Source organism: Myxine glutinosa, unplaced genomic scaffold, assembly GCF_964187855.1.
Source record: "Myxine glutinosa unplaced genomic scaffold, kmMyxGlut1.1 SCAFFOLD_664, whole genome shotgun sequence".
Taxonomy (NCBI): Eukaryota; Metazoa; Chordata; class Myxini; order Myxiniformes; family Myxinidae; genus Myxine; species Myxine glutinosa.
In genome coordinates this window covers 83,588-155,676 of record NW_027616759.1, presented here as the reverse complement: position 1 = coordinate 155,676, position 72,089 = coordinate 83,588, and the positions used below count along the sequence as shown (strand labels likewise).

The window sequence follows — 72,089 nt, the reverse complement described above, 5'->3', positions numbered from 1 at the left end:
GTGGAGGTGTAATCAACCTTGGTATATAAATGGAAAACATAATGAATGTGAAAAATATCAAATAGGTATAATTGAAAAGGCAACTGGTAAAAAAGTTCACAAAACAAATAAGAGAATTAATTTAAATACCGGTGAATTGGGTAAAAAAGCTGGAAATATTTTTGAGTGGACGGAAAACTTTGATGGTTGTCAGGAAAATATATACTTTAATTTAAAAATGGTATGTGGCACTGGAGGCGCTCAAATAAGAACATTGAGGGAGGTTTACCATTTTATCTTAGCTCAGTTAAAATATCTTAATAAAGAACCAAACTCAAACATATTTTTTGTTAATGTATTAGACGGTGAGGAGAGTTGTAGGAGAATTAAATTATTTCCCACACATAAACAAATATTTGTAGGGTCGTTGTTTGAGTGGGTTATATTCACCAGATGATATTAAGAGTAAAAGGTTAAAAGGTTCATAAGGTCAGAAGGATCACAGGTGTTTAAGTGGTCTAATGAATAAGGATAACATGTCAAAAGGTTAGAAGGTTCGTAAAGAACAGGGTGAGAGAAATAGAGGTCTTTAGGGGCAATGAGGGAGGGAAAGAATTAATATGGAAGTGAATGGGTCAATGTTTGAGTGGGTCAAAGATTAATCTGCCAGATGATATGTAGAAGAAGGATGATAGGTCTATAAGAGAAAACAAATATTTGTAGTGTTTGAGTGGTCTAATGAACAACATTAAGGATAGGTACTACAGACAAAAGGTTCATAAAGATGAGGGTGGGAGAAATAGAGGTGTTTATGATTTTTGAAAAAGACAAGGGGGTAAATGACATTAGATAGGGATTTCCCATGTTAAACGGAGGTGTCCCAGAAGCAACATTATTACACTACTAATAGGTATTTGCTTTTTCCTCTGAAACTACAACAAACAATTTCAATGAAACGTCACCACAACCTTCATCACCCATGATGTACCAATGTTTGCTCAAGGCATTAGAAAAATTTGGGTCTGAGGAAATGCAGGATGTGAGGGTGGTTGGGGAATGGGTTGCCCCCCAAAATAGGTATTTTTATTTTTTTGTTTGTTTAAATTCTTATGATTATTTTAGTATGATTCTACATGCTGCCCTGTCTTCTAGAAACCATTCAAATTTGTTTAAAATACCTTTAATCAGTGCAGTATACTGTTTATTCTACCAGGTGAGTGCCAGGGGTATTGCCCCTATGTTTGGTATACATAGTCAAGACTCCTGGAAGAGCTAGTACACTGAACTGATCAGGACGTAACAGAAAAAAACAGGAAGCAAAGCACGCGTACATGGAGAAGTAAACTCCAAGAAGGAAAAACTGGAAAATTAGGAGGCATGAGGGTGAGGTTAACGAGGGTAGAAAATATCATGGTTTTGGATTGGGGACAATCTGAGTTGGCGGTGAACATCTGCGTTGAGGACCTGGAGGAAAGAATGACATTGAAGAGGATGTGGAGGTTGATACTGTGGAAATGTAACTCATTGATTGGGACTGGTAACTCTGATTGGGACTGGTAACGAAGCAGATAGACGATTTCGTAAATGAATGTCAGGAATGTGCACGAACATGGTAATCTCTTGTCCACCTGGTCACAGCCCCAGGCTGGAGCACCCCCCTATTGTTTGGTAAATGGAACTCGCAGCAGGAGGGGAGCGAGCTGGTGCCAGTGAGGCGACCGAGTAACATTGCTGCGGAGAAGGGATTACGATTTCAGCGCACAGAGGATTAACTGAAGTTTGCCCATATAAACAGAAGAGACATTGAGTCAAAGGGCACTCATCCTCAGAAGCTCTACCCGACGGAATGAACGCGTACCAGGAGTACGGCGCTGCAGCCATGAAAGAGGGACTATGCGGATAGAGTTACCTGGTCCATTGAGTTAACGGTAGTTATTACTATTTGAAACTAGTTAATAAAGTTGTGATCTTTCGTAAACCTGTGACATCATTGGAGTCTTGAGTCTCACACCACTTCCTCGAAAATCTGGAGGCACCGCTGGATTTCGAGTGGATGTCGCCAAGGTAAGCATGGCGTCTTGGGGATGGTCCATTATGAAATACGAACTTGTGTTTAATTCTGAACATGGTGGAGGATGTGTGTGTGGGGCTTGCCGCGATATAGGTAACATAATCCAAGGAGTGTAAACGTATTTTTGTCACGACCGTCCGAGGTAAAAGTCACGGATGGAACGTTTTAAATGATTCTATTATTCGTGTGCTTGCGAGGATGCGTACGGTATACGCTGGGTGTTAAGAGCCTTACTCTGGTCTGCAGGCAAATCGGCTCCTGAAGTGCACCATGAGGCGATTTGTTTGCCGGTTCGGTAAGGTTCGGTAAGGTCCGTACACGTGTACAATCGTGTACACCCGTTTTAAATAAATAAATAAATAATTTTTCCAGTTTTCCCGCCATTTCTAAAACTCGTTTGATTACAATATAAATTAATGACAGACAACGCCATCTCATGCCGGTCCAGAATTATTGTGAAAGATGGCGATTGGATGAAAATTGCATACCGACACTCCCTCACTGGCCCTCATTGTCCCTCATTTCCATTCCGGCTACCTGTCTCCTGCTCCCGCTCCTTCTCCCTCCCTCTAGTTCCCATTGGCGGACGCTTTGCGAGAAGCAAAGCGTTTGTGTGAAACCTCAACCTAAATATAAAAATTGATCTGCTTGGTGTTAGTTTAAGGGCTGTTCCAAATTTATCCTGATTATGAGAGATAATTACAGGAAATGTGTACTGTTCTTGTTTGGTGATTATCAGACAGATAGAGAGAGACAGAGAGACAGACAGAGAGAGATAGACAGAGAGAGACAGAAAGTGAGAGAGAGACATAGACAGACAGAAAGAGAGACAGACAGAGAGAACCACAGACAGAGAGAGACAGACAGACAGACAGAGAGAGACAGACAGAGAGAGATAGACAGAGAGAGACAGAAAGTGAGAGAGAGACAGACAGAGAGAGATAGACAGAGAGAGACAAACAGACAGAGAGACAGAGAGAGAGAGACAGAAAGAAAGAGAGAGAGACATATAGACAGACAGAGATAAAGATGATATTCAGACAGATAGAGAGAGACAGACAGACAGACAGAGAGAGATAGACAGAGAGAGACAGAAAGTGAGAGAGAGACAGACAGAGAGAGATAGTCAGAGAGAGACAAACAGACAGAGAGACAGAGAGAGAGAGAGACAGAAAGAAAGAGAGAGAGACATAGAGACAGACAGAGATAAAGATGATATTCAGACAGATAGAGAGAGACAGACAGACAGACAGAAAGAGATAGACAGAGAGAGACAGAAAGTGAGAGAGAGACAGACAGAGAGATACAAACAGACAGAGAGACAGAGAGAGAGAGAGACAGAAAGAAAGAGAGAGAGACATAGAGACAGACAGAGATAAAGATGATATTCAGACAGATAGAGAGAGACAGACAGACAGACAGAGAGAGATCGACAGAGAGAGACAGAAAGTGAGAGAGAGACAGACAGAGAGAGATAGACAGAGAGAGACAAACAGACAGAGAGACAGAGAGAGAGAGACAGAAAGAAAGAGAGAGAGACATAGAGACAGACAGAGATAAAGATGATATTCAGACAGAGAGAGACAGACAGACAGACAGAGAGAGATAGACAGAGAGAGACAGAAAGTGAGAGAGAGACAGACAGAGAGAGATAGACAGAGAGAGACAAACAGACAGAGAGACAGAGAGAGAGAGACAGAAAGAAAGAGAGAGAGACATAGAGACAGACAGAGATAAAGAAGATATTCAGACAGATAGAGAGAGACAGACAGACAGACAGAGAGAGATAGACAGAGAGAGACAGAAAGTGAGAGAGCGACAGACAGAGAGAGATAGACAGAGAGAGACAAACAGACAGAGAGACAGAGAGAGAGAGACAGAAAGAAAGAGAGAGAGACATAGAGACAGACAGAGATAAAGATGATATTCGGACAGATAGAGAGAGACAGACAGACAGACAGAGAGAGATAGACAGAGAGAGACAGAAAGTGAGAGAGAGACAGACAGAGAGAGATAGACAGAGAGAGACAAACAGACAGAGAGACAGAGAGAGAGAGACAGAAAGAAAGAGAGAGAGACATAGAGACAGACAGAGATAAAGATGATATTCAGACAGATAGAGATAGACAGAGAGACAGACAGAGAGACATAGACAGAGAGAGACAGAAAGTGAGAGAGAGACATAGACAGACAGAAAGAGAGACAGACAGAGAGAACCACAGACAGAGAGAGACAGACAGACAGACAGAGAGAGATAGACAGAGAGAGACAGAAAGTGAGAGAGAGACAGACAGAGAGAGATAGACAGAGAGAGACAAACAGACAGAGAGACAGAGAGAGAGAGACAGAAAGAAAGAGAGAGAGACATAGAGACAGACAGAGATAAAGATGATATTCAGACAGATAGAGAGAGACAGACAGACAGACAGAGAGAGATAGACAGAGAGAGACAGAAAGTGAGAGAGAGACAGACAGAGAGAGATAGACAGAGAGAGATAGACAGAGAGAGACAAACAGACAGAGAGACAGAGAGAGAGAGACAGAAAGAAAGAGAGAGAGACATAGAGACAGACAGAGATAAAGATGATATTCAGACAGAGAGAGATAGACAGAGAGAGACAGAGAGAGAGACATAGACAGACAGAAAGAGAGACAGACAGAGAGAACCACAGACAGAGAGAGACAGACAGACAGACAGAGAGAGATAGACAGAGAGAGACAGAAAGTGAGAGAGAGACAGACAGAGAGAGATAGACAGAGAGAGACAAACAGACAGAGAGACAGAGAGAGAGAGACAGAAAGAAAGAGAGAGAGACATAGAGACAGACAGAGATAAAGATGATATTCAGACAGAGAGAGATAGACAGAGAGAGACAGAGAGAGAGACATAGTCAGACAGAAAGAGAGACAGACAGAGAGAACCACAGACAGAGAGAGAGATAGACAGACAGAGAGAGACAGACAGAGAGAGAGACAGACAGAGAGAGACAGACAGAGAGAGACAGACAGAGAGAGACAGACAGAGAGAGAGAGAGACAGACAGAAAGAGAGAGATAGACAGAGAGAGAGACAGAGAGAGAGAGAGACAGACAGAGAGAGACATAGACAGACAGAAAGAGAGACAGAGAGAGAGAGATAGACAGACAGAGAGAGAACATTTTTGGGAACGTTTTGGGAACATTCAAATGTTGGGTTTTGCTGACGTTTCCACAACGTTGTTTCAACGTTTTTCACATTACTTTCCTGCAACATTGAAATAATGTTGTTGTAAAACGTTTCCACAATGTCGCTACAATGTTTCACTTTCGTTGTTGCAACGTTTTGCTCCAACGTTTTGGGAACATTCAAATGTTGGGTTTTGCTGACGTTTCCACAACGTCGCTACAACGTTTCACTTTCGTTGTTGCAACGTTTTGCTCCAACGTTTTGGGAACATTCAAATGTTGGGTTTTGCTGACGTTTCCACAATGTCGCTACAACGTTTCACTTTCGTTGTTGCAACGTTTTGCTCCAACGTTTTGGGAACATTCAAATGTTGGGTTTTGCTGACGTTTCCACAACGTCGCTACAACGTTTCACTTTCGTTGTTGCAACGTTTTGCTCCAACGTTTTGGGGACACTCAAATGTTAAGTAAATCGGATAAGAATTCACGAGTTATTTAATTATTAGCGATTAATGAAGTACTTATTTAATTAATTATATTTCTTATTACATTACAGTAATTACATTACAGTAATTACCTGAGGTAATTACAGTAATTACAGTTCCGGTAATTACAGTAATTACAGTAATCATTACAGTAATTGCAGTAATCTTATTACAGTAATTACATTACATTAACTCAGGCACCTTTTGAGTAAGGAAGCTGATATTTGGACATGACACTGACCAAGTGATGTGGCTATCAAGGAAAATTTTGATTTATTGATTAATCATTTAATAAATTAACTCGTTGATTTATAAATGACTTATTTAATTAAAATTCCTCAGAGATACATCTTCGGATGAAATACTTGCAGATTGGTTATGCTATGAGCCAATTGATTAAGGAAAATATTTTGTGATGGCCATATTGGCAATTTCGTGGCCATATTCGTGGCAACTCAGTTAGTGCCACTGCACCTTTAAAATGCATCCCTGCGTTCATTTTTCGATCGATTGAGTTGAAATTTTGAACAATCGGATCTGGACTGTCGTTGTTAACGACTCTAGCACGCACCCGTCCAATCAGGATGGAGCGGTATGGTCCCCGGATCATCACTGCCCGCAGTTTTAATTAGTTTTACTTTTCTCTTGGTCATATAATTTTGAAGACATGCATGTCATGATATAGGAAATGTTTGTTCTGTTGAACGGAATAAATGTTGTTTATTTGTGTGGGTGTGTATTTTTGTGTATTTTGGATATATTTTCACGACTAATTCCAGTTAACATCCTGCAAAATTTGCACATTTTCTGGCCGAGTCGAAATTGCGTTGAGTTCCTATGGCATGCGCCATTAAAAGCGCTGTGTAATGGTTGAGCTCCCTTTATTTCGTTTTGGTCATGCGGATGAGCAGACAAAGTGACGAATGCTGTGGCTGGAGCAGTAGAAGCAATGTTTTTTTAATTGAAATGATCTAATTTAATTCAACGTGGTAGGTGGGCAACACCACAAAGCATACCTCTTTTAAGGTGTGTACAAACCCATGAACATTTCAGCAATCAATACGATGCTGAAATGATGTAATTTAATTAAACGTGGTAGGTGGGCAACACCACAAAGCATACCTCTTTTAAGGTGTGTACAAACCCATGAACATTTCAGCAATCAATACGATGCTGAAATGATGTAATTTAATTAAACGTGGTAGGTGGGCAACACCACAAAGCATACCTCTTTTAAGGTGTGTTTAAACCCATGAACATTTCAGCAATCAATACGATGCTGAAATGATGTAATTTAATTAAACGTGGTAGGTGGGCAACACCACAAAGCATACCTCTTTTAAGGTGTGTTTAAACCCATGAACATTTCAGCAATCACACGATGCTGAAATGATGTAATTTAATTAAACGTGGTAGGTGGGGCAACACCACAAAGCATACCTCTTTTAAGGTGTGTTTAAACCCATGAACATTTCAGCAATCAATACGATGCTGAAATGGTGTAATTTAATGAGTAATTTAATGAGTAATTTAATGAGTAATTTAATGAATAATTTAATGTGTAATTTAATTGTGCAATATGGTCGACCTTGGGTTTGTTTGGGTTTTGTTGTTTATTTTTGTGGGTGTGTATTTTTGTGTATTTTGGATATATTTTCACGACTAATTCCAGTTAACATCCTGCAAAATTTGCTCGTTTTCTGGCCGAGTCGAAATTGCATTGAGTTCCTATGGCATGCGCCATTAAAAGCGCTGTGTAATGGTTGAGCTCCCTTTATTTCGTTTTGGTCACGCGGATGAGCAGACAAAATGACGAATGCTGCGGCTGGAGCAGTGGAAGCGATTTTAATTGTTCAATGATTATTCGATATTGTTATGACTTATTGTCAATAGGTATACTAAGTGGCCATGAGGTAGCCTGGTGCTATGTACAGTTTTATTATATTGTTGATTATACCACATAGCTGTGGTGATAAAGGAAATGTTCGTTTTAAATAGATGATGGTGATAGGACCATGACTATAAAATCATGATGATTATTATGAATGATATCATAGGGTTCAAATGCAGAATGATTGCAGGAACTTGGGAAAGAACTTTCAAGACCTATGGGATAAATTGGGTGTTACAAGCGATGGAGTTTCAAAATTTAGCATGATTGAAGGAATTTTACAGTCTTATTTCAGGAGTTTTATGAAATTTATATTGCCAAGAGATTTGGGTACTATTAAAAGAAAAAAATGATGAGATATTTTTCCCAAAGAACTTTAATATCTGCCATCCATTTTGGCGGTCTCACGAATGAAGGATGAGTTGCCTTTAGTGGTTGCAAATAAAATTTGTGGAGACCAGGCAAAATGGGGAAATATGTCAGATATGACCCTAGGACAGAACGGTGATTCATCAATTGACATGAGGTATGAACCAGAGGTGACGACCGATGCGCTTCGATCTCAGTCAATGGATGGACCTGTCCTGACATCATTGGGGAAAGGGCTTATGCAAGGAGTCATCCAAAAGGATTAATTTGATTTATTGATGAATATTGATAAATTAATTGAAATTGAATAATTGAATTGAACTGAATAAATTTAATTGAATAAATTTAACTGAATAAATTGAACTGAATAAATTGAATTGAATATATTGAGCGTTTGATTGATGAAAATGCGGTCTCAAGAAAGAAGCTTTGATATCTTTGTGAGATATTATCAACAGAAGACAACCTTGGAAAATTGAGCAAGGTGGTGAGTTTATATATAGATATATGTGCGGTTACCATTGTGTGATTTCCCCTTCAACAGAGCGGACACCTGAGGATTCACCCATTTCATACTGACCCTCTGGCTCATCTGCAAATACTGATCTGTGAGATTGGATTGTGCAAAAGCCACAGGTGAGAGAGATTCTCTGGAAATCACCATTTGAACAGGTGGAGAGATCCTTCCTGGAGGTACGAGTGAAGCTTTAGAGGAACAAACTACAACACATCCAACGCTACTTTGATAAAAGGCAAAATGGGAAATGGAGCCTGCAAGAATACACAAGGACAACCAGAGATTCCACAAAAAGGTACTTGTACACATCATATGTATGACCGTTATGGTGCCGAAGCTATAAGGCAGGTCGAGAATTGGTATTTGTGGAGAAAGGGACATAATGAGGAGTTTCCAAGAGATGGTACATTTGAGCGAAGTCGATTGGAAAGATTGGAACAAAGATTGAAAGCCAGGAAGAGACAGAATCTAACGGTAGACTGGCTCGCATTCCATCTTTGGGATGGTGAATCCAGGCAACGGGAACAGCAAGAACGGATAACGGATCTAGAACTTAAAATAAAAAGGATACAGGATACAGTGGAGGAGACAAATGCACAACTGCCCTCGAAATTAGGAATGAAAGTGACAGTTGTCCCATCTGATTTCCAGTTGTCTCCCCAAAAAGGATGGTACAGAGAATTTTTTCGTGTTTCAGAAGATAACGAGAGATTGCAGTGGCAACTCAGGGATGTAGAGATGCAGCCCAGCAATACAAGTGCACAGGTGCACAGACCAGGCAACGACAGAAACCGGTGTTTCAAGTGTGGACGGATGGGACATTGGAAAAGAGGATGTCCGTATACCAAAAGGAAGACAAGTTCATAGGGTAAACCAAGATCAAGGGTACCAGTGCTGACCGATACCTCAGACAATGATTAGGCCTTCATTGCGACAAATCCCAAATGACGATTGGCCTCAACAAATTAGACTACTGGACAAACATGAATAACTGTCGATGATTCTTGGGTCTGAAAAGTTTTCGGAGCAAGAATTATTCATTTTTCTTTTGCTTGTAAGCAAATTGATAATTAATTGATCAAATGCCGAAATTGGATCTTTTATGTTGGGCACAAAATTTTAAATTTACAAAGTTTGGAACAATTGCTTTGCAATTTTTTTGGCAAACCAAGTGACAAGTCACATCATGATCAGGTGGGAATTTCGGACTATTGTTCCACACGATTGATAGGTCAGTGGTCGACTGACATACAAATGGGTGGGTAGTCAAATTTGGATAAATTATTGTGGGAACTGAAAGGGTAATGTCAATGTGACGTCATAGGGGTTTTCTAAGAATAAACTTTTTGGTCCATTTGTGTATTAGCGCTTATAAAATTGAAGGACAAATTTTGAGAAATTGAAATAAAGTTGACACCCATCCGGATCTGTAAATAAGGGTTCCAACGCAAACAAATACGCATAATGCATGTGTGTGTGGGTATTTTGTGTGTCAGTGTTTTTGTTTTTGTGTATCAATCTTACAAGATTGTTGACACCGACAGTGTGCCTTGTCTGAAAAATAGATAGTTCCATGGGGATGGGATCGCATATCGAGAGAATTCATAAAATAAAAAAAATAGAAATATAATTTGATTATGAAAATTATCACTTTTGTCAAGGGAGATGGAGAATAAAGATTTGATTTGCTGAGTTATGAGCAGCTATTCATTAATAGTAAAAAATTGGAAGTAATCTTGGGATTCCATTGTGATAGAATTTATATGAGAATCAAAGCTATTTATGGATATGAGCTTCATTAAAAAATGCGGGAGTACAAAATTAGCCAAATTTTGGAGAGGTCTTACACTGAATTCCCAGAGTACTCCGCTCACGGATTTTATATATATATAAACTTGAATTTTATCAGAATATAAATTGGGCTGTATGTATGGATGTGTATAAGGCATAGATGATATGGGAAAATAGTAAAGGAAATTTTGCTGGTTTGAACTATTGTGAGTTTTGAGTTCTGGAGTTCAAACAAAGTCACTGGTTAACAGATGAGAATGGATAGTAAATAAATTCTTCGATGCTGGGTAAATTAACTACGATATTACTAAGACTTATGAGAGCTATTGCTCTTCCTTACACCAGTGTGAAATTATTGGGAAAAAAAAAATATATATATATATATTAGATTCAACATAATGAATCTATAAATGAATGTCAGATGGATAATATCCTCAATTTGTACTAATTATTTGATTGTGGGTAAAGGAATTAATTTATCATAGTGGATTGTTAACAGCAGCCTGAAAATGTCCTGAGAGTGCATCCATGAAATCGGAAATCCCAGATTTGTTTTTACAAACATTTTGGTAGAGGTCTTGTGTGGACGAGCACTTCCTTGGTAGATAAAAAACGGTACTGCATGCTGGCAGCCACTTTGCGGCCAGTTAGGCCAAACAAATTGAGAGGAAATTGTAGTTAAATACGTAAGTTACACATGGCTATTTGTAAAAAGGAAATTTGTTGAGATCGGAAACATTTTTCGAAGGTTTATTAAAGTGTTATAATATGACATGTGGCAAGGCAAACTATTGGATGGGAAAATTAGATCTGGCTATTAAATAAATTTATTGACCCCTTGAAGTTAATTCTTCGAATCATTGTTTCACTGGCATTTTTTGTTCAAATTGGAAATAGTTTGGTAGGGCTTTGGTTAAAACCTTTGGTTGCGGTATCTTGGAACGAAATGATAAACCATAGGAGATTGATAAGAATAGGAAAAAATATGGACCCAAAATAGAAAGTTGGATTCATGCCCCTCATTGCAAACAAGCACATGGGGCTAAGGTGGACGATCCCACAGAAAATGAGGCTGCACCTAGCAGCCCAGCAGAACATTCAGTGGCAGATAAATGATAGTCGTGATTTACAGTCATTTGAATTACATTTTAACACCCCTTGCATTGATAAACATTACATTTTCAACATGTGATATTCCTACTTGGGATAGTGACATTTATTTGCCTACATGACATACAATTACCTGCTGATATTAATACAACATGAGTGAAAAATGTATCACAACTACACTCATGATCAGGGGATTGAGTTCAACCCCGTGAGATAGGGGGATCAGGGTAAGACAAATAATCTGATTTATGTTACATATTAAGGGATTTTCTTTATTTACCTTTTAGGAAGCTTGTTAGTTTGGTATATAATGTTGAATGTCATCGACATATAATTATGTCATAGGTATGAATATATACAAGGAGTAGCAGACTTGTTTGTTGGTTTAGTAGTTATTTTGGCAATTGTTTTAGTGGTGGCTTGCTTGAAAGCCTTAGTGATGGTGTGTCTGAATAAGGCAACCAACAACACGATGATAACGCATGAAGTGACAAATGAGGAAAGAAATGTGGAACCAGAAAAGGAAGACTTTTATGGCGACATAAATACTGAGATTAAAAGATTAAATCAAGTGATGTTGCAAATGAATACAGTAGAATTAAGATAATGGCATAACGACAATGTTACGAGTTGTGTCAATTACAATATCAGTGAACTCATATCACCACGAGTGACACACTGTTAGAAAAAAAAAAAAAAAAAGGGAAAAGAAAAAGTGGAGAGGAATTATGGTAATAATACATTATGCTTAATTTGTTGGTTTGGGAAAATTGTTATTGGGAATTAGATATTCCCGTTTGTGATTGTAATCATATACAATTTATTTTCTTAGAGTAGTGCTAAAATACCTGCATGAGTTAATTTTTGAACTATATTAACCTGAAAGCAATTGTTGATGCTATTCTTAGTTTAGTAGTCAAATACATACCTGATTGAATATTATTTGTGTGACGCATATAAATGAATATAACTTTTTTGTGTTAAGGAAAAACAACAAATTGTTGAATGTGAAACTGTCGGAAGATACACATGATTATGCTGATTTCATGGTAAGATGTACCCTATCTGAGTCAGTGTGTGTGGAAAGCAGATTCAGATGTGACTGAGCATAAGGATAAGACGAGATCACATTTGAAGGGGGTGCTAACGGAATTGGGAAGAAGTTCGAGAAAGAAAATTTGTGGCTAAAAAAATGAAGTTAAACGTGGCATACACCCTCTTTCTCAAAGAATGATGAAGACATTCTCCCGTGTAACTTGGAGATGGATGCTTACCTTCACCAAGGAAATTTATGTGACCATTTGCCTGGATCACACTGCAACATATTGTTGTGGATATGAGAATGTTTTTTTTTTTATTGTTGTGGTAAAATGTTGTTGTAAAAGGTTGTTGTAAAATATCACCCCTCCTCCCTCCGTTTGTGGTTGTATAAAGGTCAAAAGGGCGTTCCCGTAGTTAGTCCATAAAACATACATGCAGGACACGATATATCTTTTTTGACAGTTATATCCTTATTATGTGTATTAGTGTAAGGCTGTGTCTTCCATTAATTGAAATACTCCATTGCACCAGTGAAAGAGATAGATTCCCTTCATTCCCACTCCCAACACTTCCATTCCCCCCTTTCCGTCAATTGCAATTCGAATTGCCAACTGCATGTTGGGCGGTTTTCCCTTCATCCGCCATTGACCACGAGGCAGGTTTGGGGGAAGGAAGGCGGGTCCCCACCTCGTCAGAGAGGGGAGGAGTGATCCAGCCCCACTCGACCAACCCTGAACAAGGGGTTTGGCTTGAGAGGGCGGGGAGAGAACGTTTGGGGGAGGTTCGCAAAGGTTGAGGGGCGGGGCCTATATAACCCACGGCGAGATGCGTTTTTACAGAGGGGAGATGCACTTTGAGTTGAGACAAGGAGGGACGAAACAGAGCTGGGTCATCAGAGCAAGAGCGCGTGAGGAGGAGAGAACCCGTCACGCCAGACCCCCCCACCAGCGCATCGGCTCCACCAAGCAGCTCCGACCCGTGATCCCGCGCACACGACAGGCCCGGGGGCATCAGCGGCCGTCGAGGTCCAGCCCGACGTCCCGTGCGGGATCAAGCTCCAGCCAGCTCCGTGCCGTCCCCCCCACTCCAGCCACACACCTCCTTGCAGCAATCCACTCTGCAATTCCCCGCGTGAGTCAGTGTCTTTGTTTGTTCTGTCCTGGGAATAAGTTAAGTCTGTATAACTATAAGCTAGTATTTGCACTGTGTCACCTGCGTCTTATGTGTTGTAAATAAGCCTTGATTGCTCCATTTTGCTTGTGTAAATAATAAATCCCATTACTTGTCTGTACGTCTTCTCGTTTTATTCCTTTTTTCCTCTTTGCATTCGTCGCCTTTGTCTTTTCCCTATTGACTAGCTGTGGTGCGACCCGGCCAACGTTTGGGTGGAATCGGGTGAGTCGGGGATCCTGTTAGGTCGCGGTTAAATACCAAACCGCTCGGTAACTAACATCCTAAACCGCGATCTGTAACAATATGAAAGAAAGGCGATCACTTACTCTTGTTCGAAGGCTTGGAACATTCATCACATCAGAAGTTGCAGGACAACGACACCTTACCTGCAACCTCTGTGAAATGCGGGGACATATGTTATTACTTCACCAACTTCCGGGGAGCCAGCATGGAGCTGCAAACCAATGGCTGTGCCTTTTCACAACAGCTGTGCACGATTCTGCGGGCCACTCCTGGTATGGACCATGGATGAACTGAACACCATGGTCCCAACATCATTGTGGATGCATCCGGCATCCCTGTTCCACATCTTGCTGGCCAATCAACGTCACACCAATACTTGCTGCCCACTCACAATGAGGGAGGAGGCAAGTCGACTACAACTGGGTGAAGGCCTTGTTCAGGAATTACTATGGTTTACAGCAAAAAGTGGCAAGAATGCTACATGGAGAGCAGGGTCAGTCTATGACCCCGCAATGTTACCACAACAGCGAAATCCTACACGAAGTAGTGCAGGCGCTATGAAGACATTAGGAGAAAATGTTTCATACCTGGATTCAAACATAAGTGATCAGCCCTTCCTTTCAAACAAAGTCAACATTTGTGTGGAGGCAAACGTTTTTGCCAGATGGTGCAGATGCTTTACAAAACTTGAAAATGAAGTGAAATTGTTGTATCTTGGTGATGGTGAAGTGTTGTTTTGAAAAGATATTTGTGATGCAAATGCAATAGATTGAACAATATGGAAGGAGTCAATGACCAACGAAATGTTTTGTGATTCTTGCAGGATGACGGTGTATGCCTAAGGGAATTTGATTACCAAAGTTATGGTTTGAATACGTGTATTGATATTTACTTGTAGATATTGATTATTTACTTATACTTATAATGATGTTTACTTGCAGTGATTGATTATTTACTTATACTTGTATTGATGTTTACTTGCAGTGATTGATTGTTTACTTATATTGATGTTTAGATTAATGGTTAATATAAACAAAAACAAAAAGATGAGGGAATTGTGGAAATGTAACGAAGCAGATAGACGATTTCGTAAATGAATGTCAGGAATGTGCACGAACATGGTAATCTCTTGTCCACCTGGTCACAGCCCCAGGCTGGAGCACCCCCCTATTGTTTGGTAAATGGAACTCGCAGCAGGAGGGGAGCGAGCTGGTGCCAGTGAGGCGACCGAGTAACATTGCTGCGGAGAAGGGATTACGATTTCAGCGCACAGAGGATTAACTGAAGTTTGCCCATATAAACAGAAGAGACATCGAGTCAAAGGGCACTCATCCTCAGAAGCCCTGCCCGACGGAATGAACGCGTACCAGGAGTACGGCGCTGCAGCCACGAAAGAGGGACTATGCGGATAGAGTTACCTGGTCCATTGAGTTAAACGGTATTATTTGGTATTGGAATGAAGTGAACTACCAGTTAATAAAATTGTGATCTTTCGTAAACCTGTGACATCATTGGAGTCTTGAGTCTCACACCACTTCCTCGACAATACCACAGATGCTTGGGAGGGGAGGGGGAAGCACAGACAGAGAAGAGGGCGCAAGACCATAAAGGAGGCGGTAGAAAATAGAAACCACCGAAATGTCTGCGATGGCAAAGTGATAAGCCCATTGACTCAGCTTCAGCATCAGAGATTCCAATGATCTTGAAGGCCATGGTTTCCGCAGCATCAAGCTGAGCAAGATGTGAGGCAGGGGGGGGACCCAGAGGGGAGAGCAGTAATCCAAGCTCCAGATGAAAGCCTTGTAGGTGGACAAGAATTCAGGTGTGCCAAGGAAGGACTTTGTATGATGGAGGATGTCCAGTTCGAGGCTGGCTTTGGAGGCCCAATTTAAATTGTGGTTTGCCCAAAAAGGATCATAGCTGATAGTGAGACCCATGACTTTAAATGACTGACCCTCCTCAAGAAGGTTGTTAAGAAAGTAGATAGGAGCGAACCGCATACCGTGGTTGTGACCCTGTGGTTGTGAACCCTGTGGTTGTGAAGCTGAATATGTGTGAGAGATGGGGAGGACCTCAGGCTCGTGTATTGCTGAACAATGCAAGGCCTTTGAATGCAATTATCCCAACAAGTCTGCCATTGCCAAACATGGTCTCAAGGCAGGGCACACACCCCTGTGGGATAGGGTTAGCATTTTGGGTTCAACCCAGAGAACAGGACCAGAAGACGGATTCTGGAGGCTAAGCACGCAGAAGAAACAGTCACATTCATCATGCAGGAGGTGGTGGACTTGTCGTTAGCGTTTGGACCACTCTTGCACAAACTAACCAGGGACTCCCTGAATTTGATTGGGGATTCCACATAACACATAACCCAGCTTTTCTATCAGGACAATCTTTACCCCCAGGCTTCCCCTCCCTGTCACAGTGCAAACTTATTTATTACATTAATCTTACGCACACGGATAATCCCGAATTGTGTTTGATTTTAATGAAAGTGACCGATTATTCTCTGATCTTATCAGAACATTTGGGTTGCAATCCAATGGGGCTACATGATTGTTTTGTTTGATCCTTAAATGTGTGAATGTTTTTTTTTTTGGATTTGGCAAGGTCAGAATTCTTGGGCGACATGATACACGCGTTGATTGGCTGTCCGGTTTTGCCCACCCCCACTTTTGGGTATATAGGTGGATTTGAGATAATTTTTATCACTCTTGAGAAAGGTTAGTGGATGCATGTGGCTTGTCACATGTCGTTAACCGAAACGTTGAGCTCGTAATTGTTCAATTTCAGGTTAAAGAACTTCCCATGGATTTGGTTTGATTATACTCCCAACTGCAAGTCTACAGTCACATGAAAAAGTAAATACACCCCATGTAAAGTTTTGACTTTTTCAACATATTTCAACATACAGCTATTAGATCTTCATTTCAACAATATTGACAGATAAAGGTGATATAATATAACAAATATCATGAAGCATTTACATTTTGTAGTCTGTTGTATAATTTAAATAAACAAAAATGCTAATTTCTCATGTGGAAAAAGTAAGTACACCCCTACATTTATCACTACTTCAAATACATAAAATTAGAATCAGGTGCACCGGCTCAGGTGCAAATGATTAGAACATCGTTAGAGAGGATCTTGGAGGAACGTGTCTTATTTAAACCTCAGACATTTAGTTTGGTTCGCTCTTTGTTGTTGAAGTGTGCGGCGTCACCATGCCTAGATCAAAAGAGCTCTCTGAGGCCTTCAGAAAGAAGGTTATGGATGCCTACGAGTCTGGGAAGGGATTTAAAAAGATCTCCAAACAAATTTAAATCAATTATTCGACTGTCCGGAAGATCATCTACAAGTGGAGAAGATTCCAAACAACTGCCAACTTGTTCAGGCCAGGCCGCCCCAGCAAGTTCAGCCCGAGAGCAGACCGCAAGATGCTGAAAGAAGTCTCTAAGAACCCCAGAATGTCATCAGGGGACCTACAGGTAGCTCTTGCCACTGTTGATGTCAAAGTCCACGAGTCTACCATTATAAAGAGGCTGCACAAATTTGATCTGCATGGGAGGTGTGCCAGGAGGAAACCTTTGCTGTCCAGAAAGAACATCATAGTAGGAGACCAGCCTGTAGGTCCCGTGACCAAATTCTGGGAACAAAGGTTTGAAAGTGTTTTTGTGTTCCCTGATGAATACCGAACAATTTTGACTTGGGCTGCCCCCTTGAAAATGTCAGGCATTTCCGGGAAGGGTCAACAAAGGTCAAACAGGGGTCAAAATTCAAATATATTCCAATCGTGTCGATATGCATATCAAATTACTCGTCTAGTCATGAGGATTCCAGAAATGTATAGTTTGTTATACCTCCGACCTTAAATGAGGGCGCTATGGTCAAAAACGTCGAAAGGTCAACGCACTTTTGACTGGCGGTCAAATTCACCAACACAGTTAACATTGTCCGATTCTAATGATTTTAGTGTCTAATAATATGTTTTCTGACATGGCAAATTCAAATAAGCAACTTTTAAAAGTAAAGGTGGTTGCCATAACCTTGAAATTTCAAAATGGCTGGCAAAAGGTTAACATAAATTAGCCAAAAACATCAATTTTTTTCCCAAACCCATGGATAAGAAATTATTAAATGTTTGTCACCGAAACGTCACGAACAATTGAAACACTCTATTTTTAAAACAAAATAATGATTTTTAATTATGTGTATCATTTTTCTTTAGAGCACATGTATAATATTGTGTACCATATAAAGTGCATAGGTAAATGATGATGATGGGCTGTGAATATCTGGTAGTCATTTGTTCTGTTTCATGACGTCCACATACTAGTAATTTTTACAAACATTTCTTCTGTGTATTGATGTAAAGTAAATATGATTATGATCCCCATAGGATCAAGACTAACATCTGCTCTGTATTTTTATATTTTAGATCTTCTGGGAACAATGTCAGCACCAAAGTCAACACCAGTACTGAAGCCTCAACCAAACAGAAAAAGAAAACGAGAGGAAATATCTGGACTATGTAATTTGTGTAATGAACAATGCGATGAAGATAAAAGCAACATTTCTCCTGAAGCATGGGAACGCATGAAGGGCAAAGCACAAGATTGGAAAGGGTTGCATAAATTTGGAACTGTTTATGATTCAGTCAATTGGGATGCAGGACCGAATGGTGTCTATTTTCATAAGGCATGCAGGACTGCATTGGCAGCTCAACGTGGACTTCAACAAGCATTAAGAAAAAGAGATCAAGAACAGAAACAACAAACAGTGGACACACAAGAAACGCATGCAAAAGACGAGCAGCAAGCTGGACGATCTTCACGTAGCACAGGTCTCCTTCATGAAAAGAATCTGTGCATTTGGTGTATGAAACCAGAAGACTTGAAAAATTCCAAAACATTATGTATTATCCAACAGTTGAATGCGTGGAACACCTTCAAGTCACATACAATACACTTGGAAGATGACCAGATGAGAGAAAGAATTTTAACTGTCATAGATTCTACCCCTGATCCCTTTGCGTCAGAAATACGCTATCATCGTTCCTGCTGGTTGAAGTATGTGAAGCCTCACTACAAACATTCTGATTCATCTGGTGACCGAATGCACTTACAGAACGTGCGACTTACAGAGGTTAGACAGATGTTTTTTAGGCATGTCCGTACAGTTGTGCTGGAGATGAATGAGCCAAGAACATTACAGGGTCTTCTGGTTGATTATAACCAAATGAGTGCAAACTTTGGTTTTGAAACTGTGATGAAAACCAGCACTATAAAACAAATGCTTCAAAATGAATTCAAAGACAACATTGGATTCCATGATCGTTTCCACAAGAACCAGAGCACAATTGTCTATGATGCATCTGCTGGTGGAAGTTACATTGAAGCAGCCATTTATTCTTGGGGAATAAATGATGAACAGTTACTAAACAATGTTGCAAGGCGTCTGAGAAAGAAGTTTACAGAAGAAGTGGGTTTATCTTGGCCTCTCCGTGTTGATGAGCTTGAAAATATTGAAGAACCCCATGAACTTTTGCGCCAGAAGGATGGAATGCCAGAACTTTTGCGCCAGAAGGATGGTACACAGAAGGATGGAATGGCAGGACTGAAGGACTGGAAGGAGAGAGGAAGGTTCAGCTGGGGCAGATGGTTCGGGCTTGATCCCGCACGGGACGCCGGGCTGGACCTCGACGGCCACCGATGCCACCGATCCTGGTTCCTGTGGGGTAACGGGTCGAAGCTGCCTGGTGGAGCCAACGCTGCCTGGTGGAGTCAAAGCTGCCTGGTGGAGTCAAAGCTGCCTGGTGGAGTCAAAGCTGCCTGGTGGAGTCAAAGCTGCCTGGTGGAGTCAAAGCTGCCTGGTGGAGTCAAAGCTGCGTGGTACTGCTTCTGCTGCGTCTCTCTCTCTCTCCCTGTCTGAGCTCACCCCCAAAGGCTTCCGCATGTGCTTTTATTGCCCCTGGGGCGATCAAGCCGCCGGCCTCCAGGTCACGCCCATCGGCGAGCTCGCCTCGGCCCTGATTGGCCGCGAGGGCCCACCGATCCCGCCCCCAGAGGAGGCGTTGGCAAGGCCACGCCTTGTTCCCGGCGCTGGGCTGACTCCTCCCACCCCCCGCTCCGAGATGACCTCGTGGCTAATGGAGTCTTGCAGCGAAAAACCACCACCCCACAGCCGCGGCAGAATGCAGCAAACCGCCCAGTGCAGTTGGCAATTGATGAAAGGGGGATGTGCAGGGAATCTACCTTATTCCACTTCGGTGCAATGGAGTGTTAATTAATGAAAGACACAGCCTTAATCTAATACACATAATAAGGAGATAACTACCGAACAAGGAGGAAATCTATGATTGGCTATGTGTGGTGTATGGAATAACTATGGAACGACCTTTGACCTTTATACACAACAAATGGAGGAAGGAGGGTGATACTTTACAACAACAAAAAAAAAAAACACAATTCTCCTGTCCACAACACTGCACCCTCCTCCTCTTAGGCACATCCCGGGCCTATTAACTTTTACCTTTAGTGTGGCACGTAGGTGTAGTTCCCTCTACATTTAACCTGACCCTGAGTGTGACAGTTTTAAAACATAAAGAAATATGTCCCGCTGCTCCATTGCACCCTGCCGAACACACTCACGCCCACAGCTAACCGAATCGCGGAATGGTTATCAAACTAAACACTTACGGTGGGGGTGCATTATTTACAATGACGCTACTTGTATTTACAAAACAAACCGCACCAAAACACCAAAACACCATCAAGCACCAATCGGTGCACAGTCATCACAGTTCATAATAAAAATAAACCAACGAACCCTGGTGCTGGTCTTCCTCTTCGGCTCCCTCTGCTGGCCATTGGTATTCTTCCAGTTGTTGTCTTTCTTCTTTGCTGGCGGCCTATTTGCAATAATAAAAAGGCACACAATGCGTCCATTTTTTTTTTTTTTATGGCCCACAGGGCCGACTATTGTGTTTCACCTGTGTGGCATCGGTGCCCTGTGACCAAGGTCTGCCAGCAAGATCTCGGGCCATCATGGCCGGTTCCAGCAGAGGGGCCATGCCCCAACCCATGGGGTCCATCAGTGGTGCTCAGCCACAGACATGTGGTCCATAAGTGGTGCATCGATGCAGACAGATGGTTGCGGGAGTTTCGGGCACACAATGGCGGAATCCCGCACGTTCCCCTCGATGCCCAGTGGCGCACAGTCCTCGGGTGGGAGACAAGGGGGGGGGGGGGAAGAGACAGGTGAGCGAGGGGAAAGGTCACAAGGGTACACATCAACAAGGCAATGCAAGACGAGGTGCGTACGAAGAGCGAAGTGAGAAATCTTGTGCCTACCGTACGTCACCCCCCCCCCCTTACCTACTCTACCCTTGCCCTTACCCCATATGTACAACAATTTGCACATTACAAATCCGTCGCTACCGTCACGTCTTCCCCATATTTCCCCGAAACCAAATTCATCTTCACTCCCACTAATCCAAAATTTGCCATCACCAATTAATCATCAATCCTCAAAAGGAGGGAGAGATGGAACAACAGCACAATGTCACACCTACGTCATGATGCTTCTCACATTCCAACATTTGCACAATAAAAAATAATCAAAACATCCATGGCATGGTGTGGAGTTCTGCCACCTCAGGTGAGTGGATGCAGATGGTGCGAGGAGATTCTTAATCCTTACTACCCTCTAAATGACCTTAGCACACTTTACACTACCCGGGGTCTTTCCCTGCCAAACCATTGGCCAACTTACTCTGTGCGGTTTTAAGAACCAAATTCCCATTGTCCAAACTGTGCTGCTTCATCAATTTGGGGTCTCACTCCCCCGATTTCAACTCCCTGTGCCCTTGCACAATTTCAGGACTGGGTCGTGTGGCTCTCCCAGAAGGTCTACCCACCTGCACACCTCCACCACTGTAGTTGCCTCCGAGCTTACCTGCTCCCTGACCGAACCTATCTACCTGGGGAAGGCCCTCTGGCGCTCTCCCCACTCGGTGCCCGCTGTGGCACTGGGCTAACCGGGTCCGTCCTCCTGATCTTCGGGCCCCATCCACAACAACTCTACCGGCTCCCAGAGCCCACCTGCGGCCTCACCTGGCCGACATCCTCACAGTGGTGGAGTGCCCATTCAACTACACATACTAACAGGCCACACGCCCAACCATTTCCACGTCACTAATGCACCCATCCAAACTCCATTCTTCCACACGCACCACAGATGCCAATATCCAACCACAATTTACCTGTACCCTCTACCGAACTCTTAAACTACCCTTCCCAGGTATTCGTGATGGGGGTCCACTCTTCCCCCATTCACACCTTCGCACCATCCACTCCACTCCATAGTTTCCAACATACTCACTCCACCCCATCCATTCCCTACTCCATATATTCCACACTCCATGTATTCCCTACAACCATTCTCCATTCACCTGTAGTTGCACACCTGTGCAATCACTCCTACTGGTGCTTCCTGCACCCTCCTTCCTCCCTGGACCATTTGGTCAGCACAACACACAATTACCACTACTCAGTCATACACTGCTCCATACACCTCCATGCTCAACACAACTCACAATCACCTCCCGAGCATTGCCTAGCAATTCCTCATATCACCAAGCCCGAGAGGCACGCATCGGCTGCACCACGGACGCACCCATCGGCTGCACCATGGACGCACCCACGGGCTGCACCACGGACACAGGCACCGGCGGCACCATGGACACACCCATCGGCTGCACCACACGGCCGTTCAGAGCGCGGCCCGGCGTGGATCCCGCACGGCGGTTCTTTCGAAACCGCCGCGGTTACGATCCCCGCTGGTTCCAGCGGCGCACGAAGCCCGGCACGAACCACGGGCCCGCTTCGGCTACAGGTCGATCGAACCGCTATCCCGGTTACCGTCGATGCTCCACTTGCATGCTGACACCCCGCAGCCCGTTCCTTGCTCACACATCCAGCTGTCTCCATGCTCTTTGTCATTGCACCTTCTCTGACACACCCTCCAGGTTCACTCATAGACTTCGTCACCTCGTCCAACCTCGTCAGTCCCTCACGTACCATCTGACATTCCCTCTTTGTTGCTATGAGTTCATTTTTGAGTTCTTTTTGTGTCGCTTTCAACCCTCCTAGTACCGCAGTGTTCTTTTCCACTTGCTCCACTAGTTCCTTTTGTCCCACCATCAGCTGCTCTACTCCCCGAGTCAGGTCACCTGATCTATGCCCCCCTGTAACCTAGCCGTATTATTCCACACCTTTCTCCATACACTCCTTTCCTCGCTTTACCTCCTTGCGTACCCCCGAGACATCCTCGCCCACACCTCGTCTTATCTCCTCCCCCATTTCTCCCATCTCTTTAGTAGATGCCGCCCTCATCTGTTCCAATTCATCCCTCTGAGCATCCAGTTTACCTTCCAACCCGATTTTCACCTCCTCTATCTGGTTCCCCATCCGTTTCATTTCCCGGGCGGATTGCTCCCCTCTTTCCCGCAATTTGTCTTCCATCCTGGCTTCTAGCCCCGTTAACCCATTATTCACCCCTTTTATCCCGTTGTCTAACCCCTCAAATTTATTGTCTAAACCCTCAATTTTTTTGTCTAAACCCTCAAAGTTTTTGTCTAACTTCCCAATTTGGACGCTGGTACCCCGCGCTTCGTCCCTCATTGCCCCCATACTGTTTTCCAAATGCTCACTATCAGCCCTCATTCCCACAAGTTGGTTTTCCAATCCTACATTCCCCATTTGGATGATTGCCTGTATTTGCGCCATGAGGCCCTGCATGTCAAAGCCCGCTGGTAGCGCGGGCTCGGCTACCGCACCCACGTGCGAGGCGCCGCCATTTTGTGCACCTGATACCTCCTCAACCACCTCACCATTTCTCTCCTCCTCCATTTCTTCCCCCTGGTCCTGGGTTACCCCTAACCCCTCTTCTATTTCCCCCACCGGCATCCCGTCGCCTTGACAATCCATGGCACGATTTTTTAATTTAGGATTTTATAAAACACAATTTTTGGGCCACTCGTAATTTGAGCATGCTAAGCGCTTCAGGTCCGAATCTCTCTCCTGACAGCAAATGTTGTGGAACCCAACGTCGGCCTCTGTTCCCCTTATCGAGGGGAGATTAGTCCCCTCGTTTATGACTAACCGACGTGGTCCCTGACGCTGCACAGCGACCTCCAGAAAGGCCGGTGGCACAGCCCCGTTAGTACCGTGGACAGATGTTAATTGCCGAGCAGTTTTAGCAACCGCGGCACGAACTATTAACAATGACGACCCGATTCCTGAACGTTGGCCAAATCGTGCCACAGGTATTCAATGGGGAAAAGACAAAGACGACGGATGTGAAGAAGAAGAAGACAAAAGGTAGGAAATACGAATATGATTTATTACTACTATTTACAACCAAAAGAAACCAAGGAAGAAGGAAGGATAATAAAATAAAGACAGAAAGAATGGAAGGAGACACAGTGCAATTATTAACTTATCTATAAACAGTCTTACTTAAACCCCAGGACAAGACACACAGAACAAACTCATGTACACAGAAGGATGGAATGGCAGGACTGAAGGACTGGAAGGAGAGAGGAAGGTTCAGCTGGGGCAGATGGTTCGGGCTTGATCCCGCACGGGACGCCGGACTGGACCTCGACAGCCACCAATGCCACCGATCCTGGTTCCCGCGGGGTAACGGGTCGAAGATGCCGGGTGGAGCCAACGCTGCCTGGTGGAGTCAAAGCTGCCTGGTGGAGTCAAAGCTGCCTGGTGGAGTCAAAGCTGCCTGGTGGAGTCAAAGCTGCCTGGTGGAGTCAAAGCTGCCTGGTGGAGTCAAAGCTGCGTGGTACTGCTTCTGCCGCGTCTCTCTCTCTCCCTGTCTGAGCTCACCCCCAAAGGCTTCCACGCATGCTTTTATTGCCCCTGGGGCGATCAAGCCGCCGGCCTCCAGGACACGCCCATCGGCGAGCTCGCCTCGGCCCTGATTGGCCGCGAGGGCCCACCGATCCCGCCCCCAGAGGAGGCGTTGGCAAGGCCACGCCTTGTTCCCGGCGCTGGGCTGACTCCTCCCACCTGCCGCTCCGAGATGACCTCGTGGCTAATGGAGTCTTGCAGCGAAAAACCACCACCCCACAGCAGCAGCAGAATGCAGCAAACCGCCCAGTGCAGTTGGCAATTGACGAAAGGGGGGATGTGCAGGGAATCTACCTTATTCCACTTCGGTGCAATGGAGTGTTAATTAAAGGAAGACACAGCCTTAATCTAATACACATAATAAGGAGATAACTACCGAATAAGGAGATAACTACCGAACAAGGAGGAAATCTATGATTGGCTACGTGTGGTATATCGAATAACTACGGAACGACCTTTGACCTTTATACACAACAAATGGAGGAAGGAGGGTGATACTTTACAACAACAATAAAAAAAACACAATTCTCATATCCACTGTTCGTTCTGTCTATATTGTCCTGGGTATAAGTAAGCTGTATAAGTAAGAATTGCACTGTGTCTTCTTCTTCTTCTGTAAATTACTTTCGTTTCTTTCCTTCTCCTTGGTTTCTTTGGTTGTGGAAATAGTTGTAATAAATATCTGTTCCTCCATTCTTTGATTTCCTTCTTTCTTCATGCTCGTCCGATCGTCTTTGTGATTTTCCCCATTGAGTACCTGTGGTGTGATTTCGGCCAACGCATATGAATCGGGTTTAGTGTTTGCTAATGGTTCGAACCGCGGGTTGCTAAAACCGCTCGGCAAATAACATCTTGCCCGTGGTTTCGAGCGGAGTTACCCACCTGCCTTGTGGAGGGATTGCCAGAGGTGTACGGGAATCCCTTGACCAATCACTTCGGGCAATCCCGCCCCACAGGAGAGCGGGGTAGCCTCAGGATCGGAGACGGCCAGTGCAAATAGAATGGGGATTAACCTTCCCCCCCCCCCCCCCCCCCCCCCCCCCGCTAAGGGGAGCACCGTACTCCGTTTCCGTAACAATATTATATTTAATACATTTTCATTATCAACTCCTATCCAAATTCCATTATATGATAATATTAGATGTACTGGAAAGTGATGTTTTTCCTCCGCCACCAAAGGTAGGCAGAGGTTATGTTTTCACTCCTGTCTGTCTGTGAACAAGATATTACAACAAAAAGTTGTGGATGGATTCGGACGAAATTTGGTGGAAAGGTTAGTTATGCGACAAGGACGAAATGATGAGATTTTGGTGAAGATGCGGATTCAGATCCGGCTATTGGAATTATTTAAAGTGATTCTTCACCATTGAGAGATATGACGAAAAGCGATTATATAACATAGTTAAAAAAAGTTATGGACGAGTCATCACTAAACTTGGTGGGCGAGTTGGTTAGGTGACAAGAAAAAGCCAATTCGATTTTGGTTCAGGTCCAAATCCAGATCCGGCCTCTCAGTGGAATACAAAACATAAACTGTTCAGACTGGCGGAGGGTATGCGCTCTACCGAGTGACGTTCTACTTTATTTTACCTTCCCAACTCTGGAGATTTCCCCCACAGAGTAACCAGGTGCAACTGTGAAAGCCTTCACATCAATCCCACTGGTTAATTATTTTCGTTGTATTCAATAAAGTTACACTTTGGGCACATTATTCATCTTTTCTTCACTAAATATAATTGTTGGAACAGCAGACAAAGTTAAGTTGAATGATTTGGCAATATGGAGAAGGAGGAAGGACAACCCTGCTCAAAACAGTTTTAAGATATCCACTGAGTTATAAGAATCGTTAACGTTAAAATTTTCAGATTTCACTCCAAATTCTGATACTTAACGAATCCAATTCTCAAATCCAAATCCAGATTTTGATTATATGCTGTAATTAGTCCGTGAGAGTAGATGGTGTTTCCAAGGCAAGGCATGTTTCAATAGGCGGAAACGAAATGGCAGCTTAAGAACCCAGTGATGTCAGAGAGGGCTGACCAAGATGTCGGACTGCCATTTTGGTAAGACTTATTTTGGTATTTTGTTTTAAATACCCACTAAAATCGTCATCAAAAGGGGTGTTTTAACACACCCAAACATCCAGTTTTCTTTCACACTCCCTTGGAGTTCGAGAGGTATGCATGCAAAGTTTGGGGCCACTAGGTTTCATGGTTTTGAAGTTATGGAGGACACACACACCCGTTTGTTATTATAGATATATGGATACGATTTCAGGCAATGCCTTTTCCAGTGGAGATCAGTGTAACACCTGTGTTAGTTAAGCAACGGCGCCCTCTGGTGGGGAATACTGCATTTCAAAGATGATTGAAGGCCATTTCCAGTAAGAAATTAGGGAATCGTAAGGAAGATGCAAGGCAATGTTGACTTTCATGGGAAATTATTATTAACTGCAACAACATTTTCAGGCACCAATCTCCAGTGGCAAATGTAGGAATTGCAGCAGATGTCAACCTATGGTGATAATATGGCAGAAAGGTTGTTTGTCAAGGAAAGAAAGTTGATTAATTTCAGGACAGAGAGAGTATTTCTATAACGATAGCTGCAGGCTAAATAAGTTTGCAGTTGGAATTTTGGCTCGATTTTTTTGGCTAGAGAAGGGTAAATTAGCTTGGGAAAGGCTAACTGAACATGATTAGCCATGACAGTCAGAAAAGAAAGAAAAGAAAAATCAACACAGGAAGTGAAAAGTTTAAAAATATTCAATACCAACACCAATAATTTAAATAATGTGGGGCTTGAAGCTAAAGTAAATAGCGAGGATATTATGGATTTGCAGTAAACGAGACAGTTTAATGAGCTAAATTGGAGGACAGCACGAGAAGGTGACCAAGATGTGTAGGTGTGACAGAAAAGAGAAAATAGGAGGTGTAGCAATCTTGGTAAAACAATATTGTGTCAAGAGAAAGGGTTGATATCAAGAAAACAAGCGTTACGTCTCGGTCCCCCGTCGGTGAAGTGATGTGAGTTGACAAAGAGGAAGACGTAAGGCGGCCATCTTGGATTTTAACGTGGCGACCCAATTTTCAATAGCGTTCTTCCTTGTGCCTAGATACACCCACACACCAGATTAGAAGTTGGTACTTCGCTTATTTTTCAAGATATTTCGCTAACAAGGTTCAGACATATATATGGTGACGGCCATCTTGGATTTTGACGTGGCGACCCAATTTTCAATAGCGTTCTTCCTTATGCCGAGATACACCCACACGCCCGATTAGAAGTTAGTAGTTCATTTATTTTTCAAGATATTCCGCTCACAAGGTTCACCGCATGCACGGACGCAGGGGAAAACCATAGTCCCCCTTTGGCTCCGCGGTGCGACGGGGGACAATAACGAACGTGGAGGATTCTGTGTGGATAGAAATCGGGGATTGTAAGATGGGTTAGATACTTGTACTATGCTTTGATTGGGCTCCTGGTGTGAGGAAAGAGCAGGAAACAAGGGTTCATGAAGAACATGTGGTGAGGGAAGAGTATTGCTCATGGAAGATTTCAATTTGCCAGGGATAGATTGGGTCCATGAACAGGGAAAGGGCAGAACAGAAGAGAGATCTAATCCAGGATTGCTTTTTAAACCAGCTCGTCGATAACTCACGAGGTGGAGTGGCAGTGTTGGGCCTCTTTTTAAGTAATGATCCCAAAATGGTGGGGGCGGTGGAGCATTTAAGGATAAGTGACCACAACAATGTGTACAAGGATTCTGTGAAGAGTTAGAGTTAAAGTAAAACAGAGTAAGGCTATTAGAATTCAGGAAGGGAAACTTTGAGGGTACGAGGAGAGATACAAGTGCTATCGATTGGGACAAACTAACAGGACAATTAGCATCAACATTCCAGGAGAATGTATCCATGAGGTGAAGAGTTCCAAGCAAAGAGGAAGTAAAGCAACAGCTCCGAAAGATACCAGAATATAAAGCTTCGGAGACGGATAATATGTGTCCGAGACTTTTGAGGGAGGTGTCAGAGCAGAAAAGTGAGATGTTAACCGATATCTTTTACAGCTCATTGAAATCAGGACAAATACCAGAGGATTGGAGAATAACAAATGTTACACCTTATTTAAGGGGTTGAGATGGGAATTGGACAACTATAGACCTGTTAAACTTCATTTGTGTGGAATATGTTAGAAGTTAATCGAGGATCACATGAGGAAGCTTATAGACAAGTTTAAACCAATAATGAAATGCAGTCACAGCAAGCTACAAATTTTGAGTTTTACAAAGCAGTTTCTAATTGGGTCGAGGAGGGAAGCACAGTGGATGTATGAAAGGTAGACTTTCAAAAGGCATTTTCTTGCAGAAGGCCGTTACCTAAGGTTAGGGCTTGCGTAGTAGCTGGTAGAGTAGCTAACTGGATTCGTGATCGGAAGCAAAGACTGGCTGTGAATGGACGTCGCGATGAGGTTGTGAGGAATGCAGTACCCAAGGATCTGTACTCCGACCATTATCATTTACTAGGGCATGCCCGTACGTGGGTGCCCGTTCCTTGCCAAAAAAAAAAAAAAACGCTACCCGTACGCTCTACCCCGCCCGTACGCCCGTAAACAAAAAAAACAACGCTCTTCGCTTCCGCCCTTCGCTCTGACTGAATTGGGAGAAATAATGCGCATAAGAAATCGAGAAATTATTATTTTCTCCGGAAGAAATCGAATTACGAACCGTAATGGCGCACGCGCTCGGCTCGGCTCGCTCTCACATCGGCCACGCCTACGCAACAACGCGTTCTGTGATTGGCTGCCGGAAGTGAAGTCTTCACTGTCCGGAAGGTCGCAAATCGCAGTTACGATGAATCGCAAATTAGTTTTAATTAGTTTTAAAACATAGTTTAACGCCAACATAGTTTGCCAACGTGAAATAAATGAATACGCTCTCAAATGTGCCGTCCGAGGCAGAGTCTGTTCGCCACGTTCGGCACACGTGATAGCTCGCTGCTCTCTGATTGGTTGAGTAGTTTTTTGGACATAGCTCGGTAACTACTTCTCCGATTAATATGAAACCTTGAAAAGGCACATCCTCGGGTCCCCAGCAATATACCTGGCAAGTTTAAAGTATATCGGACCCGTGGTTGTCGAGAAACAGCGGTCACAGACATACAGACATACATACATACATACATACATACATACATACATACACACAGAGATTACTGGAATTATAGATAGATAATTTACATCAATCATTTCGGTTGTGGGGTTTAAGAGTTGGCTTTGTAAATTTGCACATGACAAAGTTTGGAGGCAATGCATAACAGAAGGGAGGTGCAGGTGATCAGACCCAGGAAAGTCGAGATACTTTCATAGATTGGACAAAATATTGGTAGATGCGGTTTAAAATAAAGAAATGCAAGGTGCTGGTGATTGCGAAGAATAATAACTATAGGGAGGGACTACATATTGCATCGGGAAATCATGGAGCATCACATAGGAGAAGAATCTTTGGGAGACATAGCTGAGAGTGAGACCCAAGAGTTTGAGTGACTGAACCTCTGAAATGGTTGTTGAGAAAGTATATGGGAAGGTTTACGGTATCATCCTTTCGGAGAGATTGTGTGTGTGGAGATTTCTCAGGATTGAAAGACATGTTCAAATGTTTGATGAGTTTGTGATTTTGTCAAGGTCTGAGGAGAGGCAAGAGGCTGCTGCCTGTCTGGTTGAAGGATGGGGGATGTCACAGCAGAGAGTGCAGTCATCAGCAAAGAGATAGAGGCTTTTCCAGAGAGTCGGTGAGATCATTTATGAATATTAGGAATAGGATAAGGCCGCGAACACTGCCTTGGGGTACTCCAGCCTTGACTAAGAGAAGAAAGGATCATGTTAAGAGCCACACACTGGTTACAATTTCAAACCATCCTGAATCATAAACCATAGGGCAACCAGTTCAAATGTGTGCACCTCACTTTGAAAAACTGGTATATTCGTGCCGATGCGGAGTAATTTTTGACTTTCAAAATGAATTAACAAACATATGGAACATTACAATTTATTACATTACAATATTGGGATACAAAACGTTCCTCTTCTCCAATGGCTTGATCTCCGATCATCAATTTGGATTCAGACCAGGTCATTCTACTCTTAATGCCAAACAGGAAATTAGAGCTGTCTCCCTCGACATATCACGTGCCTTCGATACGGTCTGGCACCCCGCTCTGCTGACCAAACTCTCCTCCTATGGTATCTGTCGTGAAAATCAAGCACAGACACGACTTGTCCCTTGGGTAGGTTTAATATCATTTAGATCTGTGGTAACATCCTGTAAAATACATTCATGCAATAGACATTAGAATCAGAGTATTACATGGGCAATGTCCGATATCAATAGGTAAAACAAAACAAGCAGCAGCATATAGGGGCGTACATACCATTCAAACTACAGGACTATGTCACAGTAAGTGCCGCTAGAGTGTCCTTGCGCCGCGGTTGTCCCGGGTCTTATAGACGCCCCTTTTAGTGGGATAAGCGAGCACTCCCTGGGTTCACCTTCGGTATAATTTCACTACAGTATCCATGGAAATCTCCACGCTTGGCTTGCGGACTTCCTCTCTGGTCATAGTGAACGTGTGGCCCTGAATGGATTTCTCTCATCTCCCCTTCCTGTTCTGGCTGGAGTTCCCCAAGGTAGTGTTCTGGGCCCTGTGCTATTTCTGGTGTTCATCAATGATCTCTCCAACTCTCTGGAAAATCCTCTCTATCTCTTTGCTGATGACTCCACTCTCTGCCGCTCCATTCCTCATCCCTCAGATCGGCAGCCTGCAGCCTCCTCACTCTCTGCAGACCTGGACAAAATCACAAACTGGTCAAACAAGTGCAACATGTCTTTCAATCCTGACAGCTCTCACACCCTCACTATGTCTCTCCGAAAAGACCGACTGAAAAATCCTCCCATCTACTTTCTCAACAATCCTCTCGAAGAAGTTCTGTCGCTCAATCTTTTGGGTCTCACTGTCTGCCATGATCTTTCTTGGGAAAACAACATTGCCAAGCTGGCCTCCAAAGCCAGTCGCCGACTTGGCATCCTCCGTCGTGCGAAGTCCTTCCTTGGCGCACCTGAGCTCCTCACCACATACAAGGCTTTCATCCGCAGCTCAATGGAATACTGTTCCCCCCTATGGGCCGGTGCTCCTGCCTCACACCGAGCTCGGCTTCACGCTGTTGAAGCCAAAGCTTTCAGAATCATTGGAATCTCCTGCGATGAAGCTAACTCCGAGAGCCTTTCACTCTCACTCACTCACCACAGGCAGGTTGGTGGTCTTTCTGTCTTCTACCGACTCCTCTCCGGCCTTGCTCCCCCAGCTCTCTCTGTGCTCTGTCCCCCAAATATTCCTACAGGTCGCACAAGATCTGCCAGCAACCCTCTTATGGTTAAACTGCCAAAATCTGGGCTCTCTGCTCACCTTCACTCTTTCATTCCTCTTTTCTCCGCTTCTGGAACAAACTCCCCCACTCCCTTCAATCCCACTCCTCCCTCCAGGTATTTAAAACAGCTGTTCACCACCATCTCATATCTTCCCCCATCCAAAACCTTGATCTTTTCTACCCCCACTAATTCACCCCAGATACACTTTTTCGAAATTCCAACTTCTTTCCTGGAAGTCCTTGCAGTGTCCATATGTTTTATATCTCTCCCACCTCCCCCCAAGCCCTCTCCCTCCCACAGTTCTCTCGATGTCCCTGCTCTCAAATGTTGTGTTTGTGTCCTTCCCCCTCTCTCCCCATCTTGTCTACCGCTCCCCTTATTTTGTGTTTTATGTGTCGGTTTGACTTTTTCTGTGATTAATGTTAGCTCTTTCACGAGCCTCGATCTTGTATAAAAAAAAAGAAAGAAAAAAGCCTTAGTTTATTGCCTCGCCACCTAAGGTGGACGGAAGTTATGTTTTCACACCTGTCTGTCTGTTAGCAAGATATCTCAAAAGTTGTGGATGTATTCGGATGAAATTTGGTGGACGGTTTGGGTGTGCGACAAAGGCAAATTGATTTGATTTTGGTGAAGATATAGATACTAGAATTTTTAAAGTGATTCTTCACCGTTTTGAGATGGGGACCAAAACGGTGTATAACATGATATTTCAAAATGTTGTGGACCAGTTATGACAAAACTTGGGGGATGAGTTGGTAAGGTGAAAAGAACAAGCCGATTAGATTTTGGTTCAGGTCCAGATCTCGTTCCGGCCTGTCATTGGGATACAAAACGTAAACTGTTCAGCCTGGTTTCTATTTGTGTTAATATTCTAATTATTTTTCAAACTTACATTGCAGTGTATACAGAGAAGTATTCCAAATATATTTCAGGTTATTCCTTCAGTTTTTGGTCTGCTGAGAGCAATGAATGGATATAAAAAGCTATTGTTAATTTGCCTTCGTATTTTGTATCACAGTTAAGATACCGAATAAATTTAGGCATTTAAGAAATTATTTATTAACTATTAGTCTATGAGTCGTTAAATACATTATTCGCCACGAGCAGAGTACCCACACTATGGGCGATCTTGTTCTAAGTATGCAATACATTCTTCTGACGCATACATTTATTTATTTGGGTGCTGTATAGGTAACAGGCTCCCGCTCCCCAAAAAATAAAAACAACAACAACCTGGGTTATGTCCATGAAGCAAAAAATACCTAATGCTTGTAATTTAAAACACCTCACTGTCCTGCAAAACGTGGGGACAGGAATACTAGACTGTAAAGGGTAGGGACTTGTTATACCTGCTCCCATCTAGAGGTGGCGCTACATGATACACATTTACATAGAGGACTTGCGACCCCGTCCCTCCTCACCCCAAGACCACTGGCAAAGATACCGGCAAAGATAAAACACCCCTCATGTTGATAAACTGGGGCCATGCTGATGCTATGTCGCAGGTCTGGATGCAATTGGCCCGGAACTGTAGAAGGAGTAGCAAGACAAACAAACAAACAAACACACAAACACTGGTCCATGAATTATATATAGTAAGGATACAAGGATCACATTTACATTATACAAGTCACCATATTGTCATTATCGTCACCAGAGGAGAGGGTATTATTGCATAGTGTGCCACTCCTGCAAGCAAAATTGGTGAGCAACGTGACCGACAGAATTGTTGTTGTCCAATCGAGAGTTCATTTCATCCAAACATAAATGTTCACACAATGCCGACGGCCTGCTGGAACAGTAAGGGGGGTTTAATTATTTCTTGCAAAAACTACAACTTTGCAATCAATCACTTACGGAAGCGAATAAAATCTCAAACATGCACCACACCTCCATGGTAAATAAAGATTGGCAGGATTTCTAATTTCCGACAAACACAATGACATTATTTATAAAATAAAAGGGTTGTTCACCAAAAAGGAAAGACATGCCAATGAAAACTTTATTTTGTTCGCTTCATTTGGAACCACAAATACAGTGCAGGAAGATAATAATTTAAACTTCATCAAAAAGGATGCTTACACCACCAGTGATGAAACAATGTTCATTCCATTATAACAAATAAACAAAGTCAACCCGTTAGGGTAGAAGCAAAGAATCGCATTGGAGCAGAATCCGGTCACCCTCAGAGAGCCAATGTAAAACTGAATGCAAATGTGAAATTACTCAACATCTACATTACAAATCACGATGATACAAATTACTGAAGACTATCTCCAGCCGTTAAAATTTTAACAGCCATAGCACTCCACGGATCAATAAGAAACTCGAATTGAGCAATACATTTAGCTTCTGAACAGGTGTTTTGCTTACAGAGCTAACCCAGCAGCTCACCTGACAAAACAAAAACTACAAGAATAATTATTTCTCCAAACTCTGATGGATAATGTTCCCTAAATAAACAACAGAGGCTCTGATACTATCTGTACTCCATAGGTTTTTAGCCATTCCCCAGACAAATGTGCACACAAATACTGCTTTTTACACCGTGTGCAACGAGTCAAAATGACACTGTGGCACACTCAATTTCGTGTGCACTTTACGAATACGGTGACATCAGTGGAGCAGAACACGAGCCATTTCCCATGTGCTGCGACAAATACGTGGTGGTTTATATTCAACCTACACTTTGGTTTGCTAAAGGATAGAAAATAATGATTCTTGAAGGAACTCGTCTTTGGTGCATTGGTAACGAACAACCATAAACACAAGATGGCTTTTCCTGCAAATGCAAAAAAAAAAAAAATCTAAATGGAGGAAAGCGAGATAACAAGGAGGTCGGAACAGTGAATGATGATATTTCTGGTCAACAAAAAGTGTCGAGCTCATTGAAATTTACAGCGAAGTCCAGTGACGATTGACTCAAGGTTATAAACACAAGTACAATTTTTAAAAAACGCTCAAGTTCAGACAAACAAAACAGTCATCTTCTTTGAAATTGATGTGCACACAAAAAAAAAAATTGTACGATAAATGAATTGCCATTAAAAAAGTCCACTATATAGATATTTTGGGACAAACTTACCATGTATACTGCATATTTACGATAAATAACCATTTCCTTCAGTATTTTGCATATTCCAGCAATGTTTTGGGTACAAGTATCCTTTTACAATAGGTTTTTCTTCCACGAGCTTGTGGAGAATTTCATTGCAGACGCATTGCCATTCTGTCAGCTGCCTTTGTTAGATAACGGTAAAGATTGAGCAAGACGGGCAAGAGAAAAAGAGATGTATGTGCAGATTAACAAGTTGCTGCCGGAGAACGAGTGTTATTCGCTTCCAACACCTTTTGGGAACGATGAATAAAAATGGACTTCGTTACAAGCTGGGGATGTTGCTGAACAAGTAACGATATTCCTCAATCTGCTGAATATATTGCAGATTGTTTGGAGTAACAATGTAATCAGCATTACTTCATCGAAATAGAACACTTTCTTTCTGGCATCCCGGAGGAGCTGACAATAGTACCGCAGATTAGATGGCGATTATGAACAAAACCGTTGAAAGAACCGTTTAATCTTGATATCAAGCAATTTCATTATCCTTACGAGATGTATGGATAAATCACAGCCAAGTTCATATTCATAAAACATACCACTAGAGATGTTGAAACTTAAAGGACGAATATTAAATAACTTTATAAATAATCGATAGAGAAAGCTTAATTCTTTGTAAAAATGTAAAGTGCTGGATCTACTTCGCCAAAGCATAAAAAGAAAAGAAAAAAAAAGAAAAGTATACACTAATTAAAGCAGGCCTTGAAATATCTCCTTCTTTCACTTAAAGTCCACTGCAATCTCCCAGATAACTTATTTTATCAAACCCTTCACATTCTCGTTCCAAGAACAAGCAAAACTTTCACTCTGTAACCAAAACGCTACAAGTAAGTGACCTGGTCCTTCTTCAACCAACGAGCAATATTAATGGACCAAAACATTACACGACAACACAAGCTAATCAGTATAAACAGCAACACGGTAAAAAAGGGGAAAGTCAACAAAAAGACAACAAATGAAGACACACAAAACAGTCTGCTAAAGGTAAACTTCCTATTATCAGATATAAAAGTTTTAACTCGATACCCAACGATTTGTTTTCGCTTTTATTTGTTTTTGTTTTTTTACTTACCATTCTGCTCTTTTGAGTCTGTTTTACAGCGAGTTTAATTTGTATTTCAAAAAAGCCCTAATGTCAAGATTTCTTTGTGGAACCAATACTCTAATGGAATGGAATAATCTTCCATAAAAAAATTAAGAGGCATCACTGCCACAAATGTTTTCCTGCCACACCAGGACCGATGATAAACTTTAAACACTTAAACAGAGCAGCTGTAGGCCGACGTATCGGTTCTCCGCAGCCATACATCTGGAACACCACTGTCACTGTTTCGAAGCACAATGGGATCAAGGGAGAGGTTCACAACACCCTCTCGGCATGCCATTGCTGCCGCTACGCTGCCAGCATGCAATGGCAGCCTCAGTGAGCTGCGCATGCTATTGAGGCTCCCAGGACCTGCAGAAACTGCTAAAAAGTGACTTAGTAAAGCATTTTCTTCTTTGTCGTTCGAGGAAGAAGGTATTGGTTCCTTGCATTTTTGCGCATGGCAAACATCGTCATCTTGATGGAGAGCATTAGAATGATCACAATTGTCAGCATTTCCTTGTTCTCCAAGATGAGAATCTCCATTGGGCATCGGTTGTGTACCAAGCAGCTCATGGCAACCAATGCACCGTGGTGCTAAATCTCCCCTATCGCTCTCATCACCACCAGCTTCAGCTGGCAAGGTTTACAGCTTATGTTCCTCTAATGATGGGAGCAGATGCGGTTTCTGCCCAGAACAAGCATTAACCAATGATGTGCACCAAGGGCGAGAATGGCAGGGCAAAATATGGGAAGAGGAGGGAATTGGAACACATGAACATTGAGAAGAATGCATGCAAGAAGCAGAAGAGGTAGATGGAATAAGGATGCCATCGGAAGCTTGAACTTCCCCAAGTGGGCCCATACAGCAGCAGAGGCTCTGGAAAAAGAAGGTGGCGTAAGCCCAGCTGACAGCCATCACAAGCATCAGGAAGGTGCCAAGCTGGGTGTAGGCCAACACTGTTGATGGCATCATTGTAGCACCAGCCAGGAATGTTGTTAGGGCAGCCATACTAACAGCTGATCCCATACGGTCCAGCGAGAAGGTGACACGTTCCCGGCGGCCACCAGCTGGAGCCAGCCGGTAAGCAATACCATAGTGCAATGCAAAGTCCACACTGAGCCCAACAGCAACTGATACAGTCACCGACTCAAGTACATTGAGTTCCCACCCAAGAGTGGCAAGTATACCTGTCGTCACAGCAATGGCACTACCAATGGAAAGCAGAGCATGCAGGCTTATAAGAGGGCTGTGAGTTGTGGCAAGCATGACAGCAAATGCCAGGCCAGCAGCAAGACCGAGAGAAATCAGGCAACCAGCCCACAGACTCGCTTGCAGGTCATAGTACTCTAGACTGGTAACAAACCAGGCTTGGCACAGGCCCTGTGGAGCAGAGGTTAGCTCAGATGTGAGCCAATTATTGAGATGTCGGTAGAACTGAGCCATGGGCCCATAGGCAAGTGTAAAAGGCTGTGTTGTTAGGAACTCCACAAGCACAGCTTGTAACGTATCATTAATATCAAAACGAGGGCCAGGTGAACGGCTGTCAAGAGGCACACGGTAACGATGCTCCAATTGCAGGACAGCACGTTTGAGACAATGTTCAAACACAACTCGTTGATAAGGGAATACCTGCCCACTGCAGCAAGGCTCCAAAGTCATACTTCCATCACCTTCTTGGCAGTTATTATTTTCTGTAGCCTCTGCTTCAGTTTCCATCCAGCGTTTGAAAGCCTCCATGAAGCATCCAGAGAAACCTTTGTCACCATCACGTGGAAGGTAAAAATTTTGCTTGCGTAAACGCTCACAGAATCCAAGCAACCATTGTTGCGCCTCAGGGCTACTAGCATCAAATTCCAAATCCAACGTGAGCGCTCCCCGGTCTCGCGGGTTAAGAGGATCCCCCAAATCAATAGGCAGGATGCCCCAAACAAGTGTTACTGGCAATGCTAGGTCTCCACTTGGTCCACTGCGACTGCCATGCCCGACTCGACCTGACCTCTCAAAGGCAAACAGTTGTCGAAGTTCAGTGTCATAACGTTCAAAAGGATGCGAAGGATGGAAAACACGAAATTCAGTGAGCTCGAGCGATGGTAGACGTATACCTGGATCAATGAACACAGCATATGCACCAGCAATTGCAAGTGCGAAGAAAAGGCAAAGCCATATGTGGCGAAGGGCAAAAACAGCTTGTGGGAGGAGGCGACGGAAGAGACAACGAGCAAGACGAGATATTGTCACACGAACTGCAGCCATTTGGCGCCAGGCTGCTGCCACAACAGACTTGCCCTCACAGGTGATTGTTAGTGGTGATGGTGGTGTTATCTCTGTGAGATAGCGATGCTGCAACACAACAACAGCTGGAAGCCAGGAAACCATGAGAGCAAAGTTGGCAAGGATGGCCGTACCCGCATAGACACCAAAGCAACGTACAGCTGTGATGCTACTGATATAATTGGCATAAAAAGCCGCTGCCGTTGTGAAGCTGGTGATGAACATGGACAGCGCAGCATGGCGTAATGTGACACGAACTCGTCTGAGCAAGGACACCTCTTCTCCAGGTGCACTGGATGCATCAATCCCAGCTTGGTGCCATACATCACACAAAACAAAAGTATCATCAGCCCCGATACCAACAAGCACAACCAGCGACGTGAGGTTCATAAATGGGAAGAATTCAAAGCCAAGAAGTAGTCGGTAGACAAAGTATGCGAGGATGAGCGAACTCACCATGGCAAACATTGTCATGAGTGTGATGAAAGCTGAGCCTGTGTAGAGACACATCACAACGAGGACCACAACCATGGCTATTGCAGGGTACATAGTGTCTGTCAAAAGATAGTCTTGGAAGAGTATGTGCTTGATGCCAAACTCAATACCAGCAACTCGTGTTAGGCCATCTGTCAAATTCCAGTTTTCCAGTTGGTCTCGATACAATTCCATCATACCCTCGCCTTTTGCAGTTGGCGCAAATACCATGGCATAGCGCAGATATGGCACAGCTGAAAGCAAAGGTTTCTCCTCACCCACTATTTCATTGCTCTTGCGTCTACCTTTTTTTTTCCTTTTTTTGCGTCTACCTTTTTTTTTTTTTTTTTTTGGCGTCTACCTTGTCCTCCTTGATCGTTTCGCTTTTCACCAGCATCTTTTACTGCCAGGAAATCATTGTCAAACAGAAAATGAAGCATGTGATAGACTGCATTTCGTCGCACACAGCGACGTGGCACCAAACGGCAGCGACCACGCTTACGCCGCCCTGTCGCAAAGTTCCAGCTACCAGGCTCAAGAGTGCCATTGTGATAAAGTGGTGCACATGCCCGTAACAAGCGCAGTGCAGCAGACAGATCTCGTTCTGTGATGTCTTTACAACCAGAACGATTGAACAGTGCCGCTACGTAAGATCCAGGGGACCATGCTGGGCAACAACGGCGTGCACTCGCATGATGGCAGAGCTCCGAATACTATGCATGTGACTGCACCTGCAACGGCAACGAAAAGGTGATTACGATGACAGCAAGATAAACCTTCCTAGCCACAAAACAAATACATTTAATAATAATAATAATGCATTTATTTTATATAGCGCTTTTCAGGAAGCCCAAAGACGCTTTGACAGAGTGCAAAACATAATGCATAGCAAAACATAAAAACAATTGCAAAAAAAGAAGAATCAATAGGGAAATATTCAAAGCACAAAGGAGGGAGAAGGAGAGGAGATAGTCAGGGGTTAGATGCTGTGGGTTAAATGTTGAATGCAGTGTTGAACAGGTGGGTCTGGAGTGATGTTTTGAATGTGGTGAGTGAGGAGGAGTCTCTGATGGTGTGAGGTAGCGAGTTCCAGAGGGTGGGAGCAGCGATGGAGAAGGCCCTGTCCCCCCAGGATCTAAATTTGGTCCGGATGGGGGGGGGGTCAGGAGGTTGGTACCAGCAGAGCGGAGGTTGCGGGTGGGAGTGTGTCTGGAGAGGAGGTCAGCCAGGTAGGATGGGGCCAGGTTATGGAGGGCTTTGTAGGTCAAGAGGAGGATTTTGTACTGGATTCTCTGGGAGATGGGGAGCCAGTGAAGCTTGTAAAGGACGGGGGTGATGTGGTCACGGGTCCGGGAATGGGTGAGTAGACGGGCAGCGGAGTTCTGAATGTATTGGAGTTTATTGGTGATTGTTGAGGGTGAACCATAAAGGAGGCTATTGCAGTAGTCCAGACGGGAAGTGATGAAGGCGTGGATGAGGGTTTCTGCAGCCACGGAGGAGAGGGATGGACGGAGACGGGCGATGTTTTTCAGGTGAAAGAAGGCTGTCTTTGTGATCTGTTTAGTGTATTTGTCGAAGGAGAGGGTTTGGTCAAAGATGATGCCAAGATTCCGGATGTGAGGGGAGGTGGATACTGGGAAACCGTCGATGTTGAGGGCAAAGTTATGGGTGGACTTGGTGAGCGTTTTTGGGCCAATGATGATTATTTCAGATTTATCACAGTTAAGTTTGAGGAAGTTGATTTGAAGCCAGGATTTTATTTCAGTGATGCAGTTTGTCAGGATAGAGTGGGTGGCGGTGGAGATGGACTTGGTGGAGATGAAAAGCTGGATGTCATCGGCGAAGCAGTGGAATTGGAGACCATGACGGCGGATTAAGTGACCGAGGGGGGCACAGGTAAAGGATGAAGAGGAGGGGGCCAAGAACTGAACCTTGGGGGACACCTTGGGGGAGGGGAGCAGTGGGGGATTTGCAGTTATTGATGGAGATGAACTGACGTCTGTCAGAGAGGTATGATTTAATCCAAGAGAGGGCAGTGCCGGTAATGTTAAAGGTGGTTTCAAGTCGGGTGAGGAGGAAGGTGTGATCGATGGTGTCAAAGGCGGCGCTGAGGTCGAGGAGGATGAGAATGTTGAGGTTGCCAGCGTCAGAGGAGAGGAGAAGGTCGTTGGTGATTTTGAGGAGAGCAGTTTCAGTACTGTGGTTGGAGCGGAATCCGGATTGGAATGTTTAATACAGGTTATTGGCAGAGAGGTGATGTTTGAGTTGAGTGGCTACAGCGCGTTCCAAAACCTTTGACAGAAAGGGTAGGTTGGAGATGGGTCTGAAGTTATTTAGGGTGTCAGGGTTTAGTCCAGGTTTTTTCAGAATGGGGGTAACAGCAGCAATTTTGAGGGATGGTGGGACGATGCCTGTAGACAGGGAGGAGTTTATTGTTGCAATGATAAGTGGAGAGAGAGCAGGAAGGGAGGCCTTGACAAAGCTGGAGGGGATGGGGTCAAGAGTGCAGGTGGCAGTTTTCATTTCGATGAGGAGTTCAGAGAGGTCAGTATGGGAGACTGGGGAGAATTGAGACAGGGGATGGCAGGATAAGGGGGGGGGCAGGTGGTTTGAGGGGGAGCGGGTGCGGCGGTGGTCAAGCTGTTGTAGATGTTTTCAATTTTGCGTTGGAAGAATGAAAGGAAGGAGATGCAGTTGTCTATTGTGAATGACTGGGTGGTGGTGTTCAGGGGGCTGAGGAGTTTGTTTATTGTCGAGAAGAGTGCTTTTGGGTTTCCAGAGCCAGAGTGGATAATTTGAGAGTAGTAGGCGGAGCGGGCGCGGGAGAGGGCATCTTTATAGTGTTGTATGTGGTCCTTGTAGGCCTGGGAGTGAACTGTGAGACCTGTTTTATTGCGGAGTCTTTCAAGTTGGCGAGCACGAGTTTTCATCAGGCGGAGTTCAGGGGTAAACCAGGGAGCAGAATGGGTGAAAGAAACTGTTTTGGTTTTTATAGGCGCAAGTTGGTCAAGGCAGGTGGAGAGAGTGTGGTTGTAGTAGTCAGTGAGGTCAGAAGGGGTGTAGAGGTCAACGAAGGGAGAAGTGGACATTCTTTCAGAGAGGGTCGATGAGAATGAGGTAGGTGAAAGAGCGTTTAGCTTACGGAAGTTGATAGTGCGATAATGCCTTGGTGCTGGGGTGGGGATGTTGATGGTCAGAGTGATGGCTAGGTGGTCAGAGAGAGTGAGGTCGGAGCCAGAGAGATGGTGCAAAATTAGTCCAGTAGAGCAGACAAGGTCCAAAATGTGACCACGGTTATGGGTAGGAAGTTGACATGTTGAGTGAGGTTAAAGCAGGTGAGTAAATCAGTGAAGTCAGTGGTTAGCGTGGAGTCAGTGGAGTCCATGTGGATATTGAAATCACCAAGGAGGAGGATTGAGGGGGAGAGGGAACATAGCTGGGTCAGAAAGTAGGAGAAGTCAGACAGGAATGATGGGTGTGGTTTGGGAGGGCGGTAGACAACAGCCATGACTGACTGTGTGTGACCAGAGAGTTTAAAAGCCAGGTGTTCAAATGATGGAGCAGATGAGATGGAGATGAGGTTGGTCTTGATGTCTTGTCGGTGAATAACGGCAATTCCACCACCTCGGCCCTCCGAGCGTGGTTTATTGATGTAAGAATATCCATTGGGTGTGGTGAGGTTGAGCGTGTAGTAGTCCAGTGGTTGTTGCCAGGTCTCAGTGAGACAGAGAAAGTCCAGTTTATTTTCCAGGATGTAGTCGTTCAGGATGAGGCATTTGTTGTTGAGGGACCGGGTATTGAACAGGGTGAGCTTGATGTTGTTTTGTACGGCGGGTATGAATCCAGGTGATTTGGCCAGGGTTCGCAGACAGGAGGTGCGATTTTGTGCGTTGTTGTGACCAGGTGTGTTGGGACGATGAGTGGGAGTGCGCTGAGCCGACCAGAGGATGGGGATGGAGTGACCTGATTGTAAATAAACAAACTTACGACCGGAGCCACGGTGAATGTACCTGGGTCGACGCAGGAGTCCATTCGATTTGATTGCAGAGATGCATGATGGGGTGGAGCGGGTTTTAAGCAGGAGAAGCCTTGCGGCGGAGTACCGCAGAGCCATGCCAGCAGGAGCGAAGGGACGAGCACGAGGCCAAGGGTGAGGAGGCGAAACAATCGTCACAACCCACGGGAGTGGGCCCGAGGAAACAGCGAAGGAGCCGAGCAGGTGAAGCCAGGAGCAGAGCCGGGACCATGCAGAGGGCAGACAGGAGCGAAGAGACGAGTACGAGGCCAAGGTTGAGGAGGCAAAGCGGCAAATGCAGCGGCAAACGACCGCCGCCGCTAATCAAGATCACGGCGGCAAACCGCCACCACCGCCGCTGCAAACAATGGGCACAACCCACGAGAGTGAGCCCGAGGAAACAGCGAAGGAGCCGAGCAGGTGAAGCCAGGAGCAGCAGAGCAGAGCCGGGACCGTGCAGAGGGCAGACTCAATGGCCAAAAATCCGCCACGACCACCAGGAAAGCAAGATACGGACAATGGTCCAATCAGAGAAGCGGCGAGCAAGTGACGCCAGCGTCCTCTCACGACCGGACCGGAAACGGAAAAATGATTCCGTTGTGGGAGGGAGGGCTGACGGGAGTTGTGGGAGATATGTCGAAGGCAGCGGGAAATTGGCGTGTGAAGAGAATGACACATTTGAGTGAGATTAATTTATGGATTGATTCAATGTACTGGTTGCATCATTTGGTAAGTGCAGCAATGCTGCTGATACAAGTATAAAAGTGAATAACACCTGCAGCGTAAAGTTACATTTCCCATCATCCATGGATATTGTCTAATACAAAATAATCTTTTTTGGTCACATACTTCCATTTTGTAATCCCGTGTGATCACTCCACCCTGCTGATATGGTCGGCAAACCTGTTTACTCTGATCACAAATAGGAACACGGCATCATCATATCCATAATTAGCTCTGCTCTCCACCCTCCAACCCCACCCCTTCTCTCTTTCCTTCACAAAACAATATGTATTTATATAATATATACAGTGAGTATAGAAAGTCTACACTACACCCCCTTTCAAAATTTTCAACTTTTGTTGCCTTATATCCTGGAATTAAAATTGATTAAGTAAGACTTTTCCACCTTTATCTACACATCGTAACCCACAACTTCTAAGTGAATAAACAAATTCTACAAATTTCAGAAAATTAATTTAAAATACAAAACTTATAATATCCTGATTGGATAAGTGTTCTCCCACCTCCCCCATATAATAGCATTTGTAAATTAGCTCAGGTGTAACCAATCACCTTCAAAATCACACACCAAGTTAATTTGCCTCCACCTGTGTTGTTTGTAGCGATTCTGATTATTTCAGAATAAAATAAGCTGTTCCTGTAGGTTTCCTCTGCTGGGTAGTGAATTTCACAGCAAAGACTCAACCATGAACACCAAGGAGCTTTCAAAATATCTCCAGTATAAAGTTGTGGAAACGCATAGCTCAGTGGATGGGTATATAAATATTTCAAAGGCCTTGAATATCCATTGGAGCACAATCAAGACAATCATTACCACCAAGCCCTTGCCTAGATCAGACCGTCCCTCCAAACTGGATGACCAAGCAAGGAGGAAAATTTCAGAGAGCCCCCACCAAGAGGCCAATGGCAACTTTGAAAGAGCCGCAGGCCATTATGGCAAAGACTGGTCACTGTGTGCACGTGACAACAATATCCCAAACAACAACAACAACAACATGCATTTTAAAGGCCATTTTCCCTGCTAGAGCGGGGGGTTAGCCTTGCGGTCCTCATGACAATCTTCTCCATTTTGCCCTATTTTCTGCATCTCTCCTTGTTAACCCCCTTGCCCGCATTTCTTCTTCCACCATCTTTAGCCAAGTCTTTCTCGGTCTTCCCCGTCTTCTACTTCCTTCTACATTCATTTCCATCACTCTTCTCAACCAGTCACTTTGATCCTTCCTCAACACATGACCAAACCATCTCAACCTGTTCCTCTTCACAGCATCCATCACAGGCTCTATTCCCATCATCTTTCGCAATTCATCATTTATCTTCCTCTCTCTCAACGATACTCCGCACATCCGTCGAACCATTCGCATTTCCACCCTTTCCAACCTTCGTTGCTGCTCGACGTTCATTACCCATGTCTCGCTCCCATAAATCATAACACTTCTCACACATGCAGCATACACCTTTCCCTTCAGCTTCAACGACACTCCCCTCATCATCAGCACGCCACTCAATTCCCGAAACTTCTTCCATGCACATTTCACTCGAGCAACCGTTGCCGAGTCTGATCCACCTTCTCCATTCAGCATGTCTCCGAGGTAGCAAAATGTTTTCACACCTTCAGGCTTCACGCCGTCTCCAAGATCCAACTCAACATTTCCTCCATCTGCAGCTCCCTCTGTGCAAACCTTACATTTGAATGTAGCTGCCACACTGGTTAATGACCCTCTCAGACCACTACATTTTTGATGAACCCACTCAGCGCACATTGTACACTGAATGGAGTTCACTCCGACACCCTTCCTACACACAGCACAGGACCACTTCCCAGTTCTTTCCACCTCACCACATGCTTTACCACTTGCCATCACCTTCGTCTTTCTGATATTCACCTTCAGAACTTTTGTCTCCATACATTCCTTCCACGTGTTCATCTTTTCCTTCAGTCCATCCATACTTTCCGCAATCAACACCAGATCATCTGCATACAACAACTCCCACGGTAAACCCTCCTTTACGTTCTGAGCCAGCACCTCCATCATAGCTACAAATAGTAGTGGACTTAGTACCGACCCCTGATGCACTCCCACCTTCACCTCAAACTCACCACTGTTCCTGTCCTTCGTCCTTACAGCTGTGCGCGCTCTTTTGTACATTGCCATCACTACTCTGATCAACCATTCCTCCACTCCTAACTTCCTCAATGCCCATGTCAATACTTTGCGTGGAACCCGATCGAATGCTTTCTCCAGATCAACAAACCCAAGAAACAACTTCTTCCTCTTCTCCATGTAAGCATCTCCATGTAAGACAACAATATCCCAAGCACTCCACAAATCTGGCTGGTACGGTAGGGTGGCAAGAAGGAAGCTATTACTCCAAAAAGCCCACCTTGAGTCCCGTTTGAGGTATGCAAAAACCACTACTAATATTCTGAAGCCATGTGGTAAAATGTTTTGTGGTTTGACGAAACCTAGATGGAAAGTTTTGGCCTTAATGCAAAACATTATGTTTGGTACAAACCCAACACAGCACATCACCCAAAGAACACCATCCCTTCTGTGAATCATGGTGGTGGCAATATCATGTTATCAAAACCACCATTTTATGCAGCCTTGACCTTTGGGCTTTCAATTTAAAAAAAAAATTCTTTCCTTTTTGAGGCAATGTTTTTATGGCCAGATGCCCTTCCTGACGCGAACCCTTGAGTCACCTCTTACGACACGGAGGAATACGGTGTACCTATTCTAAACCGGGGCACACACCGGCACCCTTTGAGCTTTAGATGTAAAAAAAATATTCAGCTTCTATCTATTGATTGGTGAACCAATTCTGTGACTCAATACACAAATTCTTAAAATTTCAGGTCAACTGGATGAAAATTGACAATTTGATGCAACCTTGACCTTTGATCTAAAAAAAAAAAAAAAAAAAAAATCGACTCCTACCTTTTCATTAGTGACCCGATTCAGTCACCTGATAAGCAAATTCTTAAAATGTCAGGTCAATCGGATGGAAATTGACGATATTATGTGATGCTGACCTTTGACTTTTTGACCAAATTATTAATTTGCCTTCTACGTATTATCATAATAAAGCTTTGGTGAAAATTTGATGACAATAGCTCAAATGGTAAATTGGAATTTCAGGTCAATTGGATGGATTTCAGGTCATGCACGCACACACACCTGCTGCTGCTGCTGCTGCTGCTGCTGCTGCTGCAGCAGGGGACAGGCTAAAAATAACATGGTGGAACAACCGATCAACCACCCACCATTATAACCTTCACCACTCAACAACAAAACACACACAAAATAAAGCTAAAACGGCACTCGGTAGAGTGCATGGCATACCTCCACAAGGCTTAGGCTGAACAGATTAGTTTTGTATCCCACTGACAGGTTGGATCTGAGCCGAAATTGAATCGGCTTGATCTCGTCACCGAACCAATTTGTCCACCTCATTTTGTCAAAACTTGTCCACAACTTTTCAGATTTTTTTTTGAGATATCCACAACTTTTTGAGATATCATGATATACCACATAGTGTTTGGCGCCATCTTTCAGTGGTGAAGAATCACAGGAAAAAATTAAAAAATGCTCGTATTAGACTCTGGATTTGGATTTTCACCAAAATATAATTGATTAGTCATTGACACACACCCAACTTGTCCACCAGGTTTTGTTCAAATCCGTCCATAACTTTTTGAGATATCGTGCTGTTTATTGGTTTTGGCCCTATCACTCAATGGTGAAGAATCACTTTAAAAATTCACGAAATCGCATCCAGATTCGGATCTTCACCAAAATCAAATCATTTCTTCCTTGTCACACACCAAACCTGCCCACCAAGTTTCATCAGAATTTGTCCACAACGTTTTGAGATATCCTGTTCACAGACAAACAGACAGGGGTGAAAACAACCTCCGCCCACCTTCGTGGCAGAAGTATCAAGGAGTGCAGGGAATATCAATGAAATGCTCATGCAGTGTATCGCTGATACATATCTGCTACATGAAAGGGGCAGTATACCAGCAAATTGTGTCTTTATGGTAACAATGTTGCCTAATAGATAGCTGCTTGCACGACAATGGATTTGTCATTTCAAAATGTACTTTTGTAACCAAAATACCTTTGAGGCATACTCACCTTTCTCTCATAGATCTGACACATAGATTTCAAGGCTGTCACACTCCACAAACTTCCACCATCTGCTGCTGCAAACACTAAACGAGGGTACTTCTCATCTGCAAGGTAAGAAACAAAGAAAATACATTCCAGAAGGAATGGAAGAAAAAAAAAAGTGCGATACTGGGATATTGCATAGTTTGTGCAAATATGTAACAATCAAAAAGTGAATCAAAATAAGATAAGGTTTTAAAGTCGACCATTCAAATGAAACCACCACGAAGCAACCCTTGTTGCTATTGTTATGGCACTAGGGTAAGAGAAGCAGGAGAAGGAGAAGGGAGGACCCTAACCCTAACCGTAACAACTCAGAGGAAAGGAGGAGATGGAAGGAGTGCAAGACGAGGTGAAGAAGACAGCAGACCCATTATTAGGGCATCTCATCTCGATGTCAAAGAGATTACCTTATTAGAAACTCGAACGCCACTCTTCAACATCGTGACGTCGACCGATATGTCTCCACCCACATCATTACATCATTATACAGACTTGTACCAAATTTTATTGAAATCCCTTCAGCTGTTCTCTATGATCACATTTCTACTTGACATGACATCCGACCTTTGAAACCAAAATCGAATCAGTTCGTCTTTGCATCATAATATGGACTTGTACCAAGTTTGGTCAAAATCCCATCCCTGATTCACAAGTCATCACGGTAACAGCATTTTCACCGAACATGAACTCTGATCTTTGACCTCTTGATCTAATCAGTGAAATATAATCTAATCAGTGAATCTTTACATCATAGTACATACTTGATCTATGTTTAGGTAAAGATGGATGGACAACCGGACGAACAACCCAAAAACATAATGCCTCTGATGACGCATAAAAAGAAGAAAGAAAAAGAAAATGCACAGTGTATCTCAAAAGATGCAGCAATAAATGTAAAGACAACAAGAGCGAGAATTGCTTTGCAATAAATGTGCTTTACCGACGTGGCATTTTCTCCAAGTCCAAAAAGGGCAAAATTATGTGAAAAATTGACGAAACACCCTGAAATTCAAACTTGTTCTTGAGCTTATAATAAAAGCCATGCTTCAGTTGAATATGGCTAACCCCTGCTCTAGCAGGGAAAATGGCCTTAAAATGCATGCTGTTGTTGTTGTTTCAGTTGAATATGTTGAAGGGGATGGGGAAAAAAAAAATTCTGACAAATCGCAGGTGGGATGAGCGGTTCGATGGATAGAAAACCTACAGTCCCCTCCGGTGAAACCGAAAGGAGACCAATAACCTCAAGACGCATCATAAAAATGTAAACTTCAACTTCCGTCATCAACTGGCTACATTTGCCAAATTTATTTTCCAACAACAAAATTAAGTGTCGCATCCATTCCTTCCGAAAACAACTCCATGAAAAAGTCTTTTACATTTTGCATCAGACCTTCCAGAATCCAGAGCAATGCTGTTCAACTTTCCAACCTCCTTTAACGCCAACAAATGTTCACACATTATTGGAGGTTGGCCAGGGGAAGCTCGGCCCAAGTCTTTCACGAATCAGATGGCCAGCCCCGGTGTTCAACGAAGGTTAGGGCAGCAAGTTGTAATTTGTTTGGAATGGTGGCGCTAGTTTGCCTACTCCTCGCAAAGGACACCGTCGGATCTCCAACGCCCACCAACTAATGCTGGTAAACAAAACACCCAGTTTAACATCCATTCGAGGGACGGCAAATAGATTCACCAATCACCCTGCCGTTCTCTTTAAAGATTCTAGAGCCTGTACATTCACACAGATTGACAAATCACCTGCCTGTGATACACCGGGATGACAGTTTATACCTAGGTGGGATTCGAACCAGGCTAAACAGCATAGAGGCGAGTGTGCATACCTCTGAGCTGCCAGCCTCGTAAATTTTCTCCAAGACACATAGTGCCCAATTTATATTTATACTGATTGGTTAATTTTTGTCGACAACACACACAATGTCCATGCCGTCCTCTCACACTTTACTTACAAAATGTGTACAAGGCCTCCTATCTCCATGTATTGTATTCCATCCCTCCCTCATCCTTCTCCCTTCCCTTCATGTTACTTTTTTGTGGCCAGAGATTATTGGAGTGGATTCCTGTTGTGGAATTGTATATTTTAGTTTTTTTGTGGATATGACAAGCAGTAAAGAGCCTGGTGGTCTTTTCTCACTTCAAAAATAATTTCCGTACAAAACATGAGCAGCAAAAGAACATAAAATTACAAAAAAAAGAACAAAACAAGCTAGAAAATGGCGATTGGGAATGTACTTTTGAGTGAAATCACCTGGAGCATCGCAGAAGAAGCCATCAGATCGAAAATCCCATTCAACATTGGCGTGCCAGGGCACAAATCCAGCCCCGTTTACCTCGTTCTCTTCTCGGGCAGCCTCCATGTTGACTGCAGGTACTTCTCTCCGCTCGTGGTCCTCCGGCCAGTGATGATGCAACTGTGCTCGCCTGGAATGGAAAGATAATACAGGAGGAACAAAGAGCAATTTCCCAGCACTACCAAATATAAACACATGCTGCATTCAGAAAGTATTCGCACCCCTCGACTTTTTTCAAATTTTGTTGTGTTACAGCCTGAATTTAAAATGGATTAAATTGAGATTTATTTTTTTCATCACTGATCTATACATAACTAGCAGAAGTACCAGGCATTGCAGGGCGGCGGAGGAGAGGGGAGGGGGGAGGGGAGGGGAGGGGAACGGGGGAGAAGAGGGGGGGAGGGGAGAAGAGGGGGGAAGGGGAGAAGAGGGAGGGGGAGGGGAGAAGAGGGGGAGGGGGAGAAGGGGGAGGGGAGAGAGGGGGAAGGAGGGAGGGAGGAGGGGAGAGGGGAGGGAGAGAGGGGGAGAGGGGAGGGGGGAGAGGGAGGGGGAGGGGAGGGAGAGGGGGGGATGGGGAGGGGGAGGGATGGGGAGGGGGGAGGGATGGGAGGGGGAGGGGGGTGGGAGGAGGGAGGGGGGAGGGGAGGGAGGGGGATGGGGGAGGGGAGGGGGGAGGGGGGAGGGGGGAGGCGATGGGGGAGGGGAGGGAAGGGGGGAGTCAAGTCGGAAGTCATTGTCGTCAATTGAGTGTCGCATTTATTTTTTATTCCCTGTCAAATGGCATTGGTCCCGCATTCCGAACCCAGAAGTCGGAAGTCATTGTCGTCAAATAAATGTTTCACTCTCTGTCACATGCCGTTGGTCCCATGTCAATCGGATGAAGTTGAAAAATTAACGTTACGAAGTTTCTCTGGGACGTACTGATTCCGAATATGAAGTTGAAAAATTAACGTTCCGAAATACGCTGAAGACGTCATAATTTTAAAACGCGAAGTTTTTAAAATTTTAAGGTGTGCTGTAGTTGCTCTGAGACGTACTGATTCCGAATATGCCTTTGGTTTTGCTCTGCGATGAGTAGTTCTTGAGTTATAAGAGGATAAACAAACAAACAAACAAACATACTTTACTGCTTTATATATATAGATACCTCAAAATGTCAAAGCGGGTTGAATCTTTTTTCTTTTCTTTTTTTACAAAAAAAATAAAAAATAAAAGCTGAAATGTCTCGAGGCAATAAGTATTCAACCAACCCCTTTGCTATGACGCTTCAAATTAAGCTCAGGTGCATCCAATTTCCTCTGATCATCCTTGAGATGTCTCGACAACTTCATTGGAGTCTACTTGTGGCCAATACAATTGATTCGTGTTACGATTAGATTTACTATAAACGTTACGTTATCATTATTTCGAAAATGATATTACCATTAAAAAACCGAGGCTAATTCCTTACTCCTGCGATTATTAATATTAGTGCCGAACTATTAATATTAGTGCCGAACACTGCTCATCATTGATCATGAACCATACACTGCTTCAATGCATTAACTTTCCATTCACGACATTGGGATTAAAATGTTATGGTGTTATATTTACTGCATTATTATTATGAAAACGATACGACTGAAACGATAGACGACTGCATTAAGAAACCTGGGCTTAATTTGTCCGAAGCGGTCCGAAGATGAGGCATAACGCCTAAGGCCGAAACGTACCATACCATATTGTTTGAAGAGACGCAACGCCGATGCTTTCGATATTTGATGGTCATTTTAACAATCGGTTTGTTTGTGTTTCACACTGAATGAAAAATGTAAAGGGAGAGCACGGTGATTGTGATATATGACAGGTTCGACGATATGTTCGGCATGAACGGCATATAAATCAAAATGGCGTTGTGTGGAGAGTCAGCTGCTGCACGGCCGTCATGACATCAGACGTAATCACATCACCCTGTCATGTGACCAGATCCTCAGCTCTGATTGGTACAACGTTTGAGGGGACATACATATGGCTGGACAAACACTGTTCTCAATGGCTTTGCTCTATGGGCTACGCCATAAAAACTGCAACACCAAGCTGTATCTCAGAATTAATAATAAACTTGCACAAAGTAGTTTGCAAAAAGCCTCATTACAAAAGATGCTTTAAAGAGCCCATACATTCACCAGTTTAAACTCCCAACAACTCATTATGCAAAAGCTATTCGTAATTAATCCCATCACAACATACCAACATACCATGCTATGCTATGCTAACCTCCTTGCAAGTTGCTCGGCATAGCGAAATGGTAGATTGGACAAAGTAGCCATGTATCCTGTATTTTTCACCATATTGTTCCAGGTCACGAGGCGCTGACTTATTTCCGTTCCACGAGGCTCAAAACCCTGTGCATACACATCCATGAGCTCACCATGTTAGAAGCACATATTTACAATCTTTATAGTACAGCACTATGTATGTATAACTACGAATGTTACAGCAAAATTCTAATATTCTAATATTTAGAGTAAAAAAACTAATACTGTATATTTTTTTTAAATGGTATAAATGGTAAAAGCTTTGTCGCCAATAAAAGCATCTCCTGGGCCTGACCTCTACCTGCACTAGCTGTGGCCTCACACACACCCACCACACTCAATATCTCCCATAGCTGCCTGCATGCACTCTGGCCTCACCATTGCCTGCCCAAGCTAGACACCAGCACCTCTGCTCAGAGTTGCTACACCATTACCACTGCCTATTTCTTCTGCAGACTCAGACAACAAACAAATAACTTTCATCTGCAAATTTCCCACACAAAGTATTTATGTTCCTTTACAACCTTGAGGTGTGCCATTTCTAGACATTTTCTCCAGGACAAATGACCCTCTGTCACCACCATCCCCACTACTGCCCACATAAAACATTTATCACATTTTAAAAATGTTCTTCTATTCTCCTTTTGACTTGAAATCGAACTTGCTTCCCTATCATCTTCCCACTACCTTACTTTCTCAATAGAAACGAGCCGATGCCAGAGGTCTCCCACCTTTTGAGTGTTATGATAAATATATCTGTGTAATACGAAAGCCAAATGTTCAACGGTTTTTGAAATATCGCGTTCACAAAAGTACATGGACAGATTATCGGTTTGTCGGACGCAGTTCATTCTAACGTCTATGGTCTCCGACTTGTCGGAGGGGCGGGAGACAATAACGATAACAAAAACAACAAATAAAAATAAATAGATATGCACTTATCACATTCTGCCATAAAAAGCACCAAGTAAACTAAAGCAAGTAAACTAATAAACTGGGAGTCCAGTTCAGATGTCGAACATTCTTCTTGTCTGAACAGTTGCTCCAATTACATAAATGATTTATTTGTCCTTGTGTAGACTGCTCTCTCACATTTGGGGAGGCTCTGGCTTTACATATTTACTTGACAGTCGAATCAAAAGCAATCAGACTTATCAATTCTGCAAATCTGACTGTCGACCACGAACCATATCATTACATCACAATGTCGCGTCTTTCCCTTTTCCATAAATATTACTTCAGTTTCTGGCTGCTTGTATACCTCCATTATCTACTCCACAAAATACTCGGCAAGGCGCTACGTCACATAATTATTGTGTGGCCATTGGAAATTCATGGGTGAACCATTATGATGTTTGCTTCTTTCCCTTCACTGGTGTTGGCTTCGCGGTTCGGGTGCCGGCTTGAGATTCGAGGATCCTGGGTTCGAATCCCGGTCGATCACTGAATTAACGCCAGGGGGGGTTAACTCAGCCTGTCATCCTTCCGAGGTCGGTAAATTGAGTACCAGCTCACTGGTAATTCCCTGTGTGTCGCAAGAGGCGACGAACAGGGGTGGCGGCAGGAAGGGCATCCGGCCATAAAACATTGCTTCAAAAAGGGGACCAAGGTGCCCGAAAAAGGCCAACCCCTGCTCTGCAAGGAAAATGGCCTCTAAAGGTGATTCCTTCACTGCTAAGCCCTTGAATTATTTCCCTCGTCTTGGCTTTCCTAACATTTATAACCTGTCCATTTTCAAAAGGCAGGTTTTCTAGTACCTCAAAAGTTTTCCAGTCATAAAAATAATAATGATATGGCAACCTCAGTATTGTCAAGGTCGAGGTTGGAGGGCATATCTTTGTAGACACATCACATCGATCGAGATGATGACTTTGCTTTTAATTGTGACAAAATAAATTTGACCCTTGCATCTGCAGCTTCAAATTGCGAAAATTGCGAAAGATCATGAGAATTGTGAAAAATGATGGGAATAGAGCCTGTGATTGATGCTGTGAAGAGAAACAGGTTGAGATGGTTTGGTCATGTGTTGAGGAAGGATGAATGTGACTGAGTGAGAAGAGTGATGGAAATGAATGTAGAAGGAAGTAGAGGACGGGGAAGACCGAGAAAGACTTGGCTAAAGATGGTGGAAGAAGAAATGCGGGCAAGGGGGTTAACAAAGGGGAGATGCAGAAAATAGGGCAAAATGGAGAAGATTGTCATGGGGACCGCAAGGCTAACCCCCACTCTTGCAGGGAAAATGGCCTTAAAATGCCTGTTGTTGTTGTTTTGTATCTGCAGCTTCAAAACAACGCACTGATGATCTGTTTCTTTTTCCCTCAATGCAAAAGCAATTGATTAACATGGGCCCATAACAATAGTGTGTGGAGATCAAAATGATGTTCACTTTAAAAAGCTATAATCAAAATAACACACCAGAAGTGGATCAGAGAAGTCCGGGAGTTCAGGCACGAGCACAGCTAGCAGGGTACAGATGGTGATGATCGACGTGCAAGCAACCAGCACTGCCAGCGGCCACTCTGCAATCAACTCTGCATAACTAGAGAAGGCGAGAGAGGGGGGCGGGGGATAAATGTGAGCAAACAGAAACACGATGTAGACATGGACTACTTTAGAGTTGGAAAGTTGTACCAACAGCAAATCACAGTTTAAAAATCAATATATTTTTTAATTTCCTTGTATAATTTCTCCAATTTCATGACAAACTTCGCTTTCAAAAAAATAATAACAATAAAAACACCCGGCCACAGAGAAAAAAAACTCCAGCCACACTATACAAACAAAAAAACGATTGGAAATTGCCGAAAGTAAAGCTATGGGGAGTATAGACAGAGGGGGTGGGTTGGGGCTAAAGAAGCCATGCGGTGGGGGATAGGCAGGTGCCTGGAGGTGGTCGCTTGGCATGGAAATAACTTCTGTGATCTTCAGTTAGGCGATAGGATCAAACAAAAAGTGCCTAAATCCATTTCCCAGCCGAGCTTCCATAATTTCACCCTCGCTCCCAAGCATCACTTCGGAGGTACGAGAATGGATTGGAAATCTCAGCTGGTGGAATGGAACGAGGTTGCCAAGGTTACCAGCTACACCCACTGTGATATCTGCTCAATGAATATTTACACTGAATTCCCGTTTCTACCAATACACGCTCCAAATAAATTGCTCATTTGAGATGAGAAATCTACGAACCCGTCACAGATCGGTACCCGGCTAGTATTTTATATAGTAGGATGTCATGTTATCCTTGTAATAAAAAAAAAACAACGGATGTCCACTTGAAGAAACTTGATCACATTATTTAGAGATCCGAAAAAGATGGTTTTCTTTTACCCACTCTTAAAAATAAAATGTAACAAGTACAAATACATTCAAAGTACACCGCCCCATGCCAAATAATTAAATATGCTGCAGCGCGGCATTGCCGGGGCGCCTCCGGCGCCCGGCAATACCGCAGTGCAGCTCATTGAGGCTGCATTGGGAGGGAGAGGTGTACACTAATTGATTGATTAATTGTATAATTAAAATCAATAAAAGATTATCACAAAATATTTTCATAATCAATTGGCTCATCGCATAACTAAACCACTAGTGCTTCATCAGAAGATGTATCTTTTAGAAATTTAATTAAATAAGTCATTTATAAAAAATTAAATAATTAATTGATTACTCAATAAATAATTAATCGATTAATCAATAAATAATTAATAGATGAAATGATTAATCAACAAATCAAAAATATCCTTGATCACTCATGTCCAAATATTAGCTTCCCAGTTCAAAAGGTGCCTGAGATATTGGCCAAATGAGAAAGAAAATAAATAAATGATTAATAATGAAAATAAATAAATAATAATCATAAAAAAATTAAATTATTAATCAATTTGGTCAGAGAACACATAAACTACCACTATTTCATCAGAATGTGTAACTTAAAAAAAAAAAAATTTTGTGTCATTAATCGAATAATTAAATAATTAATCGATTAATTTTTTTTTTTTTTTTTTTTTTTTTTTTTTGGTATACAAGATCGAGGCTCGTGAAAGAGCGAACATTAATCACACAGAAAGACAAACCGACACATAAAACATATAACATCGGGAGCGGTAGACAAGTTCGTGAGAGAGGGGGAAGGACACAAACACAACATTTGAGAGCAGGGACCGAGAGACATGGAGACATCGAGAGATCTGAGAGAGGGCGAGGGCTTTGGTGGGGGGGGGGGGGGGCATGGGAATGGGGCGGTGGGAGAGGTATAAAACATATGGACACTGCCAGGACTTCCAGGAAAGAAGTTGGAATTTCAAACAAGGTGGATCTGGGGTGAATTAGCGGGGGTAGAAAAGCTCAAGGTTTTGGATGGGGGAAGATAAGAGATGGTGGTGAACAGCTGTTTTAAAGACCTGGAGGGAGGAGTGGGATTGAAAGGAGTGAGGGAGTTTGTTCCAGAGGCGGGAGAAAAGAGGAATGAAAGAGTGAAGGTGAGCAGAGAGCCGAGATTTCGGCAGTTTAACCATCAGAGGGTTGCTGGCAGATCTTGTGCGACCTGTAGGAATATTTGGGGGACAGAGCACAGAGACAGCTGGGGGTGCAAGGCTGGAGAGGAGTCGGTAGAAGACAGAAAGACCACCTACCTGCCTGCGGTGAGTGAGTGAAAGGCCCTCAGAGATAGCTTCATCGCGGGAGATTCCAATAATTCTGAAAGCTTTGGTTTCAACAGCGTGAAGCCGAGCTAGGTGTGAGGCAGGAGCACCGGCCCATAGGGGAGAACAGTATTCCATTGAGCTGCGGATGAAAGCCTTGTATGTGGTGAGGAGCTCAGCTGTGCCGAGGAAGGACTTCGCACGACGGAGGATGCCCAGTCGGCGACTGGCTTTGGAGGCCAGCTTGGAAATGTGGTTTTCTCAAGAAAGATCATGGCAGATAGTGAGACCCAAAATCTTGAGCGACAGAACTTCTTGGAGAGGATTGTTGAGAAAGTAGATGGGAGGGTTGTCCAGTCGATCTTTTCGGAGAGACATAGTAAGAGTGTGAGATTTGTCAGGATTGAAAGACATGTTCCACTTGTTTGACCAGTCTGTGATTTTGTCCAGGTCTTCAGAGAGTGAGGAGGCAGCAGACTGCCGATCTGAGGGAAGAGGAATGGAGCGGCAGAGAGTGGAGTCATCAGCAAAGAGATAGAGAGGATTTTCGAGAGAGTCAGAGAGATCATTGATGAAGACCAGAAAAAGCACGGGGCCCAGAACACTGCCTTGGGGAACTCCAGCCTGAACAGGAAGAGGAGATGAGAGATACCCATTCAGGGCCACATGTTGACGACGACTAGAGAGGAAGTCCGCCAGCCATGCGTGGAGATTTCCATGGATACCAAAGGAGGAGAGTTTGGTGAGCAGAGCGGGGTGCCAGACCGTGTCGAAGGCACGTGATATGTCGAGGGAGACAGCTCTAATTTCCTGTTTGGCATTGAGGACCTCCATCCATTGTTGAGACAGCAGAAGCAGCATGTCCAGAGTAGAGTGACCTGGTCTGAAACCAAATTGATGATCAGAGATCAAGCCATTGGAGAAGAGGAAAGATTTCATATCCGAAGCAATGATGGATTCCATGACTTTGCTGATAATTGGGAGAAGGCTGATTGGTCTGTAGTTGCTAGGATCTGTTTTTGCACCTTTTTTGTGCAAAGCGGTGATGTTGGCTGATTTCCAAGCAGATGGCAGTTGACCTTGAGCAAAAGAGAGGGTGAAGAGAACAGAGAGAGGGTGAGATAGAGCAGCAGAGCAGGATTTTAGGACCCGTGGGCTGATGCCGTCGGGTCCAGTTGCAGAATCAGAGTCGAGGGTTGACAGAAACTTTTCCACCTTGTCAGGAGGAAAGGACACGGAGTCCAGGAGCAGCAGGGTACGACTGGGTATGGTGGGTACAGAGAGGGATGGGTTTGGGACACAAGATTTAGAGGCAAACACAGAGTTGAGGCATTCAGCTTTTTCACGTGCGGAGTCAGCTGTGTAGCCGTTTGAGGTAAGGGAGGGGATGGAGGGGGAACAAACACCAGAAACGGATTTGACCAGACGCCACCAGGATTTGGAAGAGGGAGACAGATAAGAGAGTTCGGTCTTGAGAACGGAGAGATATTGTTTCATGGCTCTCCTGAGGGTGGACACACACTTGTTTCGGGCTTTGTGAAAGGAAATGAGATTTCCTTCCGTTGGATTTGCTTTCCAGGAGACGAAGGCAAGTTGTTTCTGGGCAACAGCCTCACCACAAGATTCCGTGTACCATGGACGGGAGGAAGGGTATGACAACTGAAGACGAGATGGGATAAATCTGTGCATGAGAGAGAGCAATTTACTTTGGAAGAATTCCCAGGATGAGTTGATGTCAGAGGTGGTAGAGATGGGAGACCAGTCCAGATAATCGATGGCTGCTTGAAGACCGTGCCAGTTGGCCTGAGTGAAATGCCAGACTCGTCGACGCTGAGCAGGCTCCCTGAGGACGGTCAGAGAGATGTCCACTTTAACAAGGACATGATCAGATGATCCGATCGGAGCAGAAGAAGAGCAGCAGACATTTTCAGGGAAGTTAGTCATAACCAAGTCCAGAAGAGAAGATGTTCCGTTGACTGAGATCCGGGTCGGGAAATTGACAGATTGTGTCAGTCCCAGTGAGTCGCAGAAGTCCTTTGCTGAAGAGCCATGGCTGGTGAGAGAGGTACCCACACCCAGCCAACTGGCATGGTGACAATTGAAATCACCACATATGAGGAAGAGAGAGTTGGGATGAGTAGATAGAAGTTGGTCCATATCATCAGACAGCGAGATGTAGATGGAGTCATCACTGTTTGGTGGACGGTACAACACACATATGAACAAGAGGTGGGAGCGAAGGGGAAGCCGTAGCCAGAGGTATTCCTGGGGGTGAGGTGGAGAGAGTGCAGTGCAGGGCGAGTGAGGAAGAGAGTTTTTGATAAAGATAGCAACCCCGCCTCCAGGACGAGGCTCAGGTCTATCATACCGGAGGAGGGAGTAGCCCGGGAGAGATACTATGGAATCAGAGACATCATAAAGGAGGAAAGTTTCTGTTAAGCAGATCACGTCTGGTTTGACAGAAGCAACCTGTATGGAGAGATCAGTTAAGTTTGAACGAAGGCCCCGGATGTTTGAGGTCCATACCGTTAATGAAGAGGAAGGGGGAGCATCAGATACAGAACAGGGGGGAGGAGGGTTAGGGTAAGATGTGGAAGAGGTGGAAGAGATAGGGAGAGCTGTTGAAGGTGTCAGAGATTTCAGAATAGCTCGGAGAAAGGGAAGGATGGGGCGGACAAAAGGTTTGATGGTGATTGGGTGAGCCACAATGAGGTGTTATTTGAGGAGGGGGAAGAGCGAGGCAGAAGGTTGGGGGAGATGGAGGTGAGAGTTTGAAGGGGGAAGAAGCGGGGAGGCCGCTTTGAGGAGGGGGAGTGAGAGGGGGGAAATTGAGAAGCAATGAGGGTGGGGAGATTTGAAGGGGAGGGGTGAGGGGGGAGTTTGGGAGGGAAGGGACAAGGGGAGGGATTTGAAAGGGATGGGATATGGGGGAGATTTGGAGGGGAGGGGTGAGGCAGGAGTCTAGGAGGGGAGGGGCGAGGGGGCGTCTTGGCGGGGAGGGGTGAGGGGGTAGTTTAGGAGGGAGGGGGCAAGGGGGGAGATTTGAAAGGGATGGGTGATGGGGAAGATTTGGAGGGGAGGGGTGATGGGGAAGATTTGGAGGGGAGGGGTTATGGGGAAGATTTGGAGGGGAGGGGTGAGATTGGATTTTTGAAAGTGTACGATTTATGGGAAACGAACATTTATTGCAAAATGAGTTTCTTGTGACCTTCGAGTTAAAAATACGTTTAAGGACGCTGGATGGAGGATGGAGTGCAGGAGAGTTTAGGGAATGTAGAAAAAAGGCACTATAGGAGATGGATATTTTTTTTGGGATGAATTGATTTGGTGAGCAAGTCGAAAGCAGCCTTTTAAAGAAGAAGAAGAAAAAGGTGTTATAAAATATGACGGAATACATAACTTGAGGGGAAAGTGTAAACATTGAAGGTTAATGAGTGAAAACTATCTGGGGAAATGGGGGAGAAACACGTGGTCGAAGAACGAACGAACGAATAAGAATGAATAAACGAATGAGAACAGAGAAGGAAATGTTTTTTTTGTTTTTTTTTGTTGTTTTTTTTGAGTTGAGATTTACACAAGGAAGTAGGCTATGGGTGAAAAGCCTGGGAATACAGAGAACGAAAGTTATTGGATCACAAACGACGGACCGCTGAGAGAAAAACAAAGCCTCAAGGTTGTACAGTGCACACTGTACAAGGCCTCAAGACACGACACGGCAAACAGACGATCAATTTATGAAAGATAAACACCGAGAAACAACCAAAGTTGCACACAATAACTTCACACACCGAAAGATAAATACAGTTTCGACAAAATACAATTGTGAACAGACTTAACTTCGAAAAACGTGGAGACCGTGTGGAGCTTCGAAAATCCCTCCCACTGTCCGATTGATTAATTAATAAATCAAAAATATCCTTTGCAGCCAAATCACCTGGTCATTGGCATGTCCAAATATCAGCTTCCTAACTCAAAAGGTGCCTGAGTTAATGGTCAGAAGAGAAAGGAAATTTGATTCATTAAATAAGTACTTAATTAATCGCTAATAATTAAATAACTCCTCAATTTATTGATTAATCAAAAAAAAAATACCGTTTTTGACAAAGGACTTGCTCACTATTGTGCCGAAATTTCAGCTTCCGAGCTCAAAGGATGGCTGAGATATCGCCCGGACAAACAAACAAGAAAGAAAACAAGAAAGAAAATAAATAAATAATAATCATAAAAAAATTAAATTATTAATCAATTTGGTCAGAGAACACATAAACTACCACTATTTCATCAGAATCTGTAACTTAAAAAAAAAAAAAAAATTCTCATTAATCGAATAATTAAATAATTAATCGATTAATTGATTAATTAATAAATCAAAAATATCCTTCGCAGCCAAATCACCTGGTCATTGGCATGTCCAAATATCAGCTTCCTAACTCAAAAGGTGCCTGAGTTAATGGTCAGAAGAGAAAGGAAATTTGATTAATTAAATAAGTACTTAATTAATCGCTAATAATTAAATAACTCCTCAATTTATTGATTAATCAAAAAAATATATATATATATCGTTTTTGACAAAGGACTTGCTCACTATTGTGCTGAAATTTCAGCTTCCTAGCTCAAAGGATGGCTGAGATATCGTCCGGACAACCAAGAAACAAGAAAACAAGAAAGAAAACAAACAAGTACACATACATTCAAAGTGCACTGCCCCCATGCCAAATAATGAAATATCCTACAGTGCGGCATTACCGGGGCGCCTCTGGCGCCCGGCAATACCGCAGTGCAGCTCATTGAGGCTGCATTGGGAGGGAGAGGTGTACACTCATTGATTGATTAATTGTATAATTAAAATCAATAAAAGATTATCACAAAATATTTTCATAATCAATTGGCTAATCGCATAACTAAACCACTAGTGCTTCATCCGAAGATGTATCTTTTAGAAATTTAATTAAATAAGTCATTTATAAAAAATTAAATAATTAATTGATTACTCAATAAATAATTAATCGATTAATCAATAAATAATTAATAGATGAAATGATTAATCAATAAATCAAAAATATCCTTGATAGCCACATCACTTGGTCACTCATGTCCAAATATTAGCTTCCCAGCTCAAAAGGTGCCTGAGATATTGGCCAAATGAGAAAGAAAATAAATAAATGATTAATAATGAAAATAAATAAATAATAATCATAAAAAAATTAAATTATTAATCAATTTGGTCAGAGAACACATAAACTACCACTATTTCATCAGAATCTGTAACTTTAAAAAAAAAAATTTTTTTGTCATTAATCGAATAATTAAATAATTAATCGATTAATTGATTAATTAATAAATCAAAAATATCCTTTGCAGCCAAATCACCTGGTCATTGGCATGTCCAAATATCAGCTTCCTAACTCAAAAGGTGCCTGAGTTAATAATGGTCAGAAGAGAAATGAAATTTAATTAATTAAATAAGTACTTAATTAAACGCTAATAATTAAATAACTCCTCAATTAATTGATTATTCAAAAAACAAAAAATACCGTATTTGACAAAGGACTTGCTCACTACTGTGCCGAAATTTCAGCTTCCTAGCTCAAAGGATGGCTGAGATATCGTCCGGACAACCAAACAAACAAGAAACCAGAGTGAAAACTGAGTACTCTCTTTCAGCGTGCGTCACTGCCGAGCCCCCTTTGGTGCCCGGCAATGACGATTTGCAATGCCTGGAGATGGCATAGGAAAGGAGCGGTGTACAACAAGTACACATACATTCAAAGTACACCGCCCCATGCCAAATAATTAAATATGCTGCAGCGCGGCATTGCCGGGGCGCCTGAGGCGCCCGGCAATATCGCAGTGCAGCTCATTGAGGCTGCATTGGGAGGGAGAGGTGTACACTAATTGATTGATTAATTGTATAATTAAAATCAATAAAAGATTATCACAAAATATTTTCATAATCAATTGGCCAATCGCATAACTAAACCACTAGTGCTTCATCCGAAGATGTATCTTTTAGAAATTTAATTAAATAAGTCATTTATAAAAAATTAAATAATTAATTGATTACTCAATAAATAATTAATCGATTAATCAATAAATAATTAATAGATGAAATGATTAATCAATAAATCAAAAATATCCTTGATAGCCACATCACTTGGTCACTCATGTCCAAATATTAGCTTCCCAGCTCAAAAGGTGCCTGAGATATTGGCCAAATGAGAAAGAAAATAAATAAATGATTAATAATGAAAATAAATAAATAATAATCATAAAAAAATTAAATTATTAATCAATTTGGTCAGAGAACACATAAACTACCACTATTTCATCAGAATCTGTAACTTAAAAAAAAAAAAAATGTCATTAATGGAATAATTAAATAATTAATCGATTAATTGATTAATTGATTAATTAATAAATCAAAAATATCCTTTGCAGCCAAATCACCTGGTCATTGGCATGTCCAAATATCAGCTTCCTAACTCAAAAGGTGCCTGAGTTAATAATGGTCAGAAAAGAAATGAAATTTAATTAATTAAATAAGTACCTAATTAAACGCTAATAATTAAATAACTCCTCAATTAATTGATTATTCAAAAAACAAAAAATACCGTATTTGACAAAGGACTTGCTCACTACTGTGCCGAAATTTCAGCTTCCTAGCTCAAAGGATGGCTGAGATATCGCCCGGACAACCAAGAAAGAAAACAAACAAGAAACCAGAGTGAAAACTGAGTACTCTCTTTCAGCGTGCGTCACTGCCGAGCCCCCTTTGGTGCCCGGCAATGACGATTTGCAATGCCTGGAGATGGCATAGGAAAGGAGCGGTGTACAACAAGTACACATACATTCAAAGTACACCGCCCCCATGCCAAATAATTAAATATGCTACAGCGCGGCATTGCCGGGGCGCCTCCGGCGCCCGGCAATACCGCAGTGCAGCTCATAGAGACTGTATTGGGAGGGAGAGGTGCACAATGCACTTTGGCGGCCGTTGATGCTGCACTGCGTGCATTGTGTACAAATGCACTTCTGAGGTAAATGTGCACAAATAATACTTCTGAGAGTGACATCGGCGGGCAACTAAAGTGCCCGCCGATGTCACCATGTGGCACCTTGAAACAGAATTGGGAGGGGCTGTTGTACAAAAAAGACCACAACGATTTGGTATTATATTTATTGAAATGACGTAAGTTGGCAAATTGTCCACATTTTCAATGCATAGCAAAATGACTCATATGTTCACCCATAGAGCATAATAAACAGGAGTGAAACAAGTACAGATAACAGGTAACAATGTAGCAAACACAGATAACAGGTAACAGCATACGCAATACCTCTTAGTAGGTATTGGAGGAACATACTGCTATTGGAGGAATCTACCAAACCTCTCTCTAGCATGTAAAATGGTCATAAATTCAAACAATTCCAGAACCATGGTGGTATCATCAAGAATCACAGACTGTGTTTCGAAACATTTTTGTTTTAGAGCAACTTCTCTCTGTCCATCATGTACAATATTGGTATAAACACATTCAGTTTCTTAATCCTCTTCAAACATTTACTTTCTACATAACTCACAACCCTTTACTTTCCACATAACAACAACTATATAACTGGTAGAAAATCATACTGATGTAGCTTTGTGGTCACCATGAAAAATAGTAAAGCAACGAAAAACAAATGTAAAGGGAAATGAAGAACCCAATAGGATATGGTCTTGTTGTCCTCCATTTATATATTATGTAACTGCTTTGAAAGCTTGTTGGTACAACCACATTCACTTTCTTACTCCTCTTCAAACATTGACTTTGTCTTTCCTTGCATTGTCTTGACTCCTTCACTGGTAGAAAATCGCACTGATATAGCTTTGTGGTCACTATAAAAATTAGTGAAGCAACTAGAAACAAATGTAAAGGGAAATTTCGAATCCAATAGGATATGGTCTAGTTGTCCTCCATTTATATGTGTCATGGCTTTCAAAGCTTGAACACACCCAGTACTTTCACAAATGTACTTCAAATGATCTTCCTTATGTGTAAGACCTGAGAGAGTATCCATATTGAAGTCACCCATTATAATCTTTGCATTTGAATTGCATTCAGTTGCTCCAATGAAGTTTGTAAGATCTGCGAGATCACTTCTTTCATATTTTGGGTGAAGGTAGAGGAACATAATTAAGGCTACATTTAACTTACATATGATTATTTGACCTTTTCCTGAAGCTAGTTTAAAGCCTGAGCATGAAAGCCAAACTAAATCTGTATTCTTTTTCTTGTAAATGACTAATCCCATTGATTTCGACGGAACATCGATTCTTTCAACTATTTCGAAATCTTCAAGTGCAATCATTGAATTGTCTACATCAGGTCCTAGTTTGGTCTCAGCTTTGCACAATAAATCAGAAAACCCTAAATTATTATCTTTTCTTAAACATTCAAGATGATCAGCATTTTGCAAACCGTTAATATTGATATATGAAACCTTGTAATCAGTTAACACCATATCATCCTTTGAGCACTCGAATGCCTTCTCATCCAAAAATTTGGGTGAACATTCATGAACAGCAGATGCTTCCAGTCGAGCTAATTCTTGTTTTACAGATGGATGACAATAAATATAACCTCTTTGAAAATTCTTCAGAAACACACCTTCTAAAGTTCTTGACCGACTGACAGCAACAAAGAAACAACCATGTTGTCTTGTAAAACTTTGACATTTTGTTGTGTAGTCGACCATAACTCTGTCTCTCGTGATTCCTTGTGCTGCATTGCAGGTAATGGCTATGCAAGTACTAATGGATATTGAGTCCGCCGAAAACTTACTCTCTCTGTTGATTTTTTCCATGTTGCAATCTCCTTCAATGGCTTTATCGGTACTGCATACCTGTCTAGGCTACACTTAGCGTTGCAGATACTTATTGTCATGACACCGGTATCATCATCAAACCTACACCAAACAATGCTATTTTTGGTATCCACATCAACTACATAACCAAATGTGCCATTAGTTAGCTTGTCAACTTTATTGATGTTGCTTGTAATTTTAATAGGTGCACCACTCTTTAGGTGAAGAAGATTTGGAAGACCCTTGAGTTGTGTTTCGTTAGCTTTGCTGAGATCAGGCATAACATAACTTTTCTTACTTGGAATATCTTTTGCTGGTAAAATATACGAATCTCCATGTGGCCTCTGAATCTGTTCATCATTAAAAGCATCCTTGACCTGATGTGTTTTTGCAATCAAAACTTGCTTCCTATCTTTGTACCAAGCATTTTCATTTCTTGTTGGACATTCCTTAACCCGAGATTTGAGGACCTCTATGTCTTCATATGTTACTTCGACCCTACCTATACGTGTCTGAAGTTCAGAGAAAGCAATGTCATCTTTAGATCTCATTTTCTGAGTTAGCATATACATTCTGATGTATCGTTTCCATGTATTCACAGCTGTAAAATTTGCACGTGCTCTGATTGTCGGTGTTTCAAATATTCGCTTGTCTAGAACAGGTGGTAGTTGTAATAAATCACCAGCTATTATTATGCTCAAACCTGCAAATGGTCCATCTTGTTTTCCAAGAATCTGTTCCAACCTTTGATTTATCTTGAAAAACAAATTACTTCCCACCATACTTATTTCATCAATAATTATTATCTTTACTTGCAAGAAGTCGTTTGCAAGCTTGGCCTCACTTGAAAAGTTCAGAAGTCGTTCAAAGTTTTCACCACCCATCATTTTCAACTTCCCATGGATTGTATCCCCTGATTTCAGGTGCTTGGCTGCAGCAGCTGTTGGTGACATGACCAATAGGAGCTCCTTGTTTAGATCTACACCTGATTTCATGTGTTTCACCCACAGTGCTTGAATGAGTGTATTGATCAGGTACGTTTTTCCAGTCCCAGGATCACCACTGATGTACAAGCTGAACTGTTGATCATCTGGCATCTCAATCAAGTCATCAAATATTTTACGTTGTTGCTGATTTAAAGAGGTGATGTTTTTGTTTAGCTTTCGTCTTTCTTCAATATTGACTGATTTTCGATCATAAATCCTTGATGCCTTTTTCATAAAATCAAGAATTTCCTCATTTGTTGTTGTTTCTTCTTCAACATATTTACTTGGTTCCTCTACTTCATCATCGTCAGTCATATCAAAATTCTCAAGCTCAACCAAGAGGTCCTTATTTGATTCAAATTCCTTCCGCTTATTATCAACCTCTTCGTGAACATCTCGGTATTTACTAACTATGCTGTTATAATCATGTATTTCAGCAACTTCATTTCGGAAGGGACAGAAAAGCATCATTAGTGCCTTCATGTAAGAACTCTCATCATCACTGCTAAGGAAGTATCTTATGATAGCCCTTCTCTTTCGCTTTCTGAGTGTCCCCATGTTGTTCATTAAGACAAGAATGCCAGCATGTGATTCACATTTTTCATCCTCAACATCAGAATTATCATCTTCCGGAATATTGTCCAAGTTATTGTCTTTCTTGTTACCCTGATTATAAATGTCATAGTCACTTGTGAACTCTGCCAAGGTCAATTTGTCAAGTGATGCTGGCCTGTTTTCATAATATTGCACGATATTTGGGTAGAATATGTCGTCATTGTCACCAAGATCTTCAATGTTTCCTTTTAGCAGGCCGTCTCTTTTAGCAGGTGGAGCAGTGTTTATAAACTTCTGTTTCCTTGAGAAGGCACACATTTTGTATCCAAAAAGACGGTATATGAGTTCCTGGAGTGACACTTCTCTTGTATCATCAAGTACCTTCCCCAGCTTCTTAAGTTTCACATCTTTTGAGTCTCCACTTCGAGATGATTGCTCCTCAATTGCTTGAAGCAACTTGCTTTGTCCAGTCTCGGCTTTCAGTATATACCCACAGCAATACTATGCAACACTGTAAGGATCACTAACAGCTTGAAAGTCCATATTTGCATTGTCTGCTTCTAATAGGCTTGGATTGAAGTTATTAATGAAAACATCTTGGCATGAGCGTTTGTAAAAAACTTGTAACTTTCTTTTGGTAACAGTCGACCTTAGAGCCTCTAGGTAGACCTCATATGGCATGCCTAACCTATCCAGGGTTTCAGGAAAACTCATGGCTAAGAACTTTGAGCGACATTCAGAACCATATGTTTGTCTCAAGATGTATTTCTTTATCTTGGTGGCATTGACTTTAGCTGTCTTTATATTTTCAACAGGTGTATCTTTGGAAAATGCCTCGAGCACTGTTGTCCTCATTATGGGATATTTGGGGAAACCAAAGCGACATACTGGTAAAAGGAGCTCCTCACCTTTCTCTTTTCCATCTAGTGCACCATGACCTTCTGTCTCTTTTATTGTTATTAATTTCCGACCTTTCTTCTCGCAGGTAAAAGTATGGTTATGTGTTTGGTATTTTGCTATTAGATTATTAATACCAGCGTTGTCTGATTTAGTTTCCTTAGTTGTCTTAATTATGCTGTCAATGAAGGTTAGGAAACTCTCTTTTGAGGACTCACTGTTCACATCAACAGCTGGTGGAGGATTACCTGTCTCATCAGCCAACCAGAGCACACAATGGGCATGCGCACTTCCTCTTTGCTGAAATTCAATTCTGTAAAAATAGTCAACTACCTTGTACTTTCCTAAGCTACTAGGTTTCTGTAATGCCTGCAAAAGTGTTCTAAACCTTGCATCGAAATGGTGGACAACATCTACTGGGTATTTCTTGAGAAGCATATACTTCTGTTTTTTGCTCAAGCCTTCAACTTCCTGGGTTGCCACGTGTTTATTCTTTTCCTTTTCTAATAATGCCTTCATTAGTTCTATCCAGTTGAGCTCATTTGCACTCTTTGTGTAAAAGATATGAGGAGACCCCAATTGACGAAGCATGGCAAAAAGCTTTTTCTTATTCTCTTGGAAATAGGGTGCTGTACCTCTCACATTTTTAAAAGCCTTAAAGCCCAAGTCTGTTCTTTCCATGTATGCCCTGTCCATGTCCTTGATAGATTGCTTTGTATATTTAGTTCTATCCATTTTGGTCTTTCTGAAGAATGTTACACACGATCTCTTTATTTCAAGGTGCTTCTTTGACATGATATAAGAAGCAAATATACAAATAATCATTAATGTATCGACGGTCTATTCCATTAAGTCTTTGTTTGATGTAATTGCTAAACATAACCCCTTTGTCTACATATGTTGATAAGTAGCCTCCAATACCATGAGGAAACAAATGAGGGAAAGCTTTTTCCTCAATGTTAACAACATCTTTCCAGTTTACAAATTTACCTTCTGCAGTCAGTGCCAATACAACTTTCTTCCAAGGTGTTGAATAATTATTTTCAGGTGTAGTTGTCTGCTCATGAGTCAGAATTAACTCTGCCACCAAGTCAGTAGCTCCATTTGCTCTATCAGTTTTAGTGTTGAATGTCTCTAACATTGTGTCCTCGTTAATTTCTGTAATAAAATCAGGAATATTGGCATCACTGCTTCTTTGTTACTGCTGGCTTCCTTGAGATGGGCTTCTTTCTGCAGCATCTGTGTTCTCTTCACCATTTTGAATAATACCTTCATCCTCATCAGTTTTACCTCCTGAGGTATCTTGGGCTTCTCTATTAGCAAGTGCTTGTGTGATAAAGTCATTCAACCTTCCTCCATCAAATACTTCTTCTTTAAAAAGAGGATTATGCAGTTAGAAGTAATTGAAATATTCTAGAACTTTGCTCTTCGATATCACCTCCTCTACGACACTGCCTTTGTAGTTTGGCTTTCGTTTCAGGGAGATTGGTATAAATTCCTGATTCCGGGGCAATATTTTCTCCATTGACTGCTTCACATCAGCTTCAACTGTTATCATTGGCCCCCGCACTTTGAAGTCTGGTGATCTTGGCAAGTGAGCAATTCTGATGAAGGGAATGATCAGTTTCAATAAGAAGGCCTCGCATTTGTAAAGTTTCATAGACTCATTTTCAAATTTGTTTGGCAGATTGGATATAATGAACTCAAAGGCTTTCTCATTGCAATTTGGAACTCCACCTTTTTTTATTGTATCCTTACATGCCTTGCATACATAATAATTGCCATCCATGGATACAGTCTGATCATTGATTGTCAGCTTACTTAGCTGTTCTCCATGGAAAGTTGTCTTTGCTCCCTCAAATATTATTTTAGTCATGCTGGACTTTGGGTGATATCGGCACTCTGACACACATATGTAATTCATTGAAGTGTTTTCAATAAGCTTTTCTTTGCAAAATTCAAAGCCTAATAACCTCTGATGTTGATTCCGATCTCTCTGTCTTTCAAGTCTTTTTCTCTTTTCTACCTCATTTTCTGCAGCTATCCGTTTTTGATCACGAGATTTTTGTTCTTCTAATCTTTGACTTTTCTCTACCTCAGTTTCTGCAGCTATCCGTTTTTGATCACGAGATTTTTGTTCTTCTAATCTTTGACTTTTCTCTACCTCAGTTTCTGCAGCTATCCGTTTTTGATCACGAGATTTTTGTTCTTCTAATCTGAGACTTTTCTCCACCTCAGTTTCTGCAGCTATCAGTTTTTTATTACGACATTTTTGTTTTTTTAATCTTGTTTCCATTTCCTCCACTGTTTCCTCACTTCTTGACTTCCTTTTCCGAGTAGCTTCCTTAGATTGTTTGTAATATTCCTTGTTCATTCCATACTTTTCTCGAAGGCTCAAATATTTTGAGGTATTTGGGGAAGATTGGCTATTCAAGTATTCTTGACTTAATTTACAATCACCTTTATCTTCAGAAGAGGTTAATCGGGATATTTTTGGTCTACCCCTTGTACCGCCTTTAAAACCAGAAATATGTATGTGATCAGCCATCTCTTTAGTTAAATCGGGAATGAAAGTTGTATGGAAAGTCTCTCCGTAAGTGAAGGAGCTCAAACAATGAAGCTCGTGCAACACCGGATGTCCGCACTTCATGTGGCAGCAGTTCAAACTTGCATTGAGAGAACGAATCAGCGCCAAACTCAGACCTGATCTTCACTTTCTTTTCAGAATCTAAAATATAAACGGTGAATAAAAACATTCCATTAACACCAAACTTTCAGGAACCATAAGTTCTCTGTACAAAACGAACATCACGGACCGGGTCTGCGTACAAAACAAACACCACGTACCGGGTCAGGTACCCTGATCCTGGAGTCAAATGACGATGTAATTCATTGTTCTGACTCTTAAGGAGAACTTCCTGGACTGAGCACGTTTCCTCAATCGCTCGTGGTGTGAATATCAGGTGGTTTGCTTTGTCATCTTCACCGAAGAGCTATCTCGTTCTGCTGCACCACACGGTACTGTGAGAATGCCAGTGACTAAGCTGAGTGTGGGGGGTGGGGGGGGTGTGGAGGAGTTGAGGAGAGAGTGAGGGGCGATTTGTAATCGCATCATTTGAACTTCTGAGGTGAATGTGTCGGCCTATCAAAAAAGGATTTCTGACGTGAATGTGTATAAAATCATTTCTGAGGTGAATGTGTCAGCCTATAAAAAAGCATTTCTGACGTGAATGTGTTTAAAATCATTTCTGAGGTGAATGTGTCGGCCTATAAAAAAGCATTTCTGACGTGAATGTGTATAAAAGCATTTCTGAGGTGAATGTGTAGGCCTATAACAAAAGCATTTCTGACGTGAATGTGTATAAAAGCATTTCTGAGGTGAATGTGTCGGCCTATAAAAAAGCATTTCTGACGTGAATGTGTATAAAAGCATTTCTGAGGTGAATGTGTCGGCCTATAAAAAAGCATTTCTGACGTGAATGTGTATAAAATCATTTCTGAGGTGA

The 72,089-nt window shown here is 42.7% G+C and overlaps 1 protein-coding gene and 1 pseudogene across 1 annotated transcript; both read right to left on the bottom strand.

Annotated features, from left to right (window-relative positions):
* Positions 1–15,834, bottom strand: part of LOC137417273 (spectrin beta chain, non-erythrocytic 1-like) — a 54,152-nt pseudogene extending 38,318 nt beyond the window's left edge.
* A 21,187-nt stretch (positions 15,835–37,021) lies between these two features.
* Positions 37,022–55,307, bottom strand: LOC137412868 (protein dispatched homolog 1-like; the record flags this gene model as incomplete). The annotated part of the gene is made up of 13 exons (XM_078768886.1): positions 37,022–39,484; positions 39,577–39,794; positions 39,904–39,907; positions 43,992–44,054; positions 44,739–44,836; positions 46,207–46,436; positions 47,205–47,285; positions 47,640–47,674; positions 47,811–47,886; positions 48,009–48,123; positions 50,322–50,494; positions 52,621–52,748; positions 55,077–55,307. Coding segments are annotated over 13 exons (3,912 nt in total), but the record flags the coding sequence as incomplete, so codon positions are not given.
* Between the last annotated feature and the right edge of the window lie 16,782 nt (positions 55,308–72,089).